This window comes from Quercus robur, chromosome 2 (genome assembly GCF_932294415.1).
Source record: "Quercus robur chromosome 2, dhQueRobu3.1, whole genome shotgun sequence".
In the NCBI taxonomy this organism is placed as follows: Eukaryota; Viridiplantae; Streptophyta; class Magnoliopsida; order Fagales; family Fagaceae; genus Quercus; species Quercus robur.
Window position 1 is genome coordinate 76,685,348 of NC_065535.1, and position 72,089 is coordinate 76,757,436.

Below are 72,089 nucleotides of genomic sequence, written 5' to 3' on the forward strand. Positions count from 1 at the left end.
AAATAAGAAGTTGGGCTTAAAAAAGGGTTCTTTAAGAGAACAATTGAGAAGAAAATTGGGTGGCGCATGAGGTTCTTTTTACTTTTTGGGCCCTACTCAAAATCTCAACAATCCTCCATGTTGCCTTTAAAAAACGATAAACGTTCTAACTTCTGACTTCTAATATTAGAGCAAATGTTCTATAAAAAAATGTCATTTTGACACATTAAAAACTTATTTTATTATTTTATCATATCATTTTATAACATCTCATTTATCAGATATTTTATCATTCAATTCTATACATTAAAATAATATATTAACTCCTTCCAACAAACACCAAGAAAGAGAGAGAAGAGAGAAATGAATAAAAAACTTTTATTTTTTTTAGTATTCTTGTCTATACCATTCCAAAATGGAACAGTACTGTTCACATGTGGCAAAAATTATGAGATTTGGAACATCTCATAAAGGGAGTTTTTTGTGTTTGGTGTGCCAAATGTGTCAAATATTTGGCATTTGACACATTTGGCACATCTACTGTGGATGCTCTAATATGACTTGAGAGAATACCCTCTTACAACACAACATGTAAAGAAGAGGAAGAAGAAATATGAGAAAATAGAGACTGTATAATGTCGGAGAGAAAATATAGAGGAAAGGGGGTTGGATGGAAGTTACTTAGTTAATTCACCCCTTCCCCCACCCCTAATAAAACTAGAGAAATGTTAACTGATACCCCAAGATAAGGACGAAACTAAGATTTCAAGATAGAGAGAGGCCAAAGTGTAAGCAAAAAAAAAAAAAAAAGTGGACAAGTCAAAATTTTATAAGTTAGCAATGTGGGCAAGTCCAAATTTTATTTTATTTTTTAAAATTTGTGTGACATTTTAATTATAAGGGAAATTACAGTAAATCTATGGTTTTAAAAATTGATACAACCAAAGAATCGCAAAAAGGACCGGTTATCAGTTTTATGGCCCAACCAAAATCAAACCAATGATGTCATAAATAATTTAATTAATATTTTTTAAATTATATAAATAAATAATAAGTTTTAAATTATATTTAAATTAGTTTTAAATTATATAAATAAACTAATAGTAATAAATATGTATGTTTGAAAAATATATATCATCTTTTTAAAGAATTTATGTAAATTTTTAGCATTTTACATCTTATATTTGCAGAATAAAAATAGCAAAATGTTACAAAGAGGATCTTATATCTAGAAAGGTAAAATAACAAATCCACATTTTATATATAGTAAGTTTATAACTGAAATTACCACTGCACACCTTTGATGCGATAGTCACTTTATAAGTATAAGTGCTTGTGGGGTGTGGGGTGTGGGGGGTAAGGGCCGGGGTGTAAGTCTCCAAGAGGGAGCTTCACACAACACATACACATAGATTAGGTTAGAGTAGAATTTCTATCTTGTATAAAAAAAAAAAAAAAAAAAAAATTATAACTGAAATTAACAATAATTTAATCATAAATTTGTACTAAAATGAATTATTATTTAATATTTTTAAATTACATATTAAATATTGTTGTACATTTCTCATATATAATATTATATTATATATATTACTATATATTTTGTTTAGTTATCAATACTATGTAATTCCTAACAAAAGTACCTCATGTAAGACTACAGCGTGACTCTCTAGAACTACATAATGAATAATTAAATATAATAATAAATATAAAAAACTCTATTAACTACCCACCCACCCCACTACCAACCTACCCGCTCGACCACCTCTTTATCTTCTTGTTATTTTCATGAAATATGTGGGTTGTTTAAAGTTTTCGTTGCTTTCTCCTTTAGCTCCTCTTTCAAAAGTTATGGATATGCATCTACTTTTTCTCACTTTTGTTAAAATATTGCACCGTGTAGCAAATACGAGATTAAATAAAGTTCAAGTTGCTGAATTCTTACCACTCTCTCTACAAACATATTTATCACTCCATCTCTCTCTCTCTCTCCATCTCTTTTTTCCCCCTGAATTCGGTTTGTATAAGACGATAATCTGTAACTGTGGGTGAGTTTTGAATTTTCTTTTGGATTGAGCTGTCTGGGTTGTTAAGGGAGAGGGCCAAGGCTTTGGAAGAGAGAGGCCCAACCTTAAAATAGGCAAATTATATCTAATAAAAAAAATTGGACCAGGAGGCTCGGGCCCCCCTTGGATCCGTCCTTGCCCTAATAAATGTGAAAATTCTAGAAATAATTTAATGGAAAAAAAAATAATATTTTAACAGTTTTTTATTTATTTATTTTTTATAATGATTATATTAATGGGTGACTTTAGATCAATTATTAGTAAACCATTTTATTTTGACACAATTTTTATAGAAAATACTTTTATAAAAAAAAACTTTTATAGAAAAAAGAAAAAGTTGTCAAAACATTTTTTTTTTCCCTACAAATATAAGTGTTTGTGAGATGTGGGAAACAAGGGTTGATTGAGGATCAAGTCTTCAAAATGGAAAATCATACATATACACTTAAATTAGACTAGAGGAGAATTTCTATCATGTATCAATTTTTTTTTCCTTTTTCCATAAAAACTTTTCTAAAATGCACTAACGAATATCCTTAAGACATCTGTTAACATTTCTTTTTCTATAAAAGTAGATTATTTTTCTCCTTTGTTTTAAAAGTTTGGGTTGTTTTATTTATTTATTCCAACAATACTTTATTTCCTTAATAAAATATTTATTAAAAAAAAGGTTATATAATTTCTCCCCGACCCTACATTTTCTCTCTTTCAAAATCTCTCCAACAAAACACTCCTTCCATCCAAAATATTTCATTTTTTCTCATTTATTTTTCATCATGACAAAGGCGCGTGGTAGGAAGAAAGATATGAATTTGAATGTCTTGAAAATGCTAGATGTAACTAATGAATTGTATCGTTTACCAAAAAAAAAAAAAAAAACTAATGAATTGTATCACATTCTTGTGAAGCGTCGTTATAAAAACCGTGAACTCATCCCGCGATTCCAATTCCCAATCAGTTATAAAACACACTTTAATTGCCCCCGAGTGTTTCGTCTTCTTCACTTTATCCAAAAAAAAAGGGAAAAACCCCTAAAAACCTCAATATAGAACCCCACAAAACCTCAACTCATTTTCGCGCTTTCCCTTCCCAACCAAAAATAAATAAAAATAAAAAATTCAAACACAGTAGCAGTATTTAGAAGTAGAAGAAGAAGAAAGCAGAAGTTATGGCGTACAGTGGCGGAGCCATGGGTGCGCCAATGGCGGCGGGTCCAGCATCGTCGTCGACGGTGAGGCAATTCAAATTGGACAAAGAGTGCGAACTGAGAATCGAAGTCAGTGACGCCTCGCCTCTCCGTCTCCGCCTCCTCAACGGCACCGCCGAGATTTTCGGCTCCGAGCTCCCACCGGAAATCTGGCTCACCTTCCCTCCCAGACTCAAATTCGGCGTAAGCATCTTTCATTCAATTTCTACTTTGCACTTTCTCACTCAAAAACCATTGGTTCTGATTGCTAATTGGTCATTGTTAGGGTTTTCTTGTAAATTCTCTGTTAAAGTCTCTATAAGCTATCAACTTCGTTCTAAGTTAGTAGAAATTACTCAAATTAGGCTCTTGATTGTAAACCTTAGAATCTAATGCAATGTAAGGAGTCATTGATTAGTATACATTAAGAATAGGAGCACAAACTTTTTCAAATTTTATTTGAACTATTGCCTGTGGCTAATAAAAAAAAAAAAAAAAGTGATACCAGTGGTGTGCCCATCAGGTGAATGCGGTAGATTACTTGACAATTGGTTCTAGCGGGTGGGGTCAGTTGTCTGTAGAGTTTACTGGCTTTAGTAGAGTCTAAAGGGCTCTTCTTTAGCATATAGCAAGTTTTCATTTTAATGTTAAAGTACACGCACCTAGTGGGTTTTGAATTTGCTACTTCACCCTCCAGCGGTCTTACCAAGGGAGGAGGTGTGATTTGAGTTTGAGTTCGTTGGCTTTAAGAATGATTGGAAAAAGGTTTAGTGGTTTGGGGTTTTTCCAATTATAAATTTGATTTGAGAAGTCATTGATTGTTGGAACCTACATTGTAATCTAGCTTTTTTACGTGGCACAGTATGCTTATGAGTTTGTATATTGCGCGAAATCTTGGCTTTTGAATACATTTTTCTTTTATTGGTGATTGTGCGTCTGTGTATTTTTGTTAATTAGTAGTATACGTGATGGAGATAACCCTCCCTTTACTTGAATCTTTTCCCCTTTCAAAGTTGGAGAAATACCAGATGGCTTACAAAGGCTATCATTTCTTTTGTAGTGAATATGATTCACTCAAATGCAATGGAGTGCATGCTTGAGCTAAGTTATAGAGTTGCTGTTGGTTCCCATAGAATGAATTTCATAAAATGAAGGATTCTTTCATCTGTTATTTGACATGCATGCTTTCTTTCTTGTATGTTGTTGAGCCAAACTCGAGTTTATGTGTCAGGTTTTTACTTGGTACGGAGCCACAATTGAAATGGATGGTACTACAGAACTTGTTTATACTGCAGACGAGGTGTGTTCTTGTGCTCTGCTTGTTTTGTTTTATTTTGGTATTCTGATTGTAATTTGGCTTATGTTATTTTCTTTTCAAATAAAGTTAATATTGGTAAAGTTTTTTTTTTTTTTTTAATAAGTAATATTGATAAACTTTCTTGAACTTGAATTACTGATGATAGTGTTGCCATCAATGATTTCTAGACGCCCATGGTTAGTTATGTAAATGTTCATGCTATTCTGGAAGGGCGAAGAAATCGTGCAAAAGCATCGCCATCTAATGACTCTGATTCATCTCAGGTATATTTTCTTTGTCATTACTGGCACACCAAAGGCTTATTGAACAAAGAATCAAGAACATGAAAAACGAGATATTACAGATAACTAGTCAACCCTATAGAACAAATTGTGAGGGGGTCCTTTGACCATCTGATATTAGTTCAGTTGTTAAGAATTGTTTCTCCCTTTCTAGTACATTTCAATCCACTACTACTTCACACATGGAATATGTTAATATGTTAATGTTATCCTTTTTTGTGATCTAGGGTCCTAGGGTGATTGTTGTGGGACCTACAGATTCTGGCAAGAGTTCCTTATCAAAGATGCTTCTTAGTTGGGCAGCTAAACAGGGTTGGAAACCTACTTATGTGGACTTGGATATTGGACAAGGATCTATTACAATTCCTGGATGCATAGGAGCCACCCCAATTGAAATGCCAATTGATCCAGTGGAAGGAATTCCTCTTGATATGCCCCTTGTCTACTTCTTTGGGCAGACAACTCCTAGGTAATGAATTCTTTGTTTTTTTCTCTATTTCATGGTTATGGCTTCACTTGTTGATTTGTCCTTTATTGATTTCCACATAATAAGAAATCTTGCATGGCTAACCTTTGAAGGGACTGTCTAAATTTGATGCTCGCCAGTTTTATGAGATCTATGAAATTTGTTTCTTTACAGTAACAATGTAGATTTGTACAAAGTTCTTGTTAAGGAGCTTGCTAAAATACTGGAGAGACAGTTTGCTGGCAATGCTGAATCTCGAGCTGCAGGAATGGTGATCAATACCATGGGATGGATAGAAGGATTAGGCTATGAGGTATGCTAGTTCAAAAGCTTCTATAGTAAGGAGTTTAGAACGCTTAAATTTTGTGAAGCTTTTGGTATTATCAAATATACTTGGAACCTGTTGTTTAATCATCTTTCATGGTTTTTATTTTGATGCAGTTGCTTCTACATGCAATTGATACATTCAATGCCAATGTTGTCTTGGTCTTGGGTCAGGTAGGTGCCTATCTTTTAAGTTTTTGATGTGTTTGCTCTAATGGTCTAAGTGTAAATTGCTAGCATCTTGCTAAAGAATATACACATTCTCTTAGTTTGTCAAAGTATTTCTCTATGTGAACCTGCAAATTTGTAATTGTTTGTGATAGTTCACGACTCCTTGAGTTAAACACCTTGCCTCTGAGTTTGTTCCACAAGTCCAATAGAGATATCCCAACATTAAAACTAATCCATAGACCATGAATCTTTTTCCTTTCTTTTTTATCTTTTGCCAATTTTATTTTTTTGGTTAGTTTTGCCTAAATGTAATTTTGCCTTCAATTTTTTCTTCTATAAACAATAGTCCCGGTGATTGGCAATCCACTTTTTAGTTCCTTTTCAAAATATTTAAGAACATGTAAATGAAAAAAAAAAATGAAAAGAATCAATACATAAAATAGGACTCATGGGCCTCTTGTACAGAATATTTCAGTCATTTGAAAAAGGTTATTAAAAAAAAAAGTCATTTGAAAAAAATGGAAATTATCATGCTAATCTTATTCTAGTCAAAATTAAATAAAACTAATCCAGAAACTTTCTAACCCAAAGAAACTTAATAGTTAATACTAATACTTACAAAAGTAGCCTATGAAAGGTTTCATAAATATTCTTATATATGTAAATTAAAAAGTCTCATAGAGGTCCCACACAAAAACTAGATCACATTTTTTGAATTCTTGGTATTTAATTTTGTTTTCCCTCAAGCTCTCTTCTAGCTGCATCACTAAGTATGTTAATATAATTGAATAGAGAGCATATTTCACAAACAATTCCCATGTACTTGTTGATGATATATGCTCTTCTTGTCTACTTTAGTGTCAATACTTCTCAAAGCCAGAAACTTGTTCTTTACAAACATCACTTAGTTTAACCTAATTTTAACTGCTTAACTGAGTCCTTAAGTACAAAATTTGTTTATTTTTGTTTCCTATAATTGACCAGACCCCATAGGTTTGGCTGAGGCTTTATTGTTGTTGCTGTTGTTGTTATTGTTATCTTTGCTCCAAAGCCATTTATTGAAATAAGTAAATGGTGGTCCCTCCCCCCACCCAAAAAAAAAAAGAAAAAAAAGAAATGGAGTTTTTTATTTTTTTATAGTTGACCTCAGACATTGTCTCATGCAGGAAAAACTTTGGAGCATGCTTAGAGATGTCATGAAGAACAACAAGCCTAATGTTGATGTTGTGAAACTTCAAAAGTCTGGTGGTGTCGTTAACAGGAATGCCAAGTTTCGTCAGAAGGCCAGGAGTTATAGGATAAGGGTAAGCAGAAACTTTTATGGTTATTTAGTGTGTGTGTGTGCGCGCGCGCACGTGTTTATATGTATGTATGTATGTATGTATTCTCTTACCCTTATTTTGTCTAACTGAAGGAGGTCTGAATGTGATTTGAACTTAATGTAACTGCATTTATTTTCCCAGTCTATTCCATTTATTTTTGGATACAGTACATCTTTTAAGGAAATCCCTTGTTTATTCAACTGATTTTATAGGGAAGCAAATATGAGTAAAAAGTTATATGTAAACTGAGGAAAATAAAATAAATGAAGGTAGATAAAAAGGATGAATAAAAGAAGCATGGTTCTTTATAATTACTTGGAAATCTAACAAGAGTGGTGTTATGCAAGTTTGTTTCCTTAGCCAAAAAAAGGGCTTTTGTTAAACTGCAATTTAAATGTTGATTTCTTCTTTTGTGTAAAAAAAAGAGAGTAGAAAACAAAGAAAGCTTTGGCCCTGGTGTATGTGCTTGTTAACCCTTTCTCCTCCATTAAGTTAGTCTATTCATTTTCTGCCGTTTGAAAATACATCTTATTGTCTATAACGGCACATGATCAGTGCCTAGTTGCAGTAATATGCTGTCATTTAAACATTGTGTTAATTTTTTCCTCATAATGACAAAGCTAGTCTATTTTTGTACCAGGAATACTTTTACGGCCTTACCAATGATCTCTCTCCACATTCTAATACTGCAAGTTTTAATGACTTTTTGGTCTATCGAATTGGAGGTGGGCCACAGGCCCCACGTTCAGCACTGCCAATTGGGGCTGAGCCAGCTGCAGACCCGACAAGATTAGTACCTGTCAGTATCAACCCGGATTTGCTCCATGTAGTTCTTGCTGTCTCGTTTGCCAAAGAACCTGATGAAATAATTTCAAGGTAACTGAGTAAACTTAGGATTGTCAAATACCTCAAACTCTTAGAATCCACTAAATAGAATACCAGGGAAAGATGCTCAAGTAAGATTTAATCTAGCTGTTACACATTGAAGTTGCAATCCACCTGGTATTACTATTACCTCAGGCATTCTGCATTTGTAGCAGAAAGCTAGCCCTAGGACCTTGCTTTCCAACAATTTACCGTAGATTCCCAAGTATTGATAATGAATTTAAGCTAATACTCTTAGCTTTCTGATTGGGGTATTGTTATATATTTGAAACTGCATGAGTAAGGACCTGCCAAATGTGTGGTATATACATTATTTGGTGTCTGATCTGGGGACATAATTACCTTTGACAATTCAGGTCTTAGGATAATTACTCTCCCTCAGACACACTGCTGACTGCTTTTTTTGTTGTTGCAGTAATGTTGCTGGCTTTATCTATATCACAGACATTGACATGCAAAGGTTTGAAATTTCGGTTGTGATGGTTGATTTAAAAGTATGTTTGTGAAGGTGATGGTTTTGAATGGTCCTAACTCTTATCTATACATTGCAGGAAGAAAATTATATACCTTGCACCGTCTGCAGGAGATCTTCCAAGCAAATATTTGATAGTGGGAAACCTGACATGGCTTGAAACCTGACTGATTTACAACTAGTAGCCGTAGGTTTTTTTTTTTCAGGGGGGGGGGGGGGGGGGTGTTGGGGGGGTATTAATAGCATGTTTCTTTTGCTTTACTGATCAATTGCAAGGAAAACAAAGGGTCCAAATACCTTCCTACTTCACATTTAGTATTATCTCCTGAGAGCTTCTTCTAGTCTAGTGATGCACTCTCTTATTGTAACAACTCTCTTTTTTGGTAACAAACGCATAGATTAATAGAAACTCTTTATCCAGTAAGTTTGATATAAAGCGTATACCATGTGCTTCATACATTTTTCTTTCCTCTCTCACTCTCTCTGGGTATAGCAACTCTTTATTCATGAATTTTGATTCAAATATAATGTTTTCTAGTGTTTTGGTATTCCAATGTTCTCGGGTAGGATTCACTTACACCTTGGCTGTGTTGTATAAACTGTTATAGTTGTTGTGGTTATTTCTCTGGAACCTGATAATTTGATTCAAATGTGTAGTGCTAAGTAGAAAAGCCTTCAGAAAAGTTAAGAGTCACAAGTGCTAATTATTATTGCTTTAAACTCAATTGGCAGCTTGAGGATAATAGTTTTATCCAGTTTGAATCTTTTCACAAAATTTCTGTTCCTTCACACTAATGTAGGATTATTTCAATGTCATGTTTGGATTTGAGGGGATTTAAAGAATAATTATTAGTATAGGACAAAATATAGGTACAATACCTTAATTAGGTGTTGTTCCTCAGATTTCTCTTCTAAGATTTAGTTATGTGGCTATTACACTTTCATCTCATGAGAAAAAATTCATATGACAGAATTTTAAAAAGGAAACTTGAAAAACAGCACTAAAGTACTGTATTTAAGCCTTACTCGTTAGTATAAATTGCTTGATACTGATTTAAAACAAAATATAATTTGAGTTTTGGAATTAAAAAAAAAAAAAAAACTGTTTATGATATTAAGAATTTGAGATGATATATTTAGTTATTTTCACCTAAAGTTCAAATCATTCTTTAAATTTCATCCATAGGAGAGATAAAAAAATAATAATAATAAAAATAAATAAAAAATTTGGGGTCCTTACACTTTTCAAGTCACGAAAAACCAAGTTCGAAACCATTCTCTTTAAATTCATCTATTCAAATCAATCACAAGATTCACAACTGAATTCATAGTTCCTACTTTCTACCAATGATGGTTTGTTCTTTTCCCTTTTGTGTTTTTTTATAAAATTGTAGGCACAAACAATAGGGTAGAGATGGCTCTTCCCTACCCTAAAAGGCCTCTAAGCCTTCAACTTTCAGTGACAATCATTCAATCAAATGTTTAAAACGTCCCCACCAATTAGCTGGCCTTAGATGCTCTCTATAACTTTCTTTATCCTTTCAACTTGAAACTTAAAAGCACAGTCAATTGCCAAACTCAAAAGAAAAAAAAAAGCAGAGTCAAATGATTGTTTAATTGGACTAAAACAGATGGGATGGATATTCCTTCCCAGTTCCCACGCAAGCCTATCTAACTCTACTTGACCTCTCTATTTCTCTTTTGTATAATGTAACAATAATAATTAGATTCCTTAACGAAATATATTCTAGAAGTTGGATAGAGTTACAAAAGTGAAGGTAGGACAGTCCACAAAGACTAGTGAATATGATTGGAGACTCTAGCCTCAGGCTGTTGCAAACTAAGAACTATTTTTCATCTCACAACAATGTAATGGTAAAATATACTGTAAGAGCTTTGTATTATTAGGACTTATTCTGTCGGTCACATTATTGTGTTAACATTTTAATTGTTAGAGTTCTAATTCGATCAATAGTGTAATAGTAAAATAGAAGAGTTTTGTATATTTAAGACTTCTTGGGTCACATTATCATATTAATATTTTAATTGTTACAGTTATTTGAAACTAATTAGAACTGTTGTTCTCAATAAAAAATAAAAAATAGAAATGTTCTTTTATTGGAATAAAGCAATCAAATATTATAATTAACCTTTTTTTTTTTTTTTGAGAACATACTAAACAAATTCAATAAATTTTTTTTTTTTTTTTTACAAATGCTCTTATTAATTTATTTTATTTTATTAATATATATTCTTAATTATGTGTCATATATATAATTTTCTTTTTCAAAAAAAAAAAATCTCTGCATTATATAGCATAGTGCTATTTTGTCATTTAAACATATATATATATATATATTACCTTAATAACTTGTATTATTCTATAAAAAAAAATGTAATTAACAATTTAGATAGTAGTGTTTATATTCCATTGACCCTTAGATTACCTATCAGGGAAAAAAACGTAAAGATAAAGAAAAATAGAGCTGCATTTAGTACTACGTACAAAACAACCGCTTCACCTCTTTATCTTTTAGCGAATCCAAAAAGAAATGTAATCATTTTCAAATACAAGTTACGCTATTTAAATTACGTGAAAATAAGCCCGTTTCAAATACAAATTACCCTGTCAGAGTCATGGTAGTAATAATACCACAAACACTTTAAATATTTAAAGTACGTACTTTCAATTCCCACGTATTTTATTAACCAAACCCTTCACTTTTTTTTAACGTTATTTTTCCTCTAGCTACTAGCATAACCATGGCCAAGTTTCTACTATGTGTTCTTGTTTTTGCTTTATGTTTTGTATCGACACAATCCCGTCCCATCTTCATTGATTCAAGAAAGGTTTATAACGTGGTTGATTATGGAGCTGTAGGAGATGGACTTGCTGATGATACCAAGGTTAGACTAATGGACTTTGCTTATGAGGTTTATGATATGGTTAATTATGTTGCATTGTATTGTATTGTATTTTTGTGACATTCTCATGTGCTTAATTATTCATATTCTTTTTTGCTTCTTGAAGGCCTTTATGGATGTTTGGAAAGCTACATGCAAATCTTCAATGTCTTCTCCCAAGTCCCACCATGCATGTTCCTCAAGGGATGACTTTTTGGCTTCAACCCTTGACCTTCAATGGCAATTGCCAGTCCAATAATATCACAGTCCAGGTACATATACAAGTACATGTACAACCCTTTTTTAGCTGCATGTTTCTTTATGCATAACTTTTAAAGTCTCACTTTTTCTAAACATAATGGTACTTTTCTCAACTTTAAACATATAATTAAATAAGTCTTTCAGCAAAATAACTAATCTAAAGTCAGACTTAAATTGTTCTAGTTTTCTGTTGTTTACCTAATAGTTCTCATACTAGTTTTTTTTTTTGGTTTGTGGGAGTGCTTTCTTAAATTTGACAATTGGAAGATGAATAGTAATAAAGAATAGGGGGAGAATTTTCAGATTTTAACCGGGTAGGCAAACCCAGGCAAAAAAAAAAAAAAAAAAAAATTGAAAAGGTCTTTCGAATCTCTTACAAATTTCAACTAAACCCCAAAAAACGTGGCAAGGAAATCAAGAAGGCATGGAATGTCTTCTATAACGTGTAAAATATTTTACATTATTCATAAATAAATAAATATATACATATATTTATATATTTATTTTACAATGTTGTTGAAATCTGGGAGGGAAATCGGTATAGAGTCTAGACGAATACATTCTACAATTAAACATTGATATCATATAGAATCACAAAGTTCATATTTTATAACACAAGTATTAAGTATATATATATAAAATATTTTGATGAATAAGTAAAGTCAAACTGATTATTATAATTTTTTTTTAAACGATGAAAACAGATTATTATAATTTTTTTACTATATAATAAGTGTTGACAATTATTCTTTTCATTGATAAATTGGCCATTATTCAACGATTTTAAAAAATTACTTATTGAGATTTTTTTAAACCTTAATTTATGCAGATTGATGGTGATGACGTTGAAAATTGTCACCAATGGGTCACACCGTACTCGCGACTCGAAGCGAACCTGCACGACAAAAACAATCGACGGAAGTCCTTCAGAGAGCACCGGTGTGGTGCCGGCCAAAGGCTCTCCGACGGTCAAGTTAGAATTCTTCTGTTTTGCTTAGAGCGTTAGAGAGGGTCAATTAAAGCGTACCTCGATTTCTGTGGGTATTAGGCCTTTTATAGTGATAAAGGGTTAACTTTTCCTTTTTGGTTTCCACATCTTTTCAATGTGAGACTCTACTCCCAATTCTTCTAATCGTGGTGAGCAAGGATTCCCATTTCCGGATCTTAGGGTTTTTCTGGGCTATGGACGTTTCGGATCATGAGCCCTTACGATGGGCCTTCAAAGCTGGGACCATCTTTACGAAGGCCCAAGAGACCCAGTCCGTCAGGCCCATTAAGGTAAGCCCATCAGGCCCAATATTTTATCATCTTCAGTTGCCCCCTTCACCCCAATGGTCCATCACCTTTTGGGTCAAAGGATCAATGGGGTGACGGTCTTTACGTATGGGTATGACGGTCATTTTATAACGGATTCAGGCAAGATAGGACGACGGTTCCAGATGGATCAACCCGTCATAGTAAGATTCATCAAGTTGACGGTGACATGACGGGTACAAATCTGTTGGTACATACTGACAGGCTGTCAGCATTTATTAAGTATGCCACGTGTCACTCTCTGAATGGTCGTTGTATAGGATCGAAGTGTCGCTTCGTCTTTCGTGCACCTCCTATATATATAAGGCGCCTCACTCTTTCATTTTTCAATTTTCACTCAGAAAACATTTGTCAGAGCGAAGCCGTCAACCTTGTCAGAGTAATCCGTCAAGGACGAATATCTGTTGATTACACCAACCGTCACCTATCCTCTGATAAGTTTGGTAAGTGCTTCTAATTTATTATAGTCAAGTTACATTTTCGTCCATGCATTGTTGTTAGGCTTTCCATACCCGTCAACACTTTCAAACCCGTCGGTCTTAGGTTTCATTGTCAATTGTAGGAAATGTCTAGTGCGTCAAGTAACCAGTCGGTGGTTCGTGATGGGACGGAATACGAGGATGTATACCCGTCCGGTCATAAAGACCAAGAGAGCCCCGGCGAAGATAGGAGTCCGTCTGCCTCCTCTTCATCCTCAACAAATGAGGATGTGGAGATAGTTGAAATAGAGGGTTCCAATGACGACGGGGATCAAGCACTGGAGTCCGTTGTAGGCGCTGATGGACTAAGGCAGTTCATCATGTTGCCAGAGTGGACGGTGCATAGGTTTACATCCGTCATCAGGGAGAAACACTTCAGCACCTTCAGGGCCAACTTCCAAATCCCAGACTATGTTTCCATCCGTCTACCATATGCGTCGGAGAAGTGTTACTATGAAGGGGTAGACGGTGTCGGAGTGTACGAGCAGGCATTGAAGGCTGGACTTCGATTCCCGCTTTCTACACTTCATAGGGAACTCTTACAGTATCTGGGGTTGTCCGTCACCCAGATATCCCCTAACGCCTGGAGGGTCTTCATAGCCATGGAGATTCTTTACGGTGCAATGTCAAACGGGGAAAGGAAATTGACGGTCTGTGAATTTCTTCACTGTTACCGTCCAGACGAGATTTCTGGATCAAGGGGGATGTATAGTTTTGCTAGTCGGAGCCCCTTGTTGAAGGTGATCTTTGAGACCCCAGACTCAAATAGAGACTGGAAGAGTCGGTACTTCTTCCTGGAGGGTGACAGATGGATGAACCATCCAGGGGAGATGGAGTACATGCCCGTCGACACAACTTGGGCAGTGATAAATCAGACACGTATGCATCCGTCTTAATTTTGTACTGCTTTTCATATCCGTCCAGTTTTATGTGTATATCTTGATCATCTTTCTCTGCAGGTAGACGGCGCCCACAAGTAAGCCTCGAGGAGTTTAGTTTCCTTAAAAGGTTTGCAGGAAAACTACGCCGAAGGAAAGGACTTGGGCTAAGTTGGTGAACCCGAGGACCATACATTGGTACTGCGACGGTCCTGAGCCCACCCAAGAAGCAATTAGATACGACGAGCGAGTTCATAGACGTAAGCCCGTCGACTTTACTTTGCCATTTACCTGGCCTTATTTTGTTTTAATTTCATCCGTCATTGTTTGCAGAGATGGATGACGCAAAGAGGAGAGCTTTGATCAAGTCCCAAGCCGTCAAGAAGAGGGAATCCGGCGAGGAGGTACCTAAGGTGTCGGCTTCAGTCCCGAAGAGGAAACTGACAACAAAATCCGACCGTCCATTTAAGCAACCAAAGGTCTCTCTTGAACCTGTGGTTGGTTTAATGGCTGAGGGTAACAAGACCGTCACCCCAGCGAAGCAGGGGAAGGGTAAGGGATTGATGACGGTCCCAGACGGTAAGCAAGAGAGACCTCCTTCCCTTCTCCGTGATGACTCCAAGTATGCATTGGAGAAGCTGTCGTCCATCATCACGGCAGAAGACTATGAAGACCTGGGAAACCATTCGACGGAGGCCATGGGGGAGACGGGCCTCTTTGCTGTCGCTCAGGTTGGTTATGTCCGTCAAATAAGTTTTTATTTTTCTTTCTTGTTGTTACTTACATTATGTGACGGTCTCTTTTCTATTCGCAGTCCTTGGTCATGATGAAGGGACTACTGGACCGGTGTCTCAACCGTGAGAGTACCTTGGACCGGGTGCGCGCGAAGGCGGAGCAGACGGAGGAAGAGCTCGGACAACTCCATAAATGGAGGTCCAAGATGGAGAAGAAGCTGGAGCTTTCTGAGAAGGCGAGGAAGGAGCTGGAGGAGAAGACGGCCACTGCGCTGATGGCCATAGAGAAAAAAGAGGCGGAGATCAAAGAACTCAAAGAAGAGATCCGTCAGGCGAAAGAGGCAGCCGTCGAGGAGTACCGATGCTCGGAGTCCTGTTTGGGCGAGCTGTCGGACTCCTTCCTTCAAGGCTTCGATGATTCTCTCCGTCAAGTCAAGAAGGCCTATCCAGAGCTGGATTTGTCAATGGTCAAACTTGAGGACCAAGCCCAGACTTCTGCCCTCCCCGTCGCCTCCAAAAATACGGAGGACCTTTTTGGCGATGGTGCTGCTCAAGGAGACGGAGAGTCCGTCCCGTCGAAGGATGTCCAAGTTGCTGAACCAAAGGAAGCTTAACGTCTATGTAATCCATTTTGAGGACAATCCGTCTATTCTTTTTTTTTGTTTTTTTTATTCACATTTTAAGACAATCCGTCCTTTTTAATTGTATTAAACATTTGCCTTTGGGGCTTTTGGCTTAATGTTCACATATGCTTTTTATAATTGTTTGGTACTCTGTTTAAAGCTCCGTCTTCCTTCTTGAGGAAGGATTTTTGTGAGAATATTTGTTTCTGTGATACTCCGTCCACATTGCAGACTTGTTATCTTGTGTTGATTGAGCATTTACATCGGTGAGAATTTTCCTTTTCCGTCTGTTTTGAGAGGTTTATTATGAGGACCGTCCACTTTGTGGCGTTGTACGTCATTTTTAAATATATCGCGTATTTAATGGACTTGTAGAAAATTTTAACGTAGCTAGTTGTCTGTTCACTTCGCTTACACGCTCTTCTATTATCTCCGTCTGTTTTGTGGACATGTATTTCAACATCTTAGTGATCCGTCCACTTTGAGGACAGTTTTTTTTCATCACCTTAGTGATCCGTCCACTTTTCGGTTTTATATTATCACCTTAGTGATCCGTCCACTTTGTGGACTCACGTTTCATCACCTTAGTGATCCGTCCACTTTGTGGACTCAGGTTTCATCACCTTAGTGATCCGTCCACTTTGTGGACTCACGTTTCATCACCTTAGTGATCCGTCCACTTTGTGGAAGTGATAATCCTCGTAGGCTTATCCGTCCATCTTGTGGACTTGATTTTGTATCCGTCCATCTTGTGGACTTCAAGTGATCATCCTTTAGAAGGATCCGTCCATCTTATGGACTTTATTTTGCATCCGTACATTTGATGGACCTCAGTTATTTTGTGGGCAATTGTAATGACATCCAAGTAGAAAATCAAAGTTGATAGAAATGCGTAAAGGAAAAGTGCCTGCCCCCCCGGGCTTAAAAAGGCACGACAATATTGTAGCAAAAATAGTTAAACAGTTAAAAGAAAAGTTAATAATGCCAAAAAGTCTTAAAAGAAAAACTGGTTGTCGTGTCACTATTACTGGAAGTATTTCCTCAAGTGCTCGGCATTCCACGGATGCGGTAGCTTTTCTCCGTCTATTGTCTCCAGGTGGTATGTTCCTTTCCTTTTCCACGACGTAACTCTGTAAGGTCCTTCCCAGTTGGGGCCGAGTTTTCCCTGTGTAGGGTCTCTAGTTGCACCCATGACCCTCCTGAGTACGAGGTCTCCTACTTGGAAGCTTCTTTGTCGGACCTGGGAGTTGAAATGTCTGGACATGCGATCCTGGTATCTAGCGATCCTCTGCTCTGCTGCCGACCTGACCTCATCTATAAGGTCCAGCTGTAGCCTCATGGATTCGTCATTCCTGCCCTCGTCGTGGTTGCGAACCCTGTAGCTTGTGAGCCCAACTTCTGCTGGGATGACTGCCTCGCTCCCGTATGTCAGTCGAAATGGTGTCTCTCCTGTCGGAGTCCTCGCCGTTGTCCTATATGCCCACAGTATGCTCGGCAATTCTTCCGGCCATATGCCCTTTGCCCCCTTGAGCCGAGTCTTGATAATCTTTAGCAGGGATCGGTTCGTGACCTCAACCTGACCGTTAGCCTGAGGATGGGCGGGTGAGGAGTAGTGGTTTTTTATTCTTAGCTGTGTGCAGAAATCCCGGAAGTGGCCGTTGTCGAACTGCCTCCCGTTATCTGAGACAAGAACTCTAGGAATACCAAACCTACATACGATGCTCCGCCAGACAAAGCTTCTAATGTTCTTTTCTGTAATGGTGGCCAAGGCTTCCGCCTCTACCCACTTTGTGAAGTAGTCGATACCCACTACCAAGAACTTCAGCTACCTTACCGCGGTTGGGAAAGGTTCCATGATATCTAGTCCCCACTGAGCGAACGGCCATGGAGCCGTTATAGGGGTTAGCTCCTCAGCTGGTTGTCCGATGAAATTGCTGAACCTTTGGCATTTGTCGCAGCTTTTAACGTGAGACTCGGCATCCTTCTGCATGGTTGGCCAGTAATACCCAACTCGTACCAGTTTGTGCACTAACGAGCGCGATCCGGAATGGTTCCCGCATATTCCTTCATGTACTTCCCTCATTACGTAGTCTGCCTCTTCAACCCCGAGACATCTTAGATAAGGACGGGAGAAACCTCTCTTGTAAAGAATGTCTTTTATCAAGACGAACCTTGCCACTTGGACTTTTAGCTTTCTCGCTGCCTCCTTCTCGTCCGGCAATATCCCGTCCTTTAAGTATGAAGTTATCTGCGTAGTCCAGTTTCTTTCGGAGCGTATCTCCTGCATGTTGTCGGGGTCTATTAGCGGAAAGATTTGAACAAAGGAAAGTACATTACCCGGTGTCGTCATATATTCTGCTGAAGCGGCTTTGGCTAGCCGATCGGCGAGCTCATTTTCTCCCCTGGGGATCTGGACGAACATTGCTTTTAGCCCGTCGACTCTCGCCCTTACTTGATCAAGATATCTCTTCAACCTTTCCCCTTTGCATTCATAATCTCCGTTTACTTGATTGGTCACGACTTGAGAGTCGCAATGCACGACCACACTTTCAGCTCCGGCGGCTTTGGCTAGGTCGAGTCTCGTTGCCACCGCTTCGTATTCTGCTTCGTTGTTGGTAATGGGGAAGTCGAGACGGACCATACATTCAATCTTGTCTCCTTCAGGTGACAGCAATATTATGCCGGCTCCTCCGACTCGCTTATTGGATGATCCGTCGGTGTAGATGTTCCACTGGGGGGGTTCTTCTGCCCCCTTGTCCGCGTCATGCGTAAACTCTGCTATGAAGTCGGCTACAGCTTGTCCTTTAATGGCCACACGTGGACGGTACTTGATGTCAAACTCACTCAATTATATTGCCCACAGCGTCAGTCGACCTGCGGCCTCTGGATTACTTAGTGCCCTTCGCAAGGGCTTGTCGGTCATTACGTTCACGGTATGGGCTTGAAAGTAGGGCTTGAGCTTGCGAGCCGCCGTGACCAACGCAAAAGCGAGTTTCTCCATAGGTTGGTATCTTTCCTAGGCACCGCGGAGCGCCCGGCTGGCGTAGTACACGGGCTTCTGTGCCCTGTCCTCCTCTCTGATTAAGGCCGCGCTGACGGCCACCGTGGAGACAGCCAAATAGAGGAAGAGCTCTTCACCTGGTTGCGAGGGGCTCAGTAGAGGTGGTGAAGATAGATAGGTTTTTAACTCCTCGAAGGCTCGCTGACACTCGTCCGTCCACTCGAATGACTTTTTCAATGTTCGAAAGAAGGGTAAACACTTGTCCGTCGCCCTCGACACGAATCTATTCAATGCCACTACCTTGCCGTCGAGGCTCTGTACTTCCTTCACGTTTCTCGGGGGGGCCATCTCCATTATGGCTCGGATTTTGTCCGGGTTAGCTTCAATTCCCCTTTGAGATACCATGAATCCTAGGAATTTGCCGGCCGTTACACCGAATGCGCACTTTCCCGGATTGAGCTTCATGTTGTAGGATCGAAGTGTGCCGAATGTTTCCTTGAGATCTTCCAAGTGGTCTTCCTCCTTCCGGCTCTTCACCAGCATGTCGTCGACATAGACTTGGACATTCCTCCCGATTTGCTGTGCGAACATCTTGTTCATTAGTCTCTGGTATGTTGCCCCTGCATTCTTCAGACTGAATGGCATTACTTTGTAACAGAAGAGTCCTTGACTGGTTACAAACGAAGTCTTCTCTTGATCGTCCTCGTGCATGCGGATCTGGTTATAACCCGAGAAAGCATCCATGAAGCTTAGCAATTGGTGTTGAGCCGTCGAGTCTACTAGGATGTCGACCCTTGGGAGGGGATAGCTATCTTTGGGGCATGCTTTGTTAAGATCGGTGAAGTCCACGCACATCCGCCATTTGCCACTCATTTTCTTCACCATTACCACATTCGCCAGCCAATCGGGGTAGTAGACTTCCCTGATGAAGCTTGCCTCTTGGAGTTTGCGGACCTCTTCCGCTATTGCTTGGTCTCGTTCCGGGGCGAATACTCTCTTCTTTTGTCGGACGGGTGGAAACGAGGGCAACACATTCAACTTATGTACCATGACCGAGGGATCGATTCCTGGCATATCGTCATGGCTCCAGGCGAACACATCCTTATTGCTTCTCAAGAAAGCTACGAGCTCTTGACGAATTGCGGGTTTGGCAAGCGTTCCGATCCTGGTGGTTCGGTCTGGATTGGAACTGTCGAGAGTTATCTCCTCTAGCTTCTCTGTAGGTTCTGCCGTCGTTCGGTGTTCTTCTATGTTCAAGGCCTGGATCTGGTCTTCCACCTCCATCATAGCTACGTAGCATTCTCGTGCGGCAATTTGACTTCCGCGTAGCTCTCCTACCCAATACTCTGTTGGGAACTTGATCATCAGGTGGTAAGTTGATGTTGCCGCCTTCCACGAGTTGAGCGTGGGTCGTCCAATAATAGCATTGTAGGCTAACGAGCAATCGACCACCAAGAATGTTATGTCCTTGGTGATTTGTTGGGGGTAATCTCTTACTGCCACCGATAACGTGACTGCGCCCAAAGGGAATATTCTACTCCCTCCGAAACCAACGAGCGAGGCGTTTGTCGGTATTAGCAGCTCCCTGTCAATCCTCATTTGTTGGAACGCCGGATAATACAAGATGTCGGCCGAACTACCGTTGTCGACCAACACTCGGTGGATGTTGTAGTCGCCTGCCCGCAAGGTGACGACGAGGGCATCGTCGTGTGGATGGTGTAGGCGTCTTGCATCCTCTTCCGAGAACTCGATAATGGGGCCTTCCCTTCTTGCCATCTTTGGCACTGTACCCGCCAACTGGACATTCTGTACCATCCGAAGGTATGTTTTGCGAGCCTTTTTTGACGATCCGGCCGCACCTGTTCCTCCAATTATCATCCTTATGTCCCCCAATGGGGGCCTTGGTCGCTCGTTTTCTCGACGAGGGTGTTGTTCTTGTGGGGGTTGATCCGTTCTCTCCTTACTGACGAACTTCTTCAGTTTCCTTTGTCGGATAAGGGTTTCGATTTGTTGCTTCAAGTCATAGCAATCGGCCGTGTCGTGACCATGGTCACGGTGGAAGCGGCAATATTTGTCTCTGGACCTTTTGTTGGGATCACTCTTCAGCTTTCCCGGAAACGTCAGGGATCCTTCGTCCTTAATCTGCATTAGGACTTGGTCTATCGGGGCGGTCAACGGAGTGAAACTTGTGAACCTTCCGCCCATTGGTTTTGGACGTCTCTCCTCCCTCCGATCTCCCATCCGTCCTCTCTTCCGCCCCTGGTCCTGTCGGGGGTCCTCTTGTCTGTCTCTTTTCTTGGGTCTATCTTCTCGGGCTAATAGCGCGTCTTCAGCGTTCATATACTTGGTGGCCCTGTAAAGCACCTCTGACATCGTCTTTGGGTTGTTTTTGTATAGGGAGAACAAAAACTTACCCCCCTTCAGCCCGTTCGTGAACGCTGCCACCAATATCTTGTCGTCGGCTTCGTCGATCGAGAGCGCTTCTTTATTGAAGCGTGATATGTAGGCTCGTAACGTCTCTTTCTCTCTCTGCTTGATATTCATTAAACAAGCCGTGGATTTCTTATACCGATGTCCTCTGATGAAGTGCGTAGTGAACTGAGCGCTCAGCTCCTTGAAGGTGCCGATGGAATTTGGTGTTAGCCGACTGAACCAAATCCTTGCTGCGCCCTTTAGGGTTGTAGGGAATGCCCTACACATAATTGCGTCTGCCACTCCCTGAAGGTGCATCAGGGTCTTGAAGGTCTCTAGGTGATCGAGAGGGTCCTTGATTCCGTCATAACTGTCCATACTCGGCATGCGGAACTTACTCGGCAGGGGGAAGGAATTGACGGACGCCGTAAATGGCGAGTCAGTCCGGTTGACAAGGTCGTCAAGATCACTGGACACTCGCCCCTTGAGAGCGTTCATCAGTACTTCCATCTGTTCCTTCATCGCCTGCATCTCCGCGATGATGGGTTGTGGAGCTGTATCCGTCACTGAAGGGATGCTAGCGTCCCGTCGCACTTGTTTGCTCGGGGCGTTACTCTCCTGTGGTCCGTCATTATTTCTCATTTCCTCACTGTTCCCTTCTTGATCTTCTCCTTGGCTATTCACCGCCGCACTCTTTCGATTCAGCTGCTCTATCAGGTCGTGGTTTTGTTTGGTGAGGCGCTCCACGGCTGCGGCGAGCGTCTTGACCTGTCTCTCAAGGGCAGTCGTAGGGGCTTCTTCTTGGACGTCATTTGTGGTTGCCATCGAGCGTGTGAGTACCATGTAACTCTTTTGTCTAGGAAATGTTACCGTACCCGGTCGTCTTTCCCACAGACGGCGCCAACTGATGACGTTGAAAATTGTCACCAATGGGTCACACCGTACTCGCGACTCGAAGCCAACCTGCACGACAAAAACAATTGACGGAAGTCCTTCAGAGAGCACCGGTGTGGTGCCGGCCAAAGGCTCTCCGACGGTCAAGTTAGAATTCTTCTATTTTGCTTAGAGCGTTAGAGAGAGTCAATTAAAGCGTACCTCGATTTCTGTGGGTATTAGGCCTTTTATAGTGATAAAGGGTTGACTTTTCCTTTTTGGTTTCCACATCTTTTCAATGTGGGACTCTACTCCCAATTCTTCTAAGCGTGGTGAGCAAGGATTCCCATTTCCGGATCTTAGGGTTTTTCTGGGCTATGGACGTTTCGGATCATGGGCCCTTACGATGGGCCTTCAAAGCTGGGACCATCTTTACGAAGGCCCAAGAGACCCAGTCCGTCAGGCCCATTAAGGTAAGCCCATCAGGCCCAATATTTTATCATCTTCAGATGGCACTATAATTGCACTAGGTGATCCTTCTGCATGGAAATGCCCTGATGACAAATGCCTTATCTGGATCGAATTCAGTGACTTCAAGGGTCTTCTTATCCGTGGATCTGGTACTATCAATGGACAGGGAAAAAAGTGGTGGGATCTGAAATGCAAAGAAAATAAAAGAGTAAGGATATTGAGAATATGGAATATTTGGAAATATGAAGAAAAATAAAATCCTACCTTTTCAAGATAATCATAAATTGAACCTCTAAATAAATAAATAAATATATATGGAGTTTTACGTCTTTCCCAACTTCAATTAAACTCATTCTCAAAAAAAAAAAAAAAAAAAAATTTCTCATTGCAGGTTTGTGGCAGGAAACCAACTGTAAGTATCCTCTAATAATAATATACTAGTGTTATATATATATATATATATATATATATATATATTTTTTTTTTAGTAAGGACACAATTTAGTTCCTAAGTCCAAAAGGTAAAAATGATTTAGGCCAAAGAGCCTAATACAATGAATTTGTAGAAAGTGCGTTAGAAAACATGGCTCTAATGAGTTGAGTAACAATTATAATGGATTCAGATGACAATAAAGTAATGATAGACTGGTTTTATCTAAAGAAAATCGTCATTGATACAATTCGAGGAGATCAGTTTTTTTATATATTTCTTGAATTTGATTACAAGCACAGTTTTTGTTGCTACAGTATTTTTCTCTTAATTCTCCAATCCCTTTCCCCTTGTTCCATTAGTACATTCCTGAAATCTTTGGGAGTAACTGTAAGGCTGAAAATTACTGTTCAGATATCACTTCCTTATTAATGTGGCCAGAGAGTTAGCTACAGAGCATTTAGTGTGGTGGTAGCAGCTTTCTCTTAGATATTTCATAGTTTTCATTTGTCTTGTGCTTTCATGATGTATATCCTTATTAATAGAATATCTTGGAATGTTGCTTATGGATGGCAGACCGCACCTTCTGACCTCTATTTCACTTAGTTGAGGAAGTATCCCTCCTCGGACCACTTTCTTGGACCATCATGACGAGGCCCTTTTCTTTATTCATTAATGCCGACCTCCATAATAACGTTTGCCTGTCCTCGGACTACTAGGCATTCTCAGACCGAGCCCTCGGCCCCATATATACTATTGGGCTTAACATCCCTACATATATATATATATATATATTCAATCGAAATTATATATAAACAAATAAAAACTATATTAATAATTAGTGGGATGCTTGAAACTTTAATAAAGTTTTAATTATATAGCGTACATTAACAATTTTGATGACTCACATGAAAAAAAAAAAAAAAAAATTAACGATGTATAATAATACAATACATACATATATTGAGTCTTTAGTATAAGTACGGTGTAGTGTATAAATTTTATTATATATAATGTATATTAAATTTTATTTTAAATTATTTTAATTTTTTATGATTGAATTTTAGTTTTTTTTTTTTTGTATATATTTTTAGAAAGGATTGAAAGTTTTAGTTGATTTAGAATTTTAAATTTCATAAAACTTAAATAATAGAGTTTTAACTTTTATGTAAAGTTTTACTACTGGTACTTTTGGTGATAAAATTTAAAATTTCTTAAATTTTTATTTTTATAATTCATCAATAGATTCAATAATTCTGGAAAATCACAACTTTTAGTATTCAATATTTCTTATATAATATGTGATATGCTAGAATAATAGTTAAATGATTTAATTAATTAATTTCTTTATTTTCAAAATATTCTTAGTAAGTTTTTGATATTAAGTGTGCGTTTGTGTTAGGATTAAGCGTGTGTTTGCCCAGCGTTGAAATTATATTTCAGTTGCATTTTGTGTTTTTTGAGGGTCCCACAGTACTATTCATGGGATCACCAAACTCAGCAAAACACAAATTTTTAGGTAAATTTGGGTCCCACAGCATTATTCATACATTTAAAAATTATTTTGCTACAATGTTTTCAGTAATAAGTTTTCAGTTTTCGGTAAATAAGCGGTATCCAAACAGACCCTAAAAATGAAAATTATTTCACTATTCAGCTTATTTTTGCTACTATTCATGGGCTCCACTACACTTTTTGACACTAATTATGGGTCCTACTATATTATTTCAACTAACTTTTACATTTTTTACAGTATTTTCAATAATAATTTTTCAAATTCAATAAAATAAGTGATATATAAACACACTCTAAGTGTTAATTTATTAGTTTATATTGCGATTACCCGATGGAAGACCTGTCTTTCCCACATAATTTCTTTTGCTAATTATGTTTGATCTTTCTTTCAATTGCTGTAGGGTTCATTTTTATTGTTTTTTTGTTTTTTTTTTTAAATATCTTTATGTAGTTTTTAAAATTATAGGATTTAGGAATTCATTTCTCTGATTTTAAGTTTATTTTCAAGATTTTTTAGTTAAATTAGGGTCCTATTAGGTGGGCAATCTGTAAAAAAAAAAAAATATATATATATATATATATATTTTTCACTATAAATTGTTTGAAAATGGTACCTAAAAATTAGTACGATTTGAAACTGTTAAAACTTGAAACAAATGGGTTCTTTTTTTTTATTTTATTGAATTTCAGAATTTCATATTTTACAGCCCTTAGGAAGATGTAAAAACATGGACATCTTTCTTTCTTTCTTTCTTTTTTTTAAATAAAAAATTATTTAATTTTCCTTCTTAATTAACTCCAACCCATTTTCATGCATGGTACACTTAATTTGCAGGGTTATATAATAGGAGGCTCTAACAATGTGCACATTGATAGCCTAACCTTTGAGGACAGTCCACAAATTCACGTTGCTTTTGAAAGGTCCGAATGGGTGAATGCTACTTCTCTCACTATCCAAGCCCCTAAGCATAGCCCTAACACCGATGGAATTCATATCCAACATTCCAAAAACATCATCATATACAACACTAGCATTGGGACCGGTATGAAACTTCTTGGAATCTTTCTTTTTCACATGTACCATCATTGTCCTTTTTTAGTTTAAATGCATGAATACTGATCTTCATTTTTACATTTTATATCTGTCTTTTGTTAGATAATAATTATATCTACGTTTATATTGAGGGCAGGTTAGGAGTACTTTTTGTATAGGGGGCCGAGTCTCTCGCTCTCTCTCTCTCTCTCTCTCTCTCACACACACACACACATATATATATATATATATATATTCTCTAATATGCTAAAAGTATGTCATAATTATAAATATATTATAACTTTTTTTTTTTGGTTAAATATATTATAACTTTGATGTGTGTATATATATGCTAAATTTTTAGAACTTATTATTTTTTATATTCTTACAAGTTTCATTATCAATATAAATTGTCAAATTATCTACCAAAATGAATAAAAAAAATTACAATAAATCCAATGAAATTTACACAACTGAACCAAATTTTAGAGCAATTTTTTTAAAAAAAAAAGAAAAGAAAAAGAAAAGAAAAGAAGTAATCTGTCTCTATAACCTCTAATTCAATTACTTAATTATACTTTTAAGATGATCATTGGACTTTTTATTTGGGGTATCCTATTTTTTAGGCCTAACCTTCAATAATTATATATATACATATATATATATATATCATTTTTAAAGAAAAAATAGTTAACAGGTAGTTCCGTCCATCTTTATATACATGTATAATTTAGTTTATATATGTGTGTATAATTTAGTTTGTATCTTTTTTGGTGATAAGGGTTCATGACTAGTACAACTAATAAGGCCAAAATGGGCTTTTATCCATTTCTCACAATTTTTCTAGTAAAATACCCCATGTTTGAAATTAATTAGGGAAATGCCCCTGTTTTAAAACTCGATTTTCTAAAAATCAAGTTCCAAATGTAAAACTCAATTTTTGGAACATCGAGTTATAGTGAATGTGGACTTAAGAATTTTTTTTTTTTTTTAGAACTCGAGTTCTAAATTTTTTTTTTTAAATTTTTTTCAATTCCCTATAACTGGATTGTCCAAAAATCAAGTTTTAAATTAATACTCGATTTTTAGAAAATTGAGTTTAAAAATAGAGACATTTTTCTAATTAGTTTCAAATATGGGGTATTTTACTTAAAAGTTTTAGCGAAATAGGCAATTGCCCATTTTCTCCTAATTAATAATCAATGCAAGTGATGACTGTATTTCGATCGGTGATGGTTCGTCACACATCAACACCAACAATATTGACTGTGGGCTAGGTCATGGAATAAGGTTATGTGAGGACTTGATTTGTAACGACCCGTAATAGCGCTGGGTTCGCACGTAAAAATGCCCAAACAATATCATTTATAGAGCGTGGGTTTGAAAGGCTAGGCCCTAGTCACCAGACGGTGGGTTCTTCGTGGTATTCATACATGGTTAGGTCGTTTTCACCCTAGGAGTCTTTCTCCTGGAGGCGGGCTGGGAGGCTCTGGTTTTTGGCCATTTTTCCCAGCCTTCTCTTTAGATTGCTTACTTTTCCTTTTTATACTAGCATGTGTTCCTTATCTTTCGTCCACGTGTAGGGTCGACTTTTCCAAGACTGATACTTGTCCCATCAGCCCATATCCAGAGTGGTTGGGGGTGGTTGTAAAAGCTGGAGAGTATGGCTCTGTTAGGTGCAGAGTATTGAATGGCAGTAAGGGCAGCTTTCCCTGGTCGTTACTTTTTCCAGCGTATCCTTCTCTATTTGACCTAGATATTTTAGATTTTTCCCAAGTTACTCCTATACTGTTTTTGCCCTTCCCTCCAGTGAGTCCTCGGACATGCCGAGGACTGAATCATCCTCGGCTGTGTCCCAAAACTATTCTGGACTTGTATTACCGAGCCTAGGCTACAACCTTCCTCGGCTCGGGCCTTTGGACCCTAATGAATAAATGGGCCAGGGCCATAAATTATTGGGCCCCACAGGTTAAAAAATTCTTGTGCTTTTATTTAAATTTTTTTTTTTCAGTATATGTTCTCATTGTTATATACTTATTTAATTTATATATATATATATATATATTTTTTTTCCTTATTCCTTTCTTCAGCATTGTAAGTCTGGGTAAGGATGGAAAGCATGAAACAGTAGGGTATGTTCATGTCAAGGATGTCTCTTTCACGGGAACCACAAACGGAGCGAGAATAAAGACATGGCAGGTAATATATGATCATTACATATAGAAGTATTATTTAAGTCATAATAAAAATATTAATGTTAAAAATATTTTTTACTATTGTTTGATGTGGTAAATTATAATTAAAGTAAATAATCATTTTTATAATACCTTACAATGAACTCAACTTTTTATTACCATTAATCATGCCATATTAATAATTATGAACAAACTGTAAAAAAATAATATAAAATTTGGACTTATGATTATTTAAGTTATAATAAAATGATTAATGTTAAAAACATTTAAAAATTTTCATAATTTTGTACTATTGTTTGATGTGGTATAATATAGGTTATAATTAGAGTAAATTATTTTTTTATATGAGTCTACAAATTAACACAACTTTTTATTAGCATCAATCATAATATGTTATATTAATAATTGTGAACAAATTGTAAAAAATAAATAAATATACATTTTTGGATTTATTGTAACAAAAATAATGTTTATTTATTTGTTATAATAATCAATATTATAGTTTTCATATTTGTTGCGCTTTTATGCCCAGGGAGGGAAAGGATATGCAAGAAATATAACCTTTGAGCATATCACATCTATTGGTTCAGCTCGTCCTATCATCATTGATCAATATTACTGTGACCACAAGGTTCACAAGCACTGTGGAAATCAAGTAACCCTCTTACTTTTCTTTAGTATACAATATTGGCGATACTTAGAATTAGTCTTTTACAAAGGATTGAATGAGAAATTAAAGTTCAAATCAAAATGTAAATCTCATAGTGAGAAAATTAACACATGGTTTTTTTTTTTTTTTTTTTTAAATTTTCAGACATTGGCGGTTCGTGTTAGTAATATCGTGTACGATCAAATATATGGGACATCAGATAAAGAAATTGCATTGGAATTTTCATATAGCAAGTCAGTTCCATGCTACAGCATTATAATGAGGAACATTAGTTTACACTCGACTGAAGATGGAACCCAGACTTCATCTATATGCCAGAATGTTAGAGGACTTAGAAATGGTGAAATAATTCCAGATTTACCTTGCCTTAATGAAGCTGAGAATTTACCAATAATGAATTAAAAATAGGTCAAATTAACACACATGTACACTATAATGAATTTGCCCAAGAAAGTGTATTGGGCATTGTATATACTTTTTTCTAGACTTCGTCATCTATATATATATATATATATATATAAAACCGAAGTCTTTGCTGGCACAACAATTTTTCACGTCAGTACAATATTTAAAAAAAAAATAAAAAATAAAAATTATAACTCCTCAAAACCCTAGCAACCTTACCCCTTTCTCAAGTTAAGAAATATAAAGCCACGGTTTCTGCAAACTCTCTCTTTCTCCAGACGTAGGAAGCCCTAAAGCATTCAAGATCTACAAAACCCTAGCAACCTTACCCCTCTCTCAAGTTAAGAAATATAAAGCCACGGTTTCTGCAAACTCTCTCTCTCCAGATGTAGGAAGCCCTAAAGCATTCAAGATTTACAATGCACGGTATAGATTTTAGCTTATAAAGTTCAGCTTTTGTAAGGTTAGTTTTGTTTATATATTAATTAATACATAGTACTTTGTTCACCATTGAATACTCATATAATCAATTTCCAATTCAGTGTTCAAGAATTAAACCAAAATTCTAACTGCGTTATCATAAAATATTATTATTAGTATGAATTTTATGGAGTTGCGGTGTTCAAGAATTAAACCAAAGTTCTTTTAAATTATCTATAATATTTTGTCATCTGAAAATTTTATCTCTTTGATTTTAGTATATTGTGTTTCTTAAGCTATAGAGAGATTTTTTTTTTGTTTCTGCAAACTCTCTCTCTCTCTCCAGATATAGGAAGACCTAAACGCATAGTATAACATTCAAGATCTACAACTCACGGTATAGATTTTAGCTTATAAAGTTCAGCTTTTGTAAAGTTAGTTTATTTATATATTTAGTCCTTACGTTTAGGTTTAGGTTTTAAGAGATTTATATATTACTATTATGTGGCTAAATTTCCCGTGACATCAGTTTTATGTTTTTAACCAAATACATTAGGAAAGCAAGAGAAGGCGCATAAATATTTAGTCCTTACGTTTAGGTTTAGGTTTAGGTTTTAAGAGATTTATATATTACTACTATATGGCTGAATTTCCCGTGACATTAGTTTTATGTTTTTTTTTTTTTTAATTTGTTTTATGTAAGGTTAGTTTGTTTACATCAGTTCTTTATCTCAAAGATAAGGTTTTTATTTCTACCGCAAGAACTATTTATGTATGTATCCCTTGCAAGCACACATGAACTTAAATTGTCTTTTAATATATGCATACTTTATTATTTTCTAATAGTTTTCCCGTGTATCACACGGGTTAGCGACTAGTTTATATATAAACTTAAGGAATCATTTTTCGTTATTCATTATTGGATTGACTTGTTAATGTTATTATTTAATGCAGTTATGTATATATGAGGTCAATGTTATTTATTTTTTATTTTCAAGTTTCAATAATCATATTATAAATTTGATTCCATCCCTTACGGCATGCAGATGCAATGTATATGAATTCATATGTGACTAAAAAAAAGAGTTGGAAATTAAATTAATAGTTTTTTTTTTTTTAATTGCTGAGAAAATTAATGGTTATTTAAAGGTACATATCTGGGGTGGCTTTCATCTGTTGAAACGTTATCTCAGCCGCAAAAAAGGGCAGCCTTTTGAAAGGTATATATGTCAAATACACATCAATTTGGGCGGCTATTATCTAACAATGAATTTGATACCTTGAAAGAAGTCCACGTCATGTTTTATTTGATATTGACTTACTATCACTTCTACCCTTATTTATACCTTTTTTTTGGGTTGAGAAATACCCTTATTCATGAATCATAATTGAGCCAAAATCCAGGTGGAATTTTAATTGTAATTTTAACAATTTAATTATTTATTTTTGAGAATCAAGTGGCATTTTTATTTGGTAACTAGTTTGGCATAATGTTCTCTACTGGGTTCTTGACTTCTTTGTTGTACCATGCTTAGGAGTCTCATTTTTGTTTAGTATTGGGTTAGAGAATAAAGGGAACTTTCTATAGAGCATTTTTCTTTTCTATCAGATTTTCTTTTGAATTTTTTTTAGAACATGAGTATTATATCAAAGTAATTGATCTGACTCTAGTGGTAAGGATTTTATATGAGATGAGAATCTCGGACATTGCCAAAATGAAAATGACCAAAAAGTTCGAAATTAAACTATAGTCAAATGACTTTCATACAAGTATAGGATATATTTCTTAATATAAAAGTATGTTTATTTTTTTTTGTATATGGTTTGGAAAAATGATCATTTAGGAAGGGAAGGATAATCTTGAAACGATAAAGGATCACCTTAGTGTCTAGTAGTACCACAGCACCCCAAAAAAAAAGTGTTTTAATCTTTACTTTTAAAGACAATTTCTATTCATGCTTTTGAGGCTAAATTTGAAATTTGGAGTTTTTAAGAAAACAATTCTACAATTTATTGTTCATTTAAAAAAAATCTATGGGTTTTTTAGTATGGTAGTTTAAGCAACATTTTTTAGTTTTTAAATAATATTACATGTATTTTCACACATTTTTTTCACCTCACACGTATTTTCAAAAAATACAAACAACATTACTAGAACAATGTTACCAAGCGACACCTAAGATTCTAAAATACCATTCTCTATAATTTTCAATCAATTAAAATGCTAAAGAGATATATAGTGCAAAAATTCTACTTCTAAAGGCGCAATACTAGAAAAGTGCTTTAAGAGCCTTCTTAAAGTTTTTTTAAAGTAGAAATTGCCAAACATTTAGCAGTTCCACTATGGCTAAAGCTAACATTTGAAGTTTTTTTAAAAAGGCTTTACAATTCACTAATAATGTGTTATAAATTCAAAACTTTAAAACACCGTTTATTGTAATTTGCCAAACATTTAAAATGTTGAAAAAAATTTCTAAGAGTTCTATATCGCAAAAGCTTTAGTGCTCTACTATGTACTAAAGCTCAATTGTAAAAGTTTTACTTCCTTCAACAATTCCAAATAGGCACTAAAAGTATACTTATATAATTACTTACAAATTATATTTTTTTTAAAAAAAAACATAGATAAGACTAGAAAAGAAGAATCCCCTTAAAGAGAGGGGGTGGACCGTGGACCTAGTGAGGAAAGAGGAGAGAATTTTTTTAAATGGTTTGGTTATGTGTATAGGAGAGCCATTAATACACAATAGGTAAGAAATAATGAGTTTATTCAAGTCAATGGAACAAAAATAGATATAAGAAGATATAACATAAGGACAAAACTTAGGTACAGTACGTTCTATGCTATTCCTTAGGTTCCCTTTTTAAGATTTAGCCATGTGATTATTTAACTAAAAAATACACTTTCATCTCATAACATAATAGCAAAAAAATAATAGTGCACCTCAAGTAGGTGTACATATGGAAAGTTGTGATTTATAGAGAATAAAATGGTATATAGCCTATAGAGGGCGAGACAAAAGATTTGAACTCAAAAGAAAATATGATTCTGGATATAATAGAATGGTGTTAAAGAATTCACATGATTCACCTTATTAATTTGTTAGCCTCAAAAGAAAATACATACATTTTTTTAGAAGATAAAAAAGAATACAAACTCGTTTGTTATTATTAATGTGTGTATATATATATATATATATATGAGACGGGTTCAAGTTACACCTGGTGTAACTTCATAAGAGTTACACATTTTTTGGACCATTAATTTGTATTAGATCTAAGGGTGAAAAAAAACACTCATAGTCATTTATTTATTGTTTCCTAGAAATTAGTAACTAAGTCATTCATTCTTCTTATTAAAAATAGAAAAATAAAAAACAACATTAACTCTCAGCTCTCCATCATCATCTTCATCTTCTCTCCCTCTCTCACATGGTCTTGTGTTATGTTTTTTATCCGTAGAGGCAGCATTTGAAGTTTGCACAATATGTTTTGGTGTTTTTCACTTAAGTCATTGGAATGACAAAGAAATTCCGGTAAAAAGAAATCTAAGGGTGAAAAAATAAATCACTGTGTCAACCATAAAGCTAGGGCATATATGCTACCTTTAAGAACTTATTTCTAATTTTCATAAGATAAACAGAAAGGATAAAGCTACCACAGAATTGAACATCTTACTGAACCCCCGCAGGGAATGATCAAAATACCTACCCGCTTGATTGGACCATAAGACTCAAACTCCCTTTTGATTATGCTTTTAGTTGTCTCATAACTAAGTCTAGCCACGAACAAAGGGACTTCACAAATTTCAGATACAAGCTACAATTATATAGGAAAGAATGGATATAATATAATAAATAAATGAACGAAGCAATCAAACACTCTGTCACGGGTGGTGCAACACGAAAAGCATGGCCCATGAAAGAACAGCTTCACAGGTGGTAGCAAATGAACGAAGAAATCAAACACTCCCAGACATAAAATAATAATAAAAATTTCACTTGTTTCTTGATCTGGCCCTTAATTTCCATTGATGAGGGTGAAAGTACATAGAAGATAGAACACAAGATCATGTGAGAAAGGGAGAGAAGATGAAGATGATGATGGAGAGCAAAGAGTTAATGCTTTTTTTTATTTTTCCATTTTTAATAAGAAGAATTAATGACTTAATTACTAATTTCTAGGAAACAATAAATACATGACTATGAGTATTTTTTTCATTCTTAAATTTAATGCAAATTAATGGTCCAAAAAAAGCATAACTCATATGAAGTTATACCAGATATAACTTGAACCCATCTATATATATATATTTATATATAAATTAAATAAGGATCTTGTTACTCTTAGCGTATTTATTAATGAATCATTTTATGAAATTTTTGTTACTACTCTGGCGAAAAATATATAAAACTAAAAAAAAAAAAGTTAATTACTTTTTCCTTTCTTCATAAAAAGTTTTGAAATATATTTTCTAAACTAATAGTTTTAGAGTATTGTTAACTTTAATAAAATTAGTTTTATTTTTCTCTCTTGTGATACGTGAACATGTCCCCTTATCCGGTTATCCCTCATTTTTGTACCGAGAAGTTACACGCTTTTCCTCTTCCACGAGGAAGAAATTTGAAATTTTTTGGAGGTTTAATATTTTAGAATAGGAACGACATAATCAAAATCTATGACTTAAACTAATCAATCTTTTCTCGAGTATGACTTTAGTGCAAAGACCATGTCTAACAAATAACAATATGGTACTTTCCAGAGTCTTAGGAAATTCCCAAAGAAAATACTTAAAACCTTCATGTTTTTAAAAAAAATATTTTTTTATAAGTTGATAATTACAACAGTAGAAAAGGAGGAGTTGCTATTAGATTCTTAACAAAATTACATATTCCAACCTATTAAAGATTTTTCAATAATGACTAATGTATTTGTCAAATGCATCCTAATCCTAAACCAGTGCTATTTCTAAACGGTTTCTCATATTATTGCAGTTGTCACGGTTTCTTCGCAATTCACATTAATTATTAGAATTAGCACATAAAAAGTTAGGGCTTAAAAAAAACACCATAAGAGCATAAAATTAAATGTTAAAACTAGTTGTGTTTTTGAGATTTTTATATATTAGTCAAATAAACCAAATAATAAACTAAGTGAAACAGGCAAATACTCTTAACTTCGAAAGTGTTTTGTCATCTACATTAAAAAAAGAAAAAGATAAAAAAAGAAGAAATAAAAGCAATGCTTTAATTTTATTTTAAATATATTTGAAAAAGAAATGCTTTTATTTTTTAAAAAATACCTTTGAAAGTGACGTTTGAAATAAGTTTCAAAGACCACTAAAAACATTATTTCTTGAAAGGATTAATTAGTTTTTTTATTTTATTTTATAGTTTTAGTATAGTTTTATTATGATCATCTTCAAATAAGATTGTCATGACCAATTCTCATAATATCTCTTTGTATAAAAATAAAAAAACCCATTAATTCCAAGTTACCTCTAATCTAATCAATCAAAACATTAAACAGGAAAAAAAAAAAAAACCTTTTGCACCTCCTCTAAATACTAATTACTTCATATAGCACTTCACAATACTTAATTGAAGTATCAATTGAAATTATTTAGATGTAAGGACCAAAGGTTTTAGTAAAAAAAAAAAAAAAAGTGCCTGCAAAAAACAAAAACATTTCACTTTCAGTTCTTTTACTTAACACTTTATTTAGGATCATCTACCCCTCTTGTTAATTTGTTAATTGAATATATAAGAACAAACAAACACAGAGCAGGGTTCATGCAGCAAAGTTAAAACTTAAAACTTGGCTTTTGTCCTCTTACTATTGGAGCTTCCTAAAAATATAAATAATACAACTCTATCTCTATCTAATAATTATCTTCTTTTTTTTTTTAATAAAAAAATGAAGTTTAAGTACGTTAAAGTGATAAAGTGGCATATAATCACTGGTTTTATAGGAATCCAAATCTGTACAAGGTGAACTTCAAAAAAAAAAAAATCTGTACAAGGTGTAAAATATCATACCCTATACTAAAAGAAACAATTTATTGAAGTACTACTTTGGATTTGATGACTTGGGAATATGCCAAAGGTTACTGTTGTCAGAGACAGTGACATCTCTCTTTCTCTCTCTATCTCTCTCTTGCCCAAACTGCCCGTTTTCCATGTTCCAAACTGCCCAAACTGACCGGTGTTGGAACTCTTTCCCTCTATCTCAAGCACCCTCCTTTACCTGTTTCCATGCCTTCTTTTCTCTTTCTTCTGTGAAGACCCTTTTTATGAGTTTTGACTAAATTTTACAACTGGGTCTTGGTTGGTTATTTCAGTTATAACCTGTATCTGATATTTGTCACATTGTTTTGTGAGTGTTCCATTGGTTTATGTAGGCATTTTTGGTGGGGTTGAGTGATTTGAAATGAAGTTGTTTGAAATGGGTTTTGCATGTGGATTTGATATTTGAAATCTATTTTTGGTGTTGGGGTATGAGAGTTTGATTATATAAGTATTTTTTTGAAGATGGCTTTGCAGCCTAGTGAAATTAAAGAGGAGGTGGCTTTGGATGTGGGCAAGTCAAAGAGAAAGAATAAGAAAGATGGGGGAGAGGTAGCTGAGTCTGGGTGTTGGAGTAGCACTTTCAAGTTCTTTGGCAGCTTATTGTCTTCAAAATCAAAAGTTGATAGCTCCTTGAGTGGCCCTACTGCTCATTCTGGTAATCCCATGTTTCCTTAATTTGTTTTAGTTGGTATATATATACACACAAAATTTCTCTTTGATGAATATTGCCTCAGGGTTGAAAATAAATAAATATTTTTTTATTTGCTTTGCTTATTTTGATAGATCAAGTTAAGATGCATGATAAGTTCTTCTGGATGTTGTGGAAATATTGGCTCTTCAGATCTCTTTGGATCTAAAGATTTATTAATAAAAAACTAAATCTCCTAAAAACATGTATTTTTCAACTTGTCCATGATTTGCATATTTCTGTTTTTTTATTCATCAATATTTGGGTGTGGGGGGATTCGAACCTGGATGTTTCCAAAGGAAACACCGGGAGGTGCCAGTTGAGCTACAAGGTCTTGGCAAGATTTGCTTATTTCTATGTGATTGAAAACTATACAATTTTAATAAAAGTTTATTGTTTCATCGGCAATGGTATTTGAAACAATTAGGCCATATCATGTAAAAATTATTCATTTTTATGTTTTTCTTTTTGTTTGTCCTTTTGACAATTATTTTTGTTCGGTCAAGCAGCTGCATTATATTGTGATCAACAACTAGTTAGGCGCATATTTAACTTTCTCTGATTTGGTTGCTTGATTGCAATTGGTTGATCTACCAGTTCCAAATTGATGAAGCAATTAACTTGCATGATGTCAGTCCTATGCTGGTATTATATCACATAGCATACAGTATGAGTTTCCCAGAAATTGGTGCATCAAATTCTAAATCCTGATCATTCATTGAAGTGCATTTGTCCTTTTCCAAATCAGTGGGGAGCAATTTTGTGAATGAGAAAAGCAGAGACCATCCAGTTGCTTCAGTAGGGTCCTCTACAACAACTAGCAATACAGATGGCACTTTTTCTATTTCCAAATTCAGTTCTACATCAACGTCGAAATTAAGTATTTCTTCAACATTAAAATTTAGTGAGGAACTTAAGGTTTCTTCTCAACTTCGGAAGTTCACATTCAATGAGCTAAAGTTGGCCACAAGGAACTTCAGACCTGATAGTATTCTTGGTGAAGGTGGGTTTGGTTGCGTCTTCAAAGGTTGGATTGAGGAGAATGGCACTGGTCCTGCAAAACCTGGTACTGGACTTACGGTTGCAGTCAAGACTCTCAACCATGATGGACATCAGGGTCATAAAGAATGGCTTGTATAAACCCTCTCACATCCATTATTTGTTTCTCTCACTATTTACATATTTGTTTTGCTAAATGGTAGATTGTAGACCACATACAAGAATATTATTTCTTTCATCTCCATTATAACTTTAATTTTTTTGAGTTGCAGGCTGAAATTGATTTGCTTGGTGACCTCATCCATCCTAATTTGGTTAAATTGATCGGTTTCTCCATTGAAGATGATCAAAGGTTGCTAGTTTATGAGTTTCTGCCTCGGGGAAGTTTGGAGAACCATCTTTTCAGAAGTATGGGACAAATACTTTATTTTCTTTAAGAAGTCTTTCTGCATCTTGGATATCTTTGGTTGATCTTAAACTAATCCATTGTGAAAATAGAAAAAATCTAGAAGTAGTTGACATGAACAATGAATCGGACATACGAATTCAATTGGAAGTTTGCTTGGAGAAATACCTTGTGTTGTAGTTAATTTAGTCTTCAGTGGCAGCACTTTGTGATGTAATTTAGTTTTAATTACAAACACAAGTGTGTGATTAAATTTTGGGTGATCATACATTAAAGTATAATACTTGTCTGAGACAAACCAAGTTAAGAACCTCCAATTGCATATTAAATACATGTATAATGTGTGATCAAATGAAAGAAATGCTTAGTTTGAAGGTTTTGTGACTATCCTAGTAAAAAAGAAGTAATATTGGTAGAAATATATATCTCTTATAACAATTATATCTAGGGAACAGTCATCCCTAGATTAAAAAGAAAAACCAGTTGAAGGTCCGACATGTCCACGCACTGCTCTGACCCTGTTGAAAAGATCCTGTACTGAGATTTATTATAGGTTTTCTTTTGTTTTGATCTTATATTAGCCCAAAATCTTTATTATTTGCATAAACAATTACTAAAGGAGGGCAATGAATTGGCTATCTAGAATTTTCTCACTTTGTGAACATGGACACTTTCAGTTATGGCTAGAGTGACACTGGCAATTGTTATTGAATTTGTTTGTGCTGCCATTGAGATCTTGTACATGCTGATACATTGCGTTCATCTTGTAATATATATTTGCTCTTGGGCATTTTTATTTGTATTCCGGATGTTTAATGTAATCCTGCAACAACCATGTTAAATTCTGCAGGGTCCCTGCCTCTTCCTTGGTCTATCAGGATGAAAATTGCACTTGGTGCTGCAAAAGGCCTTACCTTTCTTCATGAAGAGGCTCAAAGACCAATCATATACCGTGATTTCAAAACTTCTAATATTTTATTAGATACGGTATGTGACTAAAATTATGAAATATCATTTTACTCCCTATTGCTATTTTATTCTAAAATATAAAAAAATTATATTTAGGATTACAATGCCAAGCTCTCAGATTTTGGGCTTGCCAAAGATGGTCCAGAGGGAGACAAAACTCATGTATCAACACGAGTTATGGGAACCTATGGCTATGCAGCTCCAGAATATGTCTTGACTGGTGAGTGTGATTAAAGTTAGTGGCATGGTAATTGTTGGTGCTATTGTTTCCTATACTGCAACTACCAGTTGATGTTGTTCAGTGAGTGCAATGCATGTCTCTAATATGAAGGTCAATAGATATATATGAAATGTTTTTTTTTCTTTTATATTTCTTTTTTTCCAGTCTTTCAGAAAAATCATAATAAGTAAATGTTTTGTCAAGCTATTCTATTTGACTATTTTTTTATAATACAAGGACTTGATCCAATTGCAAGAAAAAGGGAGGGAAGAGAAAGAAAGAGGAGGGGGGGCGTCACTAAATCAATTCAAGATGAAGGCCCTTGGTATACGTTGTTTGTTGATATAGTTTTAGTGGATGAAACTAGATGTGATGATAATGTCAAGTTAATAATTTGAAGGGATGCTTTAGAATCAAAAACCTTTTGGCTATGTAGGATTAAACAGAGACAGTGTACATGAAATGTATGTTTAGTAAAAGTAAAAAAGAAAGATGAAGGGGTTGTAAGTCTTGCTATCTTGGATAAATAATTCATAAGGATGAAGGATTGAAGAGGATGTGAATCATAGGATAAGAGTAGGATGGATGAAGTGAAGAAGCATGTTATGAATATTGTATGATCATGGAATACCTATTCAATTTAAGGGAAAATTCCTATAAGACTATTATAAAACCAGCAATCTTCTATGGTACTGAATGTTGGACTATTAAGAAGTAACATGTTCATAAAATTAGTGTCAAAATGAGAATGTTGAGATGCATAAATGGAAATACAATAAAATATAGGATTCAAAATAAGGAATTTATTCTCTTCATGATGGGGGTGATCCCTGTTGATGGAAAGATGAAGGAGCGTCACTTGAAATAGTTTGGTCATGCGTAGAGAAGATCAATTAATGCACTAGTGAAGAGAGCGAGTTGTTTCAAGTCAAGGGAACTAAACAACGTATAGGAAGACCAAAAATAACATGAGTAGTAGTAAAAAATGATGCATCAATTAAGGAGGTGACAAAGAGAATGATTTTGGATGGATAAAATGACGGAAAGAATACATGTGGCCTATCTCAATAAGCCTGTTGAGGAGTCATAGCCAACCCTGAAGTTTTAGGACTAAGGTCTGGTTGTCATAGGTATAGGGCTGCAAACACTTAAAAAGTATTGTATATGGAAATATTGTAGTATAAGTAGCTGTGGGTTCTCAGACTTGTGTACCAGTGAGTGTTTCATTTCAGAGGGATCATGGGCTCCGAATGATAGTCTGGAGCATGTGAGATTATGTTAGATATAAAGGTAGAAAGCAGGATTAGCTTAGGAACAAAAAATGGGAAAAGGGGTTTTGTTAATGAGGATAAAAGAGAGGTGGGTGAAACTTCCGTGAACTTTGGTAGTTACAGTAATAACCACAAGCAAATACTAGTGGAGGAGGTGGCATGGTGGCTGGGATGGCACAAATCTTTTGAAGCAAGCAGAATATCTGTTTATGAATTCTTCTTCATTAAACTAACATATTTTTTTCTTATATCAAGAGTTCATTACACTGGTACAACACTTGAAGGAATTGTTCTCTTTCACAAAAGGTCTGTTGATTTATAATATATGGCGAGGGGTGCAGTTTTTGAAGGAATTACCTATAGAAGCAGTTCAATTTTTTAGGGTTGCTTTACTTTTTATCTTTTGCTAAGCAAGGGTTAATTTACTTAAGTAAATCTAACTGTTATTGCCTTTCAACTTTAATACCTATCTAAAACCTTGTATGAGTTGTAGATTCTCCTTAAAAATATGACTTGATGATGCTTAAGTCTAACATAATGATTGGTTTAGGACATCTGTCATCAAAGAGCGATGTGTACAGTTTTGGAGTTGTGCTACTTGAATTATTGACTGGCAGAAGATCCATGGACAAAAAAAGACCAAATGGGGAGCAAAGCCTTGTTGGATGGGCAAGACCGCTTCTTGGAGACAAGAAGAAGTTGTATCAGCTAATAGATCCTCGCCTTGAAGGTCACTTCTCGATTAAAGGTGCAGAGAAAGCTGCCCAGCTTGCTGTCCGGTGCCTTGGCCGAGACCCTAAAGCCAGACCTAAGATGAGTGAGGTTGCTGAAGCCCTAAAGCCTCTGCCAAACCTCAAGGATATGGCCAGCTCTTCATCTTTCTTCCAGACCATGCAAGCTGATCGTGCCAGGTCAAACTCAAATGCTGTACATGGAAATGGATTGCGGGCAGCATCTAGACCAAGGAATGGACAACCAATGAGGAACTTATCAATTATAAATGGTCCTCATGCTTCTCCAAACCCTCATTCTCTCCAGTCTCCAAAACCAAATGGAAGAGAATCATAGAATTAGTCTGTCTTTTGTATGTTATATATCATTGAAAGAGTTTTTTTTTTGTTTTGTTTTTGGCACGTCTGTTGTATCTTGTATATGTTGGATTTGTAATTTAGTCAAGCATGGAACTGTATTCTTTCTATAAGCCTACTGCAATCAAAATGAGCAAGAGAAATGATAGAAAAATGGTTTCAAATTGGGATTGACAATGCATAATTAGTTGCCAAATAATTTTGGAAAAATTACATTTTGATCCAATAGTTTAGAGGTGTAACAAATTAAACAATGTGGTTTAAAGTGACAAACTAAATTTCATTCCATTTAAGCCGAACTGGTGTCATGAGTTTAATATTGGTAGAGAGAGTTCAATTTGTAACCTTTTCATTCGCAACCTCAGGTTTAATATGTTACCTTTACAATTATAAGGTTTACACCCCTATATTTTTAAGAATGTAATTTTCCCAATATTTTTTTTCCTGATTGTCTGTAAAAATCTAAAGACTCTCAATTGGGCTGCTTCAATGTGGACTTCAACTTGCAATACCAAATGAAGCCCAAGATGATAAACGAATCCTTTGTCAAAACAGGCTTTGTATATATGTTTTAAAGGGAAAACTAGTTTTGAAGAATGCTCTTTGGTTATTATACCTTCAGAGTGCAATGCAACAAATGTGAAAAGCAAAATTTCCATTTTTGTGTTGTATTTTGATGTGGGGAGGTCACCTTCTAGGAAATTTCTTGGTGCGTGACTTTCAATTATATCTAAATATCAATGCCAAAATCATTTGTGAATATTTTAGTACCATCACAACAATAATGGAGCACCAACAGGCTACCCACTCTATCCATTTTGAGGTAGTTAGTTTTGTATCACAATCACCATGATTGAAGCACTGACCAACAAAAGACTTTTTCTTTCTGATGGGTTTATCCCCACATAGTAACTCTTTTGGAAATCAACATTTCACAGTGACATAGTGGGGGATATGTCATGCCATGGCCTGCACTAGTTATTTTCCATGTCTTTCTAATCTCAATTCTAATGATGGTGTTTGAAGTGGAATTTATATGGTGTCATATAGTCTACAAACTTAGTTTGAGGTAATATTTAGGCAGCATTGGGGCTGTGAAGCGTGAAAAATCTAGAACACTAGCTTAGTTTGCATAGGACTTACGGGACTTTTCTGTAGTGTGTTAGCTTGAGTTTAGTCACTATAAGTCACCATCAGTCTGTTACTCACGCTGAGAAATTTATTCAATATTCCTAGAATACCTTATCTTGCATAAATGATAGGTCTTATCATGAACTTAATTATTAAAACCTACACAAGCTGGCTCTACGGTATAAGTAATTGAGGCGGTCATTTAAGACTCCAAGTAAAAAAAAAAGCTTCCTAATTTTAATAAATAGGGTTACTTTTTTTATTGTAATAGTATTAATTAAGCTCAAATATTAGCCAATAAATAAGATATTTTTTTAAATAAAAAAAATGTTATATTCACAACATCTTTCGCAATTGTTTTACTATTAATCCTAAGTGGCAGGTTGTTACAGACTATTACTGGTTGTCAAAAAAGTAATTTCATTGATGGGTTTAAATTAGAACTAATAACAATTTAACACCTAAGATTTGTTGTCCAAATGTTGTTAATGTAGCACTTCTAAAATAAATTAAAAAATACAACATAAAAAATTTCACAATATTTTTCACAATAGTTGAGTTGACAAACTTTTACTAGTTCTCATCTAGATCCACCGCTAATATCACTTTTTTATTTATCACTATCAATCTATCACATCAATAGATGTGAAATGTTTTGTCAAATTTTTTACCTATAGACTTTCTAAAAAAAACTTCTACTGCGGTTCATGTTAATTACTAATTTTACATCTAAAACAAGGTAATATAGTTTAAGTTTAAGTAATATATATATATATATATATATAATATAAAAAAAGTCATATTTAAATATATAAAATGGCTTAATTTAGCTTAGGCCTCTCAAATGTATCAAGCCGTCACAATTACGTAACAATTATGTAAGACAGATACTAAATAATTTCTTCTCCTGCATCAAGCCAATCTTAAAAGTTAAGACTATGGCACGTATAGCTCATATTTATTGACAATTCAGCAGGATATGGGTTTTTTTTTTTTTTTTTTTTTGTGAACAGGAGATGGGTGTTGAATGTGTATTTATCACAGCTATTTAATTTGGTTGTCTTGACCCTTGATCTTTACAAAAGATAAGAGTGCCAGATTCTCCTCTTTCATAACAAATATATTTTTCTTCAGTCACATGATATTGAGAACACAAATATTTCTGATGGAATTTTGAATCACTCTCCAGCCAATGTCACAACATGTAGTACATACTTGTTCATTGGACATATTATATGTGGTGTGGGTTCCAATTAATGGTGATTGTCCATCTTTCTACTCAAAGTGAAAAATGGTGGAAGGACTTTGCTATGAATTCTTGTCATCATCACCCTCCACTTCTAAGATATTTTTGTCTCATTTTACACATGGATCATTAATTCTATGGTTAAGAACTTAAGATGTAACTTTCATTGATATAAAAATGTATATCTATGTCATATCATTTAAGACTTTTTTTCTCCAAAAAAAAAAAATCATTTAAGACTTTGATCAACTAAACAAAGCATGGTAATTTAAAAAAAAAAAAAAAAAAAAAAAATTAACAGAGAATGATAATTGATAGTATAACACCATGTACACATTTAAGTAAATAAATGAAAATTTAATGTTAAAGTAAGTAAATTGTCTAAATCCAAATAAAAACTACCGTCACTTCACCATTTCCACCACCACTGTCGCCATGGCTTTATTGCCACTTCGGCTACCATTTCAATTAAGATTCAATTCCAGGTTTGAAAAACTGTAAAATGTCCTATAATATAATTTCGACAAAAGAAAATTTATTTATTGAATTAGGATGGCATTGTTAGCTAATTATAACTAGTAAGTTACCCGTGCAATGCACAAATAATACTATAATGTTTTATATAAGATGGTTTGAGAGAATATTGTAAATGTATTATAGCATAATTGTTATATAACTTTATTAGTAATGAGTTCATCATAAAAACAACAGTTATAAATTGCACATACATATTTATTATAATTATTAAATTTAAGTAATGAGAAAGAAAAAAAAATTGGAGGAATATTATAGAATAAAAATTGATATAGAATGTGACTTCTTCTTTCTCCTTAATTCTAAAACAAAATACACATTTCAAACACCCATAGTCATTGTCAATCACATCATTTATAAAACCCACAAATCTACAATGTCCAACCTTAACATCAAAATCGTAATTGCCGTTATCACTCAATATAAAATGCAAGTCCCCCTTCCTTGGTTGTAACCAACTCATACGGGTTAGGATTAGATGAAACATCAATGTTAGAACTAGGTAGGTATCGTCGAAAAATTGAATGTAAATGACATTATTTTTGGTTTGTATGTATTTGACATGAAATGGCATGAAGGACTATGGGTAGGTATATATAAGGGGGTAGAAGTGCAAGAGGTGAAAAATAGTGAATTAAAAAGTAAAGAGTTTTGTGTGTATGTGTAAGGGATGAAAAGTCTTGAAACATTGAACCAAAAAATATTTATTTTTAAATTAGAAAAGTCTTGAAATATTAAACCAAATAAAACAAAAATCAATATTTAATTTGTTCTTATCTCTAATATGACACTTGAGAATATTTCAATTATCTTTGCATAGAACACACTATTTGACAGAATCTCATACATTTTTTCATATGAGATCTTTGCTTATATATATATATATATATATATATTGATGATTTTAGTCCAACGTTTTGTTTCGTTTTTTTGCTAAAGTTTTCCTTTTTTTCCTTGGTTGATTGGTCCGGTATAAGAATGATAGTGGGATGAGGCTAAAGGATGGGGTCTTTGCCCTTGCCCTACATGGTTTTGTTTTGCCCCATCTTCGTTCCACCCCACATGACGGGGAAAATTTTCTTGCCCATCCTTGCCCCACAAGCCCCATCCTGTAAAACTCTATTTCTTGTTAATTTGCTCCATAACTATTACAATTTTTTTTAATAAAACCTATTTTATTAATAAAAATATACTTGAAATTACAGCTAATATATCCCATTAAATCAAACTAATTTTTAGTAAAAACTAAATAATATTATCCAAGTATTTAACAAGACAATCTCACAACAAAAACAAAAATCTCATAGTATTACACATAATAAAATAGAGGCAGCGGGTTATGTTGGGTAGAATAAAATAAACTAATATTGATATGTTTGTTTAAATAGTAGAATTTTAAAGTATGAAAATTTTACAATTATATTTATCAACACTGGGCAGGGTGGGGGCTAAAAAGTTTATACCCATTTCTGCCCTGCAGTGTAAGGCTAAAATCTGACCCCATTCCTACTCCACCACCTTTGCGGGGTGGGGAAAACCTACGCGGGGCAAAGCGGGGAGAAGCAGGTCAAACGGGACAGGGCAAAATTGCCATCGATGGTCTGGTACGTGCTATATTCTTGTAACATAAAAGTTAAAAAAGCTTTTCTAAAATTAAAAAAAATATATATATATATATATTTTAAAGAAAAATTTAGAAAATATATTGAGATAGTCAAAGTTAGTGTAGATTAGCTGCTAAAGCAGTAGTAAGAGGGTCATTCCTCTAACCAAACGCCATTCATACGGTAAAATTAAAGAAGAAAATAAACAAAGAATTGTAACGACTAAGAAAAAGGCGGAAGCAAGAAGAAAAAAAGTACATGCAATTACATGATTTAACTTAATAACCTAAGTTCATAGATGGATCCCCTAGAAGCTATACATCTTTACTATATGATCAAGCATGATACAAAGAACCCCAATAAAGTATATTATATGGGAAAAGTTAATAGATGCCTTAAGAGTATTGGTTTAAATAATTTAAAAAAAAAGTTTTTATGGGAAAATAAAAATGAAGTTGACCTTTTTTTTCTTTTTTATTTTATAACTTTTTATATTTCTCGTGAAAGTGGTATTCAAATTTTCCTATAATAGTTTATTAACAAATGCTCTAAGAACACCTATTAACTAGACCCTACATATATAATAAACCATCCATAAATATATCTTCAATGCTCCCCTCAATACCCATACATAAATATATCTTTCAACAAACCCTCACAACCCATAAGCAGCGATGAGCACTTGCCAGTTGCCAACAATAACATCTATCATGAACCACAGTATTGCATCTTCTGTTAAGTTTGATTGATGTGTATAACAGTATAAGCCATAAGGATACAAATTACAAAGAAAAGTTATACAGATTATGGTATAATATTCATATATTCAATCAAAATTATTGTCATTATTTAAAGTTGAAAATGTGCACAGCTCATTCTTTAAAAAAAATTATTTATGTTTCTTGGTCCACAAGCAACCCTTATTTATTACCATTATAGTTTTTACACCATCCAAGCAGTACCAAATATAGCCAAGCCTTGGGAATTAGGATAGGAGACTATACACAACCAAGATAATAATCAAATGCTCAATGAAGTTCGAACACATTTGTTAACATGGACACGCACAAACACAAACACAAATACAAATAATTGAATAAGCCTCTTTAAAAGCAATAATTATATAATGTATCAAATATATGCATCTTCCACTTTTCCAAATATTTTCCCTAAAGAGGGAAAAACCCAAATATCTTAATCACATAATTTTTAGAAAACTAATTTGAAAGGAAAAAAAAAAAAAAACCTTTTAATTTGTTATATAGTAATTCAAATTATTGTTCATATACGTGCTTTTAATGACTTTATATACGGTTGTTTATATAAATTAAAAAGAAGTACTATGTTCATAACATTTTCACAATATATTCACAACAAATCTTAGGTGACAGATTGTTACAAGTTTTTTTTTTTTAATCTACCACTTAAATTACTTTCTTGCCCACACGTAATAGCCCATAACAACTTATCATTTAGAATTTGTTGTAAAAATGTTGTGGATGTAGCATTTCTTTTAATTAAAAAATGAAATGGTTAAAAACTTAAAATACACCTAAAAAATGATTTGATAAAATAAGTTGAAGAATATTCCTTTAAATCAGTTCACGAAAAAAAATTCAAATTAATTTAGACAAAACTCAATACATGTACGATTAAAAAAAAAGTAATAGTACTTTATAGCATAAAATTTTTATGAAGTCCAACATCATCATAAAGGTGTGTCATACCATAACTTAAAAAGTATTGTAAAGGAACCATAATTTAGAAGGCTAATATGTCACATTAAAAACATTGTTATTTTTATTTTCACCTATGAAAACAAAAAAATTCATTTAGTTTTCTTTACCAAGCTATACAACCAAAAAAAAAAAAAAAAAAAAAAAAAAAAAAAATTCCATACTATTTTCAGTAATGTAAGAACTTTAACTAAGAATCACTAAAATTAATTTACGCGTAGACATAGCCATAAGAACCCAAAAATAAAAAGAAAACAAGCTAATTATTGTTACATACTCACTTAAGTTTACTTGAAATTATAAGTAAAAAAAAGTAAAAACACGATTTCAGTTATAATAATAATGATGTAATGGAATCGTGTTTCGTGGTGTCTGTATCTTGTACGCACGGCGTGTAACTAATACCGAATATTAAAAAACCAAAAACAAAACAAATAAACAAAGGAAATTACCACTTCAAAGTGGTGGTCCCTACCGAAACAAATATTAACCCAAAATAGGGTGACCTCCCGAGTGATTAAACGAACGAAAGCGAGAGAAAGAAAACAGAGAACCGTTTTTCAATTCTCTCTGTGTGTCTCTGTCTGTGAGCTCTGCTCCTCTATATATATATCCAGAATTGGGAATCGTAATAAATTAAGTTTGGCACATCAAAATTCACAGCTCTTGTGAATATCTATATCTCTGTGTCATCTTCAGTTTTCGCTGCTTTCCTGTTTTCTCTGCAAGGTATATGTATGTCTCTCTCTTCAATTCTATTTCATTTTCGTGTTTGATTGCTGAGAAAATATTTGGGGAATTTTTTTTTTTTTCAAATTTCATTGCTCTGTTACTTTTTAAATTTATTTTGGTTATCTCTCTCTGTGATTTTCCTTTACTTTGATACTTGACTTCTCTTCAATTTTGTTTCATTTTCGTGTTTGGTTGCTGAGAAAATTATAGGATAATCTTAGAGAAAACTCAGAATAGTCACTTCATTTTTTGCACCTGTTCTTAAATTTCGCTTCTATTATTATTATTTTACTATTATGAGTATGCGGTATTGGTTTCTGTTTGGTTAGTGAGAAAAGAAGAGGAAGAGAAAAATAAACGAAATTGAGTTGGAGTTTCCTGTTTTGTATTTTTTGAATAGGAAGTTGTTATTATTATGTATGCTTGAGGTTTTGGTAGGCTTTGATTTGTTTATTTATTATTATTTTCCTACACTTTCTTCTGAAACAAACAAAGTTTTAGGGTTTGAATAATGAAATTTTTGGTTTAAAATCAGAGGAAATAGGTGTATTTAACCAGAAACTAAACTGAAGTAGTTCATTTTTTTTGGTGAATCTGTTATTTGGTTGCTGAGAAAGCAGAGGAAAAGAAATGACAGCTGAACCAAGGTCTTATGTGAACTTTTGCTATTTGTTTTCAGAGAATGAAAATTTTAAAAGTCTTTTTAGAGTTATAGTTGTGTTAAGATGCTGAGAGTGAGTGAGGTTTTTCTTTGCTTTTAAAGAAATAAAGTTATGATTTGATTTTGTAAATGTTAGTACACTCACTGTTTGGTTGCTGAGAAAACGGTGGAATAGAAAAGATGAGAAAAGAAAACTTTGACTTTAATAATATGCATTGTTGTTTTGTATTCAATCATTGAGAATAGTGAACTTTGTAAAGCCAATTAGATATTGGTTGCTTATGTTTCACGTTTTGGATACTTCCTTTTCTCTTTCCTTCAATCAATCAGAGGCTAAAGCTTGAAGGGTGCTTTTTTACCCAAAAAAAAAAAGGAGGAAAAGTATAAATAAAAATTTCTTTGTACCCATTGTTAAAGTTGTCATCTAGTTGTTGGAATTAGATTAGTTTCTTTGTACCCATTGTTATGATAGCCAACAGACTATGCATTCCTTATCTAATTTGAAGGAAAAGTATAACTAAAAATTTCATCTGAAGCTAAGACTTAAGTAAATTTGAGACAAGATTAGGTTTTCGACATCCCAGAAAGTTAGAAAAGTTTTGTTGATTACTTCTATAGTCAAAGAGTGTGAGATTGGATTAGTGCTCTTTTGGTTTATGAATTTTAACTTTTTTCATTAATCTTACTTGCAGAATTTAAGTATGGGTCAAGCATTCGGTTGTCTCCAGGTGGACCAGTCAAATGTGATTATCAGGGAACATTTTGGAAAGTTCGATGATGTGCTGGAGCCAGGGTGTCACTGCCTGCCATGGTGTCTTGGATACCAGGTGGCTGGTGGACTCTCATTGCGTGTGCAACAACTTGATGTTCGATGTGAAACAAAAACGAAGGTGTTCATCTTCTTTACTTTCAATTTCCTAAATGATTCGATTTGAATCCCATACATGTTGTTGTCAGTTGTATATTTTTTTCTTTATAGCCTTTGATCAAATCTAAGTTTCATCTTCTATACAGGACTGTGAAATTGAAAAATAGAAAATGGAAGTAATAGTTTTTGTCCAAATTCGGAACTATTTTGTCTTTACAATTTAGATTTGAATTCAGTTGATATCTCTCTCTCATCTTATTCTTCATTTTCAATAAAAGTTTGTAACTTCTAGAAAAGGGAACGTATAATATGTGCATTATTTTAATTTTGAGTAATATATTCTAGTTCATTGTGATCAGTTGGCCAATAATGTTTACTTTTCAGGACAATGTCTTTGTCACTGTGGTTGCATCTGTTCAATATCGTGCTGTGGCTGACAAAGCATCTGATGCTTTCTATAGGCTCACCAATACTAGGGAGCAGATTCAATCCTATGTGTTTGATGGTCTGTAAGACTCTCTCTAGTGCTTCAGTACTTTCATTTTCACTTGCACAGCTAATATGTTTCATTTCTTCAGTTATTAGGGCAAGTGTGCCGAAATTGAACTTGGATGCTGTCTTTGAGCAGAAGAATGACATAGCAAAATCTGTGGAAGACGAGCTGGAAAAGGTAAGTTAATCTTCTATTCTTAAAAAAGAGGGATTGGATTGTTGTGGCCAAGCTGTTTTCAGAACTCACAACAGCTTTCTTTTATACTTTACAGGCCATGTCCACTTATGGGTATGAAATCGTCCAAACACTAATTGTAGATATTGAGCCTGATCCCCATGTGAAAAGAGCAATGAACGAGATAAATGCAGGTAACATATGTTTCAATTAGTTGCACCACTATAAAGGATAAAAATTATTGTATTTCTATACATGTCCTTTCTTGGACTTTTTTGTTTTCCACGATTACAAGCATGGATATGTATGACAGGTGCATTTTCGCACTGGCATGTTTGCTTGCATTTTTTTTTTTTTCCCATTATTACTTTATATCACCCTTGAAGCTTGTTTTTATCACTGAAAACACCCTTGACTTAAGGTAGTTTGCTTTATAATTTGATCATGTATAGTATTTTGGAAAATTGTTAAGTTGCTTTTTAATGATAGAAGGAGAAAACTTAGATAGAGTTCCTTAGGTATTGTACCTTAAAGTTCCCAATTAAATACAACCATGTGAATGTATTGACTAATGCATCACAAAATTATCGTCTTTCTCCAAGGAAAAATGTTAAATTGTGAAACCTAAAGTACAATACTCAAGGAATTATACTTAGTGTTACCCATGATAAAATACTCTTGGATTCCAAATAATTTGGAATTCTCTTTTTTTTTTTTTTTTTTTTTTTTGGGTTATAGATCCTTGTGTTTAATTATGTTAGTGGCTTAATCCTTGTGTAATGCATTTTGCTTTTGTTACAACAGCTGCTAGAATGAGGGTGGCAGCAAATGACAAGGCAGAGGCAGACAAAATCTTGCAGATCAAGAAAGCTGAGGGAGAAGCAGAATCAAAGTACTTGTCAGGGCTTGGTATTGCTCGCCAGCGCCAGGCCATTGTTGATGGGCTGAGGGACAGTGTACTTGCCTTCTCTGAGAACGTGCCTGGAACAACTGCCAAGGATGTCATGGACATGGTGCTGGTTACCCAGTACTTTGACACAATGAAGGAGATTGGGGCATCCTCAAAGTCCTCCTCTGTGTTCATCCCACATGGGCCAGGAGCAGTCAGAGACGTTGCTTCACAGATCCGAGAGGGTCTTCTTCAAGCTCAGTCTCTCAAGAGTTGAAGACAAATATAAGCTTGGCTTGGATTTTGCCTACGAACTCCATATCAACAAATTTAAGCTTGGCTCGTGATTTTTTACCTACGATGAGTACACTAATATAAGTTTGTTGGATTAACTTGATGTGTGTTTTGCTGGATTTGTATTTTACTGCTACTTATAGCAAGACCTTTTATAATGCTTATGTTTTAAATTTGTCCTCTTTGATAACACATCATTGAGGAGGTGGTGTATAATTATGTTAATGGTTGAAGGATATTGTTGATTTCTACTATTTAAATTGTAGCTTTCTTACTATAAGTCTCATTGCAAAATGGGTTAGTCTTATCAGTTACATACAAGGGTGACAAATGCTCATAGGTGAAGTGCCATTTGCAGTTGGCATACTACCCCATATGTTTACCGCACGTTTCCCTTATCGACTTGTTTGGAGGCATATAGACTACACGTCTCAGAATGGTGGATGTGTGGTAGGAGATATTCTTTCTTGACATTGGAACCACTCTTTTGGCATGGGTTTTGTTGTGTTTGTGTATTATCGTTCTCCAAGTGGTATTTAGATTCTGGTGAATATGGCACGGCTCTTTGAATGAGAATCTGATATGGAGCTAACATATTTTCATCCTTACAATCTTAATGAGGAATAAGAAAGACATGCGAGAAGTTTTGTGGACCTTTGCTAAAAGCAATGTGCTGGTTTATGTCACATGACAAAAAATAAAAGTTACTTTATATAAAATGCGAGGACGGCTATTGTTTCTTTTTTCCCTTATTTCAATCTTCGATCATGACACCTATGTATAACTTGATTATTTTTTTCTTTATCTTTTATTTACTAGCTTGTTTTCGTTCATTTTTCTTTTGCTATATAAAAATGTAATTCTCTTTATAAAGAATAACGAATACAATAGATAAGTTTCAATCCATATAGTGTGAGTCATCTTTCTCTTTTGTTATTGGCAAGAATTTTCTGGTTAAATTGTCTTTTGCTTTAATGGAAAATTCCTATTGTTTATTTACTTGTTTCAATCACATAAAATATTCTTTAAGTAGATTGGAAAAATCTGTTACTAAGTGACGTAACCTTCTAATTGTAAATTGTAAATTCCCTATTTCTTGCCATTATTTCATGGTATAGATAAATTATGGCGTTTGGCATTGTCACAATCCTTTTAGATAAATCAACGAACCTCGCCATCAATGTTATACTAAAAAAAAAAAAAAAACTTTAGAGTTGCCTTGACCTCCAAAAGAGAAAAATTGGCATTTTATTGTCAAATAGGAAATTTGGAATGTAAACCTTACCTACACAAAAAAATTAATTGGTATTTTGATTTAGTGATAAAGAATAATTATGAGTAGTTGTCATAGGTTGAAATTCTATTAAATTTATCCAATAAGAACGGTGTAGTAGATAAAGATCAGAAGAGAAAAATATTATCTTATGAGATTGACCTCTTTTATTAGTTTAAAAGGACTATCTGTGAGTGAATATCCCACGCCACTGGAAATTAGAGGCAAGAAGATATTTTGAAAGACAACAGTGAAAAAGACGTTTTTGTAGGTTCATTTCCAATTAACTTCCTTTGCAAGTGACATATGCACGATCCATCTCCAAACAGTCAATTTTAGTTTCATATTGGACTTGGCTTTAGATTAAACTAGTCGGAAACCCGTGCAACGCACGGGAACTTACCTATTTATGATAGACTAAAATAATTTTATAAAATTTTAAATTGATTATGAAACTATACTATTGTGTGAATTGCTCCTATCTTTTTGAGTTACAATTTGATGAATAAGCCATTGCTTGAACATGCAATGGGTTGCAAAAAAATCTAGCTAACAAATTTAGATATTGAAAATAAATAACTAAAAAATTCTATTATTAAAACGTTTGAAAGGAAAAAAAAAAAAATCAGAAAATTTACTGGTATTGCCTAGAAATTATTGAAACAAAACAAAATATATGGCTACCAAATAGAGAAATATAAGAGAAAGATAGGTTACCTTCAAGAGAATAATCCATAGTTATAACAGTTGAAATTTGCTAAACTGTTTCAAATATTGCAAAAAATTGAACCCAAAAATTTAGATGGTCAAACTTTCAAAAGACAATAAAATTAAAAATCTAAAGATTCAAAACCTACAAATTATTATAAAAAAAAAAAGTCATTATTGCGAGAAAATTTCAGTAAGGATGGAAAGCTTTTCTAAGTTTTTTTTATCCAATTCTTCCTAATTGATGAAAAATTTGGTTCAAACATTGTCAAACACTTTGAAGGTGCAAATAATATAGGCTTCCAACATAATTTTTAATTAATAAACAAAGAAGCATGACACCATAAGAGAAAACATAAGATACTCCACAGCTGTGAAAAAATATCCACACAAAAGGAATTGAAAACTTGTACAACAAATGCAATAAGCTACTTCTGATGTGAGATAACCTAACATACGTCTCCATAAGGTAAAGTTTAAGGTTACATAATCTAAAATAATATATAATATAGCATCTTTGAACCACACAAAAAGTTAGCAAACTTACTACAATACTTGTAGTTATACTATATATTGTAAAGTACTACTCCATCGTCAATGAAAGTCATGTAAAATCTCATGGGGCCTGGAAGAACAGACAACTGCAAGATCACCTCCACCAGACACAAAACAAAAGCAAAAAAAACTTATTCACAAAAAAGAGAAAAAGTAATAGCAAGCGTACCAAAAAAATTGAAGCTTAGGATTTTCTCTCTTAGTGGAGACGGACAGAGGAGATTGTTTTAGGGTTTTCAAAGATTTTGTCTTATATATATATATAGATATATATAAGAGACTCATGTTAGGACTCTCACTATTTAGTTTTACAAATTAATTTTTTTAAATTAAAATGATGATGTGGAAAATTGTGGAAGTTTCAAAAGTTTCGGTTTTATATAAATATATAAATAAAATAAAATAAAGTGATATAAGAGATAAAAAAATTTTCATAATGTTTTATGTATCTTATTAAGGTTTTTTGATAATATAAATTTGTTTAGGTAGTCATTTGTGATTTGTGATTGTAGTAGTATCATTTTTACATGGAATTATTACCAATACAGTTTTTATTATGCACTGCTCACAATAACCTCTGTCACCTTGGATTCATCCAAAGAATCTGATACCAAATTTGTAAGGGGCAATCCCAACTTAACGGATACGATAAATGGAAATAGGGTTGATGAATATATTTTATATTTTCTGGTTTTATGGGATAAGAAAATATTCAATAATTTAGAGGATAGATAAGCTCACTACCAAAGTAAACCCAAAGGGATACAAATAACACCATCCAAAGGAATTTAGTTAAGGATAGAAAACTATTTTGGGGTCACCACTTTATGAGATATAGATTAATATCATCCAAGAAATACAGAAACTAATACTTGCCACCCAAAGGAATCCACCTAAGGGATAAGAGATAATTTAGAAGAAATCCATCTATTGAAAAACACAAGATTTTTAATTCTGAAAATACACTCTGAATTTTATTTGATTCAGTCAAAGGCTTTAATAAAGCTTGGAATAGCCCCCCAAGCATAAGGAATATGAAAATAACAATAAATATATTAACTTAACTTGACCAAAGTTAGATATAACTCTTAGGAACTTAGAATTACAATAAAGTACTTGTCTACCTAGGAGAAATAAAGCATAAAGCCTGATTTATTCTAGGAGACACTAAATAAAGATTATTTGACTTTATTAATAATAATAAAAAGTTCAAAATAATGGGCAGTTATTCTGATCTTCAAGGAAAGCTTTTTAGGCCAGACTGACATCAGATTGAGCTTGCTGGATCTTGGGACACTCTGACTGGAACTTGAGACACTCCGATGTCAAGAGGAATAAAACATAATGGATGAATGTTACCTAGGAAACCAACATTAAACACTCTTTGACTTCTTGGAGAAAAAAACTTCAAATACCTTTTGAATTGTTAGGCAAATAATGGCTTTATTTGCTGGGCTTGAAAATAAACATGGTTGAGCTTAAGAAACTGATTGGATTGGGCTATAGGATTATTCAGATACTCCTTATGCCACCATGTTTGTAGCTTTCACTTTACTCCCGTGTCAGAATCTACTTTCGATTTCTTTTTCCCTTTTTCCATAAAATTATTTTTCATGACAAAAGAATGCAACCTCTTTGTTCCAAATATTTACAAGATTTCTACATTTGTGCTCTTTTAGAGAATAACACTTTTTTTAAAAAAATAAATATTAGTACACAACTTATTTTATGGTCGAAGAGTGTGAGATTTTTTTTTTTTTTTTTGAGAAACGAAGAGTGTGAGATTGGATTAGTGCTCTTTTGGTTTATGAATTTTAACTTTTTTCATTAATCTTACTTGCAGAATTTAAGCATGGGTCAAGCATTCGGTTGTCTTCAGGTGGACCAGTCAAATGTGATTATCAGGGAACATTTTGGAAAGTTCGATGATGTGCTGGAGCCAGGGTGTCACTGCCTGCCTTGGTGTCTTGGATACCAGGTGGCTGGTGGACTCTCACTGCTTGTGCAACAACTTGATGTTCGATGTGAAACAAAAACGAAGGTGTTCATCTTCTTTACTTTCAATTTCCTAAATGATTTGATTTGAATCCCATACATGTTATTGTCAGTTGTATATTTTATTCTTTATAGCCTTTGATCAAATCTAAGTTTCATCTTCTATACGGGACTGTGAAATTGAAAAATACAAAATGGGAAGTAATAGTTTTTGTCCAAATTCGGAACTATTTTGTCTCTACAATTTAGATTTGAATTTAGTTGATGTCTCTCTCTCATCTTTTTCTTCATTTTCAATAAAATTTTGTAACTTCTAGAAAAGGGGACATATAATATGTACATTATTTTAATTTTGAGTAATTTAATCTAGTTCATTGTGATCAGTTGGCCAATAATGTTTACTTTTCAGGACAATGTCTTTGTCACTGTGGTTGCATCTGTTCAATATCGTGCTGTGGCTGACAAAGCATCTGATGCTTTCTATAGGCTCACCAATACCAGGGAGCAGATCCAATCCTATGTGTTTGATGGTCTGTAAGACTCTCTCTAGTGCTTCAGTACTTTCATTTTCACTTGCACAACTAATATGTTTCATTTCTTCAGTTATCAGGGCAAGCGTGCCGAAATTGAACTTGGATGCTGTCTTTGAGCAGAAGAATGACATAGCAAAATCTGTGGAAGACGAGCTGGAAAAGGTAAGTTAATCTTCTATTCTTAAAAAAGAGGGATTGGATTGTTGTGGCTAAGATGATTTCAGAACTCACAACAGCTTTCTTTTATACTTTACAGGCCATGTCCACCCATGAGTCATGGATATGAAATCGTCCAAACACTAATTGTGGATATTGAGCCTGATCCCCATGTGAAAAGAGCAATGAACGAGATAAATGCAGGTAACATATGTTTCAATCAGTTGCACCAGGATAAAGGATAAATATTATTGTATTTCTATACATGTCCTTTCTTGGACTTTTTTTGTTTTCCTGTCATACAAGCATGGATATGTATGACAGGTGCATTTTCGCACTGGCATGTTTGCTTGCATTTTTTTTTTTTTTTTTTTCCATTATTACTTTATATCACCCTTGAAGCTTGTTTTTATCACTAAAAACACCCTTGACTTAAGGTAGTTTGGTTTATAATTTGATCATGTATAGTATTTTGGAAAATTGTTAAGTTGCTTTTTAATGATAAAAGGAGAAAACTTAGATAGAGTTCCTTAGGTATTGTACCTTAAATTTCTCAATTAAATACAACCATGTGAATGTATTGCCTAATGCAGCACAAAGTTGTCTTCTTTCTCCGAGGAAAAGTGTTAAATTGCAAAACCTGAAGTACAATACTCAAGGAATTATACTTAAGTGTTACCCATGATAAAATACTCTTGGATTCCAAATAATTTGGAATTCTCTCTTTTTTTTTTTTTTTTTTGGTTATAGATCCTCGTGTTTAGTTATGGTTGTGGCTTAATCCTTGTGCAATGCATTTTGCTATTGTTACAACAGCTGCTAGAATGAGGGTGGCAGCAAATGACAAGGCAGAGGCAGACAAAATCTTGCAGATCAAGAAAGCTGAGGGAGAAGCAGAATCAAAGTACTTGTCAGGGCTTGGTATAGCTCGCCAGCGCCAGGCCATTGTTGATGGGCTGAGGGACAGTGTACTTGCCATCTCTGAGAATGTGCCTGGAACAACTGCCAAGGATGTCATGGACATGGTGCTGGTTACCCAGTACTTTGACACAATGAAGGAGATCGGGGCATCCTCAAAGTCCTCATCTGTGTTCATCCCACATGGGCCAGGAGCAGTCAGAGACGTTGCTTCACAGATCCGAGAGGGTCTTCTTCAAGCTCAGTCTCTCAAGAGTTGAAGACAAATATAAGCTTGGCTTGGGATTTTGCCTACGAACTCCATATCAACAAATATATGCTTGGCTTGTGATTTTATACCTACGAAGTGTACACTGATATAAGTTTGATGGATTAACTGGATGCGTGTTTTGCTTAGTTTGTATTCTACTGCCACTTATAGCAAGACCTTTTATAATGCTTATGTTTTAAATTTGTCCTCTTGGATAACACATCAGTGAGGAGGTGGTGTATAATTATGTTAATGATTGATGGATATTGTTGGTTTCTACTATTTAAATTGTAGCTTTCTTACTGTCAAGTCTCATTGCAAAATGGTTGAGTCTTATCATTTACATACAAGGGTGACAAATGTTCATATGTTTACCTTGTATTTCCCTTATGGACTTGTTTGGAGGCTTGTCGACTACACATCCCAAAGTGTCGGATGTGTGGTTGGAGATATTCTTTCTTGACATTGGAACCAATCTTTTGGCATGGATTTTGTTGTTTTGTGTATACGAATATTAGCGTTTTCCAAGTGGTTTTAATAATTAATACCACTTAACGAATGGATAAGTAAGGCATGGTTCTTTAAATGAGAATCTGATTTGGTGCTAACATATTTTCATCCTTTCAATCTTAACGAAGGAATAAGAAAGGCGTGCGAGAAGTTTCGTGGACTTTTGCTAGAAGCAATGTGCGAGTATGTCACATGACAAAAAAATAAAATTTACTTTATATAAAATGTGAGGACGGCTATTGTTTCTTTCTTTCCTTATTTCTATCTTCGATCATGACACCTATGTATAACTTGATTATTTTTTTTCTTTAGTTTTTATTTACTAGCTTGTTTTCATTCATTTTTCTTTTGCTGTATAAAACTGTAATTCACTTTATAAAGAATAACGAATACAATAGATAAGTTTCAATCCATATAGTGTGAGTCATGTTTCTCTTTTGTTATTGGCAAGAATTTTCTGGTTAAATTGTCTTTTGCTTTAATGGAAATTTCCTATTGTTTATTTACTTGTTTCAATCACACAAAATATTCAATAAGTAGATTGGAAAAATTTGTTACTAATGTTGGGGAAAAATCATAATCCCCTCTTTGTCTATGTGTGAATATATATAACTACCAAGCAATAGCAATATTATGGAAGCAAAAAAAATTTCAGCAAGCATCACATAAACTCAATCACACAAGAACACCAATTCTTACATTGGAAAACCCTCCGGTATAGAGGGAAAAACCACTAGGTAGCTCTAAAAAATATCCACTATGAAATAGATATTACAATTATCAAATTTATGCTAAACTTGAGTCCACAATAAATTGGATATACAACAAATAAATCTCGAGTAAATACAATCTCACCACAAAGCCAGTAGCAAAATTTTCCTTTGAATACTCCAACTTTCCATGGTTGTAGCACTCAAAAATTCCATGAGAACTCCACCAATCTATCTTTTTTGTGTGTAACTGGAGTAAAGAAAAATGTCTCATTTTTCTTTTTTACTCTCTCACACTCTCACTGTGTTTCTCTCTATCTTTTCAACCTACACCTCTCAAGTTGAAGCTCTCTCTTTTCTGTGTTTCTTGCTTACTCAGGAACTCACACACAATAGCCAAAAATAACTCTGTTTTTCTTTAGCTTCACACAAGGCCGAATGGCCTTTTTTGTTTTGTTTTTTTTTTTTTAGCGTGTCCCACACGCCTTGCATCACTTCTCATATATACTTAGATTAGGCTAGAGTAGAATTCTATCTTTAAAATAAATAAAAAAAGAAAAAAAAAGAGCTAGCTTTGAAGACTTTTGGAACAAGCTCATCAATGAGCCTAGACAAATATGTGTGATGGAATCCAAGGGTGTCACGTGCACGCAACAACTAAGTGACTGAACCTTCTAATTGTAAATTGTAAATTCTCTATTTCTTGCCATTATTTCATGGTATAGATAAATTATGGACTTTAGCATTGTCACAATCCTTTTAGATGTGTTTACCAAAAAAAAAAAATCATTTTAGATAAATCAACGAACCTCGCCATCAATGTTATATTAGTAGAATTGAAATTAAAAAAAAAAAAAAAAAAAAAAAAAAAAAAAAAAAAAAACCTTAAGGTTGCCTTGACCTCCAAAAAGAAAAAAGAAAAAAAAAAAGCCTTTTTCTTTAAATAAAAGATTTAGGGTTCGAGCCTATTCTACAAAAAAAACTAATTAGTGTCTAGATCTAATAATAAAGAGTAATCATTATAAAGCAATTGCCATAGTTTAAAATTCTATTGTATCTATCAGATAAGAATGGAATAGTAGCTAAAGATTAGAAGAGAAAAATATTTTCGTATGAGACTGACCTCTTTTATTAGTTTATAAGGACTATCTGCGAGCGAACCCCACTCCATTGGAAATTAGAGGCAAGAAGATATTTTGAAAGATAAATAACAGTGAAAAAGACGTTTTTGGAGGTTCATTTCCAACTACATTTGCAAGTGACATATGCATAATCCTTCCAAACAGTCAATTTTAGTTTCATATTGGACTTGGTTTTAGATAAAATAAAATAAAATAAAATATGATATAAGAGATACAAAAATTTTCATAATGTTTTATATAACTTATTAACGTTTTTTGATAATATAAATTTGTTTAGGTAGTAATTTGTGATTGGACTAGCATCATTTTTACATGGAATTATTACCAATACAATTTTTATTACACACTACTCACAATAAGCTTTGTCACCTTGGATCCATTCAAAAAATCCACTATCAATTCCTTTTTCCCTTTTTCCTTAAAATTATTTTTCATGACAAAAGAATGCAACCTCTTCGTTCCAAGATATTTACAAGATTTCTAGATTTGGGTTCTAGAACATTCATGTGGGGCCCAATAGTTTGTGGGTTCGGCCCGCTCGCTTATGAGGAGTCCACAGACCCCAAACTGAAGGAGGCCAGGACCCAAGCTCAATAATAATAAGTCCAAAGTGGCCCGAAGATACAGCCGCAGACAGTTTAGTCCTCGGCAGGCCCAAAGCCTCATAGATGAAAGTGGAATACAAGCAAACTTAAAAGATCAGAAAATATCTTGGGGAAATTGTCCTTAATACCCCTCATTGATATGACATTGCACCTAACAGAACCTGATTCTTAGGCTTTATTAACCATGCCCAACAATGCTGGGATGGGATTGACGGGACAAATATCAGTCCTGGAAAAACTGACCCTACACATGGACGAGGGACAACAAACGTAGGCTAGTATAAAAGGAAAGGTGAACTAATTAGCGAAGGGGCCCCCATCTCACTTCCTGGAAAAAACTCCAGGGAGGAGAATGCCCGGATAATATATGTGCATCACCATGAAAAACCTATCGCCGGATAACCGGAGAGAAACACAAAGTGCTCCTCGGACATGATCCGAGGAGTCCAATCCCTCAATTTATAAAGTTATTGGGCTTGGATACCCGGACTAAAGCCTTTTCTGATCTGGGTTTATCTAAGGTCCGGCCTGGATCAACGCCCCGTGACCAAACGCTGGCCTTTCAAGCCCACTCTCTACAAATTTTATTGTGTGGGATCCATCACGCGCGAGCCCAACTTCATCGTTGGGCCATTTGAGGATCGTGCCCCTACAATTGGCGCCGTCTGTGGGAAGGCTTGCGCGTTGGCACGGGTGACGCATGGGTCAGCTCTCTAGCAAGCAGAGATTCACGAATTCTTCCCATCTCCAGCGACGTGCAGTTGTTGCTCCGCCATAAGCTTCTGCTAGGGGCTACGCCTTGCACTGCTAACGGCGCGGGCAGCTCTAGGGACTTCCGGCCTCAAGCCAACTCTCCCCCCCCCCTTGGCTTAGGGGTTAACCTGCGAAAAATAAATGATTAAAAAAAAAAAAAATTTATTACTTAACAAGAGATCTTACAAGTTTTGGACAGAACCAAGGCCTTGTATGGTCCTCGGACCCAAGCCTATGGGGAAACCAAGTACAAACAAGAGATCTTACAAGTTTTGGACAGAACCAAGGCCTTGTATGGTCCTCGGACCCAAGCCTATGGGGAAACCAAGTACAAACAAGAGATCTTACAAGTTTTGGACAGAACCAAGGCCTTGTATGGTCCTCGGACCCAAGCCTATGGGGAAACCAAGTACAAACAAGAGATCTTACAAGTTTTGGACAGAACCAAGGTCTTGTATGGTCCTCGGACCCAAGCCTCTAGGGAAACCAAGTACAAACAAGAGATCTTACAAGTTTTGGACAGAACCAAGGCCTTGTATGGTCCTCAGACCCAAGCCTATGGGGAAACCAAGTACAAACAAGACATCTTACAAGTTTTGGACAGAATCAAGGCCTTGTATGGTCCTCGGACCCAAGCCTATGGGGAAACCAAGTACAAACAAGAGATCTTACAAGTTTTGGACAGAACCAAGGCCTTGTATGGTCCTCAGACCCAAGCCTCTGGGGAAACCAAGTACAAACAAGAAATCTTACAAGTTTTGGACAGAACCAAGGCCTTGTATGGTCCTCGGACCCAAGCCTCTGGGGAAACCAAGTACAAATAAGAGATCTTACAAGTTTTGGACAGAACCAAGGCCTTGTATGGTCCTCGGACCCAAGCCTATGGGGAAACCAAGTACAAACAAGAAATCTTACAAGTTTTGGACAGAACCAAGGCCTTGTATGGTCCTCGGACCCAAGCCTATGGGGAAACCAAGTACAAAAAATAAAAACCATAAGTTTTGGACGGAACCTAGGCCTTGTATGGTCCTCAGACTCAAGCCTATGGGGAAACCAAGTACACAAAAGCACCATCGAAGTTCCCTACTTCCCAGTCGATTGCTCGGATGGATTATTTAGAGATTATCAGCCTTGGACGGTGTTCACGCGCTTATCACAGAATATTCAACTGTTATCCCGGTTAGTTTTCTAAGTTTGATTTACTATGAATTATCGATATAATGCCTGGTAGTATTGATAAATCGGAGTTAGTTAGATTATGTTTCAAGCTATTTTGCTCTAAATATTCTGAAAAAAACACACGCATGGGGCACACTCACTCACAAAGTAGTGTATTCAAAGGAACAGTATCCAAAACAAGTAAAGAAATTTCCATTATCACTAAAACAAAGAAATAGTATAGCGTACAATGAAAAGCTGGAATCAGTTTGCGTCAAAGCTCATTACACAACCGAAAAGAAAGGAAGATACAAGAGAATAAAATAAAGCTGAGGAAGTAGATCAGAGGAGAGGTTGGCTACAGCTCCAAGACCTTGTTCTTCCTCAATGCTTTCACATGCCCACAACTCAAACAGCAAAAGAGACCCAACTTGAGCCTGACACCGCTGAAGAAAAGGTGCAGGGAGTTGGAAGTTGAGGGGCTTTCTCTAAATATACGCCTACCGCAAAGCAGAGGCGCTGATGGCGGAAAATCTTTCTTTTGCCACACCAAAATTCTGGCATGGACAGAACCTGCTTCGGATTTTGACTAAAAGAGGGAGAGATCCCCTTCCCCCTCGGTCGAAATGGAGTGTTCTCCTGAACTTATGCTTCCTGTGCCCATACCTCACTACTTTGAGTCTCATGAGGACACGGTGCTTCTGCGGCGGAGAGAGTTCTTTTTTCCCAACTCTTGCCTTAGACATGTTATGTTAAGGGAGGAGAGCTCCGGAAGTGGGAGTTATGATATGGGAGAAAACTGAAGGAGTTGTGCGTATATAAAGCAACTTTCTCCCCCTCCTGTTTATTTGAAAAGATAAAGGGGTGGCAGTCAACTCACGCAGCATCCCAAGGTACGCTACAGACAAAACAGTTCTGGCTCAACTTCCAACATCAACTGCAACCACAAGATTAAAGAAGCCTCGTAAAGGCGCATCTCGGTCATTGTGACATCAGAGAGTACCGCGTGGCCAGAGGTCGCAGAAATATCTCTTAATTCATGGGCTAAGTGGATTCGCGGCCCAGGCCCACTTTGCGTGAGGGCCCAGGGACTGCGGCCCACGCCGAGAAATAGCCGTTACCAAGGACAACCCCTGCTCGGCGCCTTATGAAATGCCTGATGAAAGGGAGAATCTGAACTCGAAGAGTTTTGGACAGAACCTAGGACTTGTATGGTCCTTGGACTCAAGTCTATGGGAAAACCAAGTACATAAAAGAGAAAACATAAGTCTTGGACAGAACCTGGGACTTGTATGATCCTCGGGCTCAAGCCTATGGGGAAGCCAAGGACATAAAAGTCTTGGACAGAACCTGGGACTTGTATGATCCTCAGACTCAAGCCTATGGGGAAACCAAGGACATAAAAGTCTTGGACAGAACCTGGGACTTGTATGATCTTCGGACTCAAGCCTATGGGGAAACCAAGGACATAAAAGTTTTGGACAGAACTTAGGGCTTGCATGGTCCTCGGACTCAAGTCTATGGGGAAGCCAAGTACATAAAAGAAAAAGCGTAAGTTTTAAATAAAACCCAGGCTTTGCGAAGTCCTCGGACTCAGGTGTTTTGGGAAATCAACTGCTCGGATGGAGAAGTTTCTCGGCTCAAATACGGGAAAAAGTTAAGGCCAGTGTGTTAAGAAGATGGCGAAACGAACTGATGATCGTTAGCCTAAGGAAATTGTTCATTGGGAAGGTGACATGTCCTCGGATAACTACTTCTTACACCTTATCGAACACTTAGTCCCCATCTCGAACAATTTTAAGGTAAGTCTCATTTTTCACTGGTCGGATTGTTATGTCGAATAATAATTTTGTTAAAGTTATTATGGCGTCTTTTTATTAGCAAGTATTTTGGCCTTAAGTTGCTATTGGTTCAAATGCTATACTACTGTGCCGAGCAGAGCTTGCAAATTTATTAAAACATATAAACAGAACATGCGAAATAGAATAACAGTAACTTTTATTAATATAAAAAATTATTACAACGTACAAGGAAGGGCTTAAGCAAGCCTATACAAAAAATGAACTGTCGAAGCAGTAATAACATCCGTAATACAGATAAGTAAACCGCCAGGTGTCCTTTAAACTCGCCTTCAAAGTCTCTCTAAAATCTCTGCCTCAGTACTGTTCATATCAGAAGAAGAACTTTGTATAGAAAAGGGGAAGGAGAAGGAAGAAGAATTGGAACACATGGAAGCACTTCAGCAAGCTCTTGTCACTGAGGAGAGCAAAGGGAAAAGAAGATGGAGGACATGAGCAGGAAGGAGGAGAAGAAGAGGGAAGAGATGAAGAAAATAGAAAGGAGCAAAAGAGAGAGAAGGGGAATCAAAGGACGGAGCCAGTGAACAAAGAGAGGAAGAAGCAAAGGCATTTAGTCCCTGCCTCAATCCAAACTCTTAGCACACTGGAGCCATATTAGGTATGCTCATGAGAGAGCGGGTGGAGATGATAAGGGAGGTTTTCGACTCAGTCACGCCGGAAGTGAGATGTGACGAGTCCCTGCTTCGGATTTTGGCTAAAAGAATGGGGAGGCAAATCTTGAGTCTCCGCCACCCTTGCTCCGACCGAGCCATCTCAAGTTTTGTTAGGACATGGCGTTTTTGGGGAAGGAAGGGCTTATTCATGGCTGACTGCTATGATGGACATATTATTGGATGGGATATAACCAGAGGAAAGAAGTGAACTTGGGGAAGAGCCTGAGGGATTTGAATATGAGAGAATCACCTTTTGTCTTCTCTCTTTATATAGGGGAGGAAGACAAGGGTACGTGACACGTTCTAATCCCCAAGGGAATCTGCAGATAAATGTACATCCGTTTCGTTCCTCACGCTGTCATTAACCGTTAGATCTGGGAGGTCTCGTAAAAGGAAAACATTAAAGGCGTGCTTCGAATAACCAAACGGCATAAACGCATCACGCGTAAATTGAGGGAAACGTCTTGTAGACCGACGCATTCCTCGGGGAGGTGAAGAGTCGCCAACGTTGGTCAAGGGCTGAATTAAATGAACCGCAGTAAAGGCTTGGTATTATCAAAACCCACCTTTCCAACCAAGACGTTGGACAGCAGGGTTTTGAGGGGCTAATGTGGGGCCCAATAGTTTGTGGGTTCGGCCCGCTCGCTTATGAGGAGTCCACAGACCCCAAACTGAAGGAGGCCAGGACCCAAGCTCAATAATAATAAGTCCAAAGTGGCCCGAAGATACAGCCGAGGACAGTTTAGTCCTCGGCAGGCCCAAAGCCTCATAGATGAAAGTGGAATACAAGCAAACTTAAAAGATCAGAAAATATCTCGGGGAAATTGTCCTTAATACCCCTCATTGATATGACATTGCACCTAACAGAACCGGATTCTTAGGCTTTATTAACCATGCCCAACAATGCTGGGATGGGATTGACGGGACAAATATCAGTCCTGGAAAAACTGACCCTACACGTGGACGAGGGACAACAAACGTAGGCTAGTATAAAAGGAAAGGTGAACTAATTAGCGAAGGGGCTCCTATCTCACTTCCTGGAAAAAACTCCAGGGAGGAGAATGCCCGGATAATATATGTGCATCACCATGAAAAACCTATCGCCGGATAACCGGAGAGAAACACAAAGTGCTTCTCGGACATGATCCGAGGAGTCCAATCCCTCAATTTATAAAGTTATTGGGCTTGGATACCTGGACTAAAGCCTTTTCTGGTCTGGGTTTATCTAAGGTCCGGCCTGGATCAACACCCCGTGACCAAACGCTGGCCTTTCAAGCCCACTCTCTACAAATTTTATTGTGTGGGATCCATCACGCGCGAGCCCAACTTCATCGTTGGGCCGTTTGAGGATCGTGTCCCTACAATTCACATTCGCTTTCTTCAAACTATTCTATTTTACAACCTTAAAAGTTACTTTATCTATTATATTATACAATTTTATAATACACTTAACATCCTAACTTTTATTTTCCCATATAACACATTAAAATAATATAAACAATAATATATATATATATATATATATCTCAAGTTGCTCTCTAATCTCTGTTTCTTTTAATCTCTCTCAACAACCCTCCACCACCCTCCACCACCATTGTTGAGCTTCTCAGTCACACCACCCACCATTGAATGTACCACAAAGAGATAACCTTTGGTTATCTTGCCCAAAAAAGCAAAGAATGAGAAACCAAGAACATAAAGCATGCGCTTAATAACCTCACCACGACCCACCACGACCAAACACGACCCAACATGACCCACAGTGACCCAACGATCAACCACAACTCAGTAAACTCAACCCAGCAAAAGCCACTACTCATTCAAACTCAAACCCACGGCAACCCACCCATCAACAACCCATAACCACCGATCCCAAAACCTATTAAACCTAAAACTTAGCTAAATCCACGAACAACCCATAACCAAACCTATCAACCATCGATCAACCATCAACAACCTAGAACAACCCGAAACAAAATCCCATTAAAACCAAAGCAAAAAACGACCCACACCAGACCTACAACACCAAAACCACTAGACCCATGCTGGACCCATTACCCATGCTATGAAAAAGACCACCATGGGAGAGATGTGAGACCGAGAAGCCATGTTCTGTCAAGAGAAAGAGAGAGAGAAGATGAGACAATGAAGAGAGAAAAAGAAACAAATATTTGTAGGTGGAATAAAAAAATATTATTCGGTATTAGAACGTTGCTACAGTACCGTCATAAATTTATGATGGTACTATACCACAGTTGTAAATTTTTTTAAAGTTAGAAGACCGGGTAATGACCTTTTTTGTGCTTTAATGGTAAAATATGACAACATATGGAATATGGTATGCCGGCTACTAAAATGCTCAAAGAATAACACTTTAATATATATATATATATATATATATTAGTACACAACTTATTTTTTATACATTTCCACACCTTATGTTTATTCCCTTATAGACTTGTTTGGAGGCATATTGACTACACATCTCAAAGTGGTGGATGTGTGGTTGGAGACATTCTTTCTTGAAATTGGAACCGATCTTTTGGCATGGGTTTTGTTGTGTTTGTGTATGAGTATATTTTTTTATGAGACTAACCTCTTTTATTAGTTTATAAAGATTATGGGTCCGTTTGGATTGAGTTTATTTTTACTGAAACTAAAAACTGAAACTGAAAACACTGTAGCAAAATAATTTTTAAATGTGTGAATAGTATCGTGGGACCCATTTTTAATGAAAAAATTATTGAAAAGTGGAATTTATAGGTCCGTGAACAGTGCACGAATGCACTGTTCACAGTTGACTTAGTCAAATAATGCGGCTGAAAAAAAAAAAAAAAAAAAAAAAAAAAAAAAAAAAGCTGGAAAACGCAACAATGCATTCAGCTACTTTCAGCGCAATCCAAACGCCTTCTATTTGTGAGTGAACCTCACGCCATTGGAAATTAGAGCCAAGAAGATATTTTGAAAGACAAATAATAGTGAAAAAGAAGTTTTTGGAGGTTCACTTCTATCTACATTTGCAAGTGACATATGCACGATCCACCCAAACAGTCACATAAAAATAAAATAAAATAAAATAAAGTGATATAAGAGAAAAAATGTCATAACGTTTTATACAACATATTAAGATTTTTTTTGATAATATAAATTTGTTAAGGTAGTAATTTGTGATTGAAGTAGTATCATTTTTACATGAAATTATTACTAATACAATTTTTATTACACACTACTCACTTACTTAGTACTCAAAGAGTCAAAATAAGCTTTGTCACCTTGAACCATCCAAAGAATCATCTTTCAATAACACTAATCGTCTTCCTAGATTTGGGCTCTTTTATAGAATAACACTTTTTTAAAAATAAATATTAGTACACAACTTATTTTATATACATTTTCACACCCTACCAAGTTGACTAATTAGAATAAGTGAAGTGAAAATGACAATATAAATTGGCCTACGTTCCAACAAATCACAACTTATCACCTTTGTAAAAAAAAAAAAAAAAAAAAAATATTATATTGTTTGTCAAGGTTGTATTTGTGGCATTGCTACACGTTTAGCTTTGATTGGCTTGGCTTTTAGACTTAGGTTCAAGTTGGGGAATTCAAGCACACTACTCACATTAACATGGAAAGTGAAAAAGGCTAGTGGTACGCCTTAGAATTATACTTAAGGTTTTTTTTTTTTTTTTTGAGAGAGTTTCAACTTATGATGTTTACTCCTGATGATAGTTTTTTATTATTAGATTATAACTTTTTTATTATCAGACCAAGACACCATTTAGTTTTTGGTATAGGCGGAGGTTGAATCCCAAATCTCTTATATAACTATCAGAGAATTACACTTAAGTTAGCGAACCTTCAAAAAAGAAAGAAGGAGAATTTCCAACCAAGCACAACGATGTATTTTTTCTCATCACAAAATTAAGTAAATAGAAGCAAATTGGTGAGGAGAAAGAGAAATTCCTGTTTGTACTTCCATACATAAAGAAAATTGATTTTAATATTTACGGCATGTATTGGATATAAACTTTGTTTCTGCTTATTATATATATATATATATATATATATAATATAATATAATATAAAAATGCATTTCACGTTGTTAAATTATTGTGCTTTCTCATGTAAGTCATTCTTATTAACATAATTACTTTATTTTAGGTAAAACTCTATTACATTTTCAAGTGGCTCACTAGTTATTAACACTAGTCTCACACAATGAAAATTTTTTTATAATTTTTTTTTTTTTTAGTTCATGTATTATTCTCATTAGGTAGGATTAGTCGTATTACATGTCAATAAAAGAGAAGAAATCTGAATTATTATGATGGATACACTTCATTCCATTTTTTTTTTCCTATATATCTGAATGGATTTGATTTTTGATTATTTAATTGATGACTTTAGACTTCTCCGACTGATGTAATTGCAATTAAAAACAAAACAAAAAACAAAATTCTTTAGTTATAGCTGTTTGTAATTTTCAGTATCGTATCGTTTATTTTTGATAAGACTGTATCGTATCGTTTAAACCGAGAAGGTTGTTCATTGTTTGACTATTTGTTTATTTTGTCATTATTAGCAAATTATAATTTTGTAATTGATTTTTTCCTATACAATATTAAACATATCCGCTAATATCGAGTTAAAAACAAGGCACATCATAATACGATAAACATAGAATGTGCTCGGTCTTACCATGAATCCATGATATTGTCTATTCTTTTTTTAATTTTTATTTTTGGTCCTAACTTATTCTAAATAAAATAAAATAAAGACAAAGACCGTTGATAACTAGAGGTACAACATCTGGAAAAAAGATACTATTGACTTTTTTGGACATAAAAATAAATGCGTAGTGATGCTTGAAATTTCCTAGCATCTACTCTTATTAATCCAAAGTTCCAAACAAGAATAAGTAACATTATGAATTTTTAAATTACAACTTTAATTTAAATTTCATCTTAAAATTTCCTATTCAAACAAAGCATTAGTTATACCTATGTGTAAAATCCAATACCATTTAACCTAAAGAGAAATAATATGTCCACAACATTTTTACAATAAATCTTAAGTGGCAGGTTATTACTAGTTATTATTGTTGGGGCAAAAAAGTAATCTTAGTGTTAGGTTCAAATTTGAACCAATAACAACTAACCAACCACCTATGATTTGTTATGAAAATGTTGTAAAAATGTTATGGATGTAACACATCTCTTAACCTAAAAGACCATTCACTGCCATTGCCAATTATATTGATTTCTTTGTATACAGTTTTGAATAATTTTAAAGTCACATTATTTTTTACTGAAAAATTCACTTGCAGTAGGCCCAACTGAGGTATCATTTGAGTAAGGATACGAATTTCTCCGTTGAAAATTTGATACATATAGTAAGACTGTATAATTTTAATCATTAATTATGCATACAACAAGTAGTTGATTCAAAGAGAAGAAACAAAAATAAAATATAAAAAAATATAAATACAAAAGGAAACAACATCATAATAAGAACGAAACTAAGGTAGAATTATTTAAGTACAATATATTAACTTCTTTGATTAAATTTATATACAAGATTATATTAATAAAAAAACCCAATCAATTTTATATTTTCTTTTTTGAGAGAGAGAGTTTTAATTTATGACATCCGCTATTGATGATAGCTCTTTATCATCAAACTAAGACACCAATTAGTTTTTGGTGTAGGCAGAGATTGAATATCAAATTTCTTATACAACTATCAGAGACTTTATCAATTAAGATATCAAAAACTTTACCAATTAAGCTAATTGGAACCCATCAATTTTATCTTTCCTAACCTATCAAAAAAATTATATTTTTAAAGAATGAGTAAATTTAATGTCATTATGTGTTTGAGATTGATTGGGAACCTAAAAACAACATGCTCTATCTTTGTCTTATTTCTCTTGTTTATTCATTAATTTTATTATTTATTCTAGTTGTAACTTCTTTGTTGCTCAATGTAGCATAAAGAAGCCCTACCCCATATGACCCTTTTTTTGGGTTTGATAATCCTACCTACCTCCTATAGCCCTATTGACAACTATAGGTACAATCAGCATATGCTTATCCTAATCCTAAAATGATCCTATTGATTTGGACAAAAAACATGTGGGAAGTAGGAAGTCAAGCACTCATGCTTGAAGTTTAATTTTTTTTAGCATATATTTATTTTTAATACAACTAGAACGGATGAGTGGGTTCCCACTCCCGATCTCAACTGATGAAATTTTTATCCTTAAACAATAAAATTTGGAATATAATACATGCAAAATTAATTAGTGTTGTAATCCAATGATAAAAATAATTAACAGAAAACATACGTTATAAAATCAAATTATAATGCATTTATAATAAAAATGCATGGTATATACTAGTAATAATCTCTTAATGATTAAGAGAAAATATTAATAGGTTTTATTTCCAAAAAAAAGAAGAAGACATTAATAGGTTTATTTTTTCGTATAAGGGAGGTTGAACCAAATTCCTTTTCAAAGATATTTTATTAATTGGAATTTACCAAATCTTAGAGAGTAATCATACCGCTTGATAATTTCCACCAAAATGAATATGATACAAATATGAGGTGAGAGATGTGCTGGCTACAATGAGGTCAAAGTCAAACAAGATAGGATGGGTTTAGATTATCTTTCTAAGGAGATATTTTCAAATGCATTGACGTATGATTGTATGAAGCATTTGTCTCACTAAAATGTGGGTTTCGCAAGAGAACTTCTCATTTCTTACACCTATAATCTAACCCTTCAAAAGTCTATGATTTTTTTTTCTTTAATTTTCCCTTTTAGCCTATTAATTAATCAATATGTTCAGAATTTCATTAGCACTAAAAGTAATTTTATATTAGGAGAAATTATACTCTACCATTCTAAATTATACCTCATGTTACACTTTGCACTTCAATATTAAGTTTGTTAAAAACAAAAGATAAATTATATTTTACCACCATAAACTATTCTCCTTGTTACACTTTGCACCATAAATTTTGAATTTTCATCTAAGTTAACAGCAAGCTTAATGACAAGATGCTAAGTATAACATGAGTCATAGTTTAAGGTGCAAAACGAGTATTCGAAAAGTTTAGGATGTAAAGTGTAACATGAGGTATA

At 34.8% G+C, this 72,089-nt stretch overlaps 4 protein-coding genes and 1 pseudogene across 6 annotated transcripts; all 5 read left to right on the forward strand.

The window, feature by feature from the left end:
- Positions 1-3,043: 3,043 nt before the first annotated feature.
- On the forward strand, positions 3,044-8,906 carry LOC126715085 (protein CLP1 homolog). The gene is made up of 10 exons (XM_050415519.1): positions 3,044-3,435; positions 4,463-4,531; positions 4,717-4,812; positions 5,058-5,299; positions 5,471-5,609; positions 5,738-5,794; positions 6,958-7,095; positions 7,754-7,989; positions 8,414-8,458; positions 8,550-8,906. Exons 1-10 carry the CDS (start codon positions 3,214-3,216, stop codon positions 8,635-8,637), a joined length of 1,332 nt encoding a protein of 443 aa, XP_050271476.1. The 5' UTR covers positions 3,044-3,213; the 3' UTR covers positions 8,638-8,906.
- A 2,327-nt stretch (positions 8,907-11,233) lies between these two features.
- LOC126703602 (probable polygalacturonase At3g15720) lies at positions 11,234-28,664 on the forward strand. Its single transcript, XM_050402625.1, has 12 exons — positions 11,234-11,433; positions 11,502-11,646; positions 12,465-12,471; positions 14,640-14,710; positions 14,822-14,885; positions 22,480-22,628; positions 25,200-25,407; positions 25,521-25,554; positions 26,607-26,687; positions 27,488-27,596; positions 28,125-28,247; positions 28,407-28,664. The coding sequence occupies exons 1-12, from the start codon at positions 11,234-11,236 to the stop codon at positions 28,662-28,664; spliced, it is 1,449 nt and encodes a 482-aa protein (XP_050258582.1).
- Positions 28,665-35,276: 6,612 nt separating this feature from the next.
- On the forward strand, positions 35,277-40,962 carry LOC126715086 (serine/threonine-protein kinase PBL36-like). Of its 2 annotated transcripts, none has more exons than XM_050415520.1 (6): positions 35,277-35,810; positions 36,568-36,977; positions 37,115-37,250; positions 38,099-38,235; positions 38,314-38,437; positions 40,259-40,962. In XM_050415520.1, the coding sequence occupies exons 1-6, from the start codon at positions 35,618-35,620 to the stop codon at positions 40,774-40,776; spliced, it is 1,518 nt and encodes a 505-aa protein (XP_050271477.1). In that variant the 5' UTR covers positions 35,277-35,617; the 3' UTR covers positions 40,777-40,962. The 2 variants fall into 2 exon arrangements, with proteins under 2 accessions (XP_050271477.1, XP_050271478.1); XM_050415521.1 differs by having other exon boundaries at positions 35,285-35,810; positions 36,592-36,977.
- A 6,610-nt stretch (positions 40,963-47,572) lies between these two features.
- LOC126715088 (hypersensitive-induced response protein 1-like) lies at positions 47,573-51,438 on the forward strand. Of its 2 annotated transcripts, none has more exons than XM_050415523.1 (6): positions 47,573-47,782; positions 49,133-49,330; positions 49,693-49,813; positions 49,887-49,978; positions 50,073-50,169; positions 50,780-51,438. In XM_050415523.1, exons 2-6 carry the CDS (start codon positions 49,142-49,144, stop codon positions 51,139-51,141), a joined length of 861 nt encoding a protein of 286 aa, XP_050271480.1. In that variant the 5' UTR covers positions 47,573-47,782; positions 49,133-49,141; the 3' UTR covers positions 51,142-51,438. The 2 variants fall into 2 exon arrangements, with proteins under 2 accessions (XP_050271480.1, XP_050271479.1); XM_050415522.1 differs by having other exon boundaries at positions 47,574-47,776.
- A 4,093-nt stretch (positions 51,439-55,531) lies between these two features.
- LOC126715087 (hypersensitive-induced response protein 1-like) lies at positions 55,532-57,848 on the forward strand (annotated as a pseudogene).
- Positions 57,849-72,089: the final 14,241 nt, after the last annotated feature.

Coding starts and splice junctions, on each gene's coding strand:
- LOC126715085 (XM_050415519.1), top strand. CDS start 3,214: ATGGCGTACAGTGGCGGAGCCATGGGTGCGCCAATGGCGGCGGGTCCA. Junction 5,795..6,957: donor TTGTCTTGGTCTTGGGTCAG/GTAGGTGCCTAT, acceptor TGTCTCATGCAG/GAAAAACTTTGGAGCATGCT. Junction 8,459..8,549: donor ACAGACATTGACATGCAAAG/GTTTGAAATTTC, acceptor TATACATTGCAG/GAAGAAAATTATATACCTTG.
- LOC126703602 (XM_050402625.1), top strand. CDS start 11,234: ATGGCCAAGTTTCTACTATGTGTTCTTGTTTTTGCTTTATGTTTTGTA. Junction 14,886..22,479: donor ATTGATGACGGTCCCAGACG/GTAAGCAAGAGA, acceptor TAATTGCACTAG/GTGATCCTTCTGCATGGAAA. Junction 27,597..28,124: donor CGAGAATAAAGACATGGCAG/GTAATATATGAT, acceptor TTTTATGCCCAG/GGAGGGAAAGGATATGCAAG.
- LOC126715086 (XM_050415520.1), top strand. CDS start 35,618: ATGGCTTTGCAGCCTAGTGAAATTAAAGAGGAGGTGGCTTTGGATGTG. Junction 36,978..37,114: donor AGGGTCATAAAGAATGGCTT/GTATAAACCCTC, acceptor TTTGAGTTGCAG/GCTGAAATTGATTTGCTTGG. Junction 38,438..40,258: donor TCCAGAATATGTCTTGACTG/GTGAGTGTGATT, acceptor TGATTGGTTTAG/GACATCTGTCATCAAAGAGC.
- LOC126715088 (XM_050415523.1), top strand. CDS start 49,142: ATGGGTCAAGCATTCGGTTGTCTCCAGGTGGACCAGTCAAATGTGATT. Junction 49,814..49,886: donor TCAATCCTATGTGTTTGATG/GTCTGTAAGACT, acceptor TCATTTCTTCAG/TTATTAGGGCAAGTGTGCCG. Junction 50,170..50,779: donor AATGAACGAGATAAATGCAG/GTAACATATGTT, acceptor TTGTTACAACAG/CTGCTAGAATGAGGGTGGCA.